Source organism: Canis lupus, unplaced genomic scaffold (assembly GCF_011100685.1).
Source record: "Canis lupus familiaris isolate Mischka breed German Shepherd unplaced genomic scaffold, alternate assembly UU_Cfam_GSD_1.0 chrUn_S1661H1855, whole genome shotgun sequence".
Classification (NCBI taxonomy): domain Eukaryota; kingdom Metazoa; phylum Chordata; class Mammalia; order Carnivora; family Canidae; genus Canis; species Canis lupus.
This window is the reverse complement of record NW_023330507.1, coordinates 108-67,574: the sequence shown is the minus strand read 5'-3', so window position 1 is coordinate 67,574 and position 67,467 is coordinate 108. Positions and strand designations below refer to the sequence as shown.

Sequence of the window (67,467 nt, the reverse complement as noted above, 5' to 3'; positions counted from 1 at the left end):
CTCCACTGACTGGCCCACCCCGAGGGTCGCCTCCCCCGACTGGCCCCACCCCCGGGTCGCCCCCCCGTCGGCCCCACCCCCCGGTACCCTCCCCCGACGGGCCCGACCCCCTTACCCTCCCCCGATGGCCCCACCCCCTGGTCCCCTCCCCCCGACGGGCCCCACCCCCCGGAGCCCCTCCCCCGACGGCCCCACCCCCCGGGTCGCCTCCCCCCACCGCCCCACCCCCCGGTACCCTCCCCCGACGGGCCCCAAACCCACGGGTGGACTCCCACGACGGGGCCCCAAACGCCCGTGTCGCCTCCCACGACCGGACCCCACCCCCCGTGTCGCCTCCCCGACGGGCCCCACCTCCCAGTTCTGGCTCCCATACCCCTACGGGCCCCACCCCTGTGCCCTCCCCCTGATGGGCCCCAGCTGCCGGGCGCCCTCCTCCGATGGGCAGGTCCTAACCTAGTCACGTGCCCCCACATGACTCAGGGTCACTCCCAGAGACCTTAGGACCCCCCCCCCCCCCCCCCCCCCCCCGCTGGAGGTCAGTGATTCCCGACCAGCACCCTTGCCCCTGAGGCTCTGCTTGTGGGGGCTCAGCCGTCCCAATGTGCACCTCGGGGTCCGCTGATCGTGTGCAGGCACTGGAGTGGCAGGAGGTTCCCGGGGCGCACTGCTGATCCTATGCAAGTGAGGCCTGCGCTGTCCACGCTGCACTCACCTCCATCCCTTGGGTGTGCGCATGCTGGCAGAACAGGAAATAGCTGGGTGCACGGCGCCCCGCCGGTTGCCCATGGTGCTCCCGAGGGTGACGGGACAGAAGGGGAATCATCGGGGGCCTCAGGGAGCCCGGGGCAGGTGCAGCACCAGAAGCGGGCTGCGTGGGCTCAGCTCTGCAGGTGGAGGGGAGGGGGCGTCCCCTGGAGGGCCCGGCAGTGGGGAGAGGCAGTGCTGTGGGTCTGCAGGGAGGCAGGTGCAGGTGGGGAGGCGGCGGAGAGCTGCGCGCAGGTGGCTGGTGCTGCTGCCGGCTGCTGACCCTCCCGGGAGCCCTGCACCCTGCACCCTGCACACACGCACCCCGGGAGGTGCTCTCGGCCCCCGCGGAGCTGCCCACACGTGCACTGTCTCCTCGTCGTAGGTTCCAGTCCCTGCAGGAAACGATGCTCTTCTGGACCTTGCTCCTCGCCGTCGGGTTGCCCTTGGTCAGCAATCAAAACGAATCCGTGTCCGCTTGTGAGTGTCAGAGCCTCTTGCGGGGTTGGAGGCGACAAGAATTTAGTGTCCTCCAGAGTCAGGGAAAGGATTCGAGAGGACCTTGTCACCTTAGCCAGCAGGGAGGTCCTTCGTCATGCCCTCGGTGGCACGGGGTGGACTGAGTGCCCCTGAGCTCCAGAGGGTCAGGGGGGCGATTCTAGCCAGAGCCGGCGGAGGTGGCTGAGTCCAGGCACATGGGGGGCTGGGGGCACACGGCCTCTTGTGACTGTCAGGCCTCCTGGGACAGACGAAGCCTGTGTGCAGAGCACAGGGTTGCGTGTCCCGGCCTCTGGGGACAGGAACACCGCCTGGCCCCTGCTGGAAGCTAATCCCTGCCAGAGCAGACGTCCTCTCAGGCAGGGGGTAGGGGTCCGGGGTACGGGGGTCCGGGGCCCGGGGTTGGGGTCGGGGGAAGTTGTACGTGGAGCCTGAGCCTGATGCTGCTGAGTCTCTTCCAGGGACCTATAGTTTGAAATGCCACGATTGCTGGGATATCAACAATTTCAACTGTCCTCAAATTAGGACGTGTCCCTATCACATCCGGCGCTGTTTGACCATCTCTATCCGTAAGTACTGCTTTCTCACGTCTTCTGATTTTGTCAGTTTGAGCCCCGGGGACCAATCGGTTCTGTCTCTGCACCGGGCCTAGAGGCCTAGTGTGTGGCCCTGCTCAGGGCGTGTCCCCAGGCCCTGTGCCCCCCAGCGTCCCTCCACATCATCCCCTGCCCTTTGTGTCCCGAGCCTCCTGCAGAACAGTCCTCTTGCTGCTCCCTCAGGGTTGTGCCAACTGCCGTACCTCACGGGCATCTGCCCACTGGGGACTCAGGTAGGAGATCGAATCCGGCCTCTGTCCCTGCACCGGGCACCTGTCCTGTGCGGGTCTCGGCCTGTGAATGGGTGGTGACGTGGCCGGAACGGCCCCATGGTTCTTAACGGGATTGCAGGGCGCCCTCAGCGGGGGCCATCGGGAAACCTCGGAACGCTAGGGCCCGGCGCTTACAAGTCCTAGAGCTGGCAGGGCGGCCTGGAGGCGCACGTCCAAGTCCTGGGGAGCAGAGGAACCGCACGGGCTTGGGGTTCTGCTTTTCTTGGGGTCGAGGCGGGGGACCTAGGGATTCTCGGGCACATCATTCACCGGCGCAGCTAAACCAGAAGGAGAGGAGTTGAGAACGCGGGAGAGGAAAACCAGGAGACCCGAGTGATCACCTCCGGACCCAACCAAGATCTCGAAAGCAGAGGAGCCTCGGGTGGCGTGGGTGTGTGGGTGCTGGCTCTTCACCTGGTCAGCGCCTGGGGGTTGGTTTACTCCGGGTAAAAGTAAACTGGCTTTGCAGCAGGGGGCTTGGCACCCACGGCTTGTCAGGCCCTTGCATCACAGAAGGAGAAGGACCACCACCAGGGCCGCGCTACGGCGGCCTGTCTGGGAGACCCGGGGAGTCGTGCGTGGCCGAGGTGGGATGACTGCTCCCGGGGGCTGGGGACTCTCTTTCCCCGCACCTCACCCTCTATGGCTCTGGGGTATGCTTGGCCCAGAGAGAGCTCGCCTGAGGCCGGCAGGGCTCAGGGAAGAGAGGCCGATGCTCTGGGAGCTCGTTGTGGTCTCACGCAGTGGTGGACGCCAGGGGACTCCAGCCTTCCTCGCTTCGTCCTGCTCCGTATCCAGCCCACCATCCCCGTTGCTGGGCCTCTAGACCAGGAGCGGTTCCTAAGAGCGCGGTAGTTGCTTGGCTGCTGGCCTGCATAGGCGACAGGTGTGTGGACGAGCACTTCAGAGAGTCTCCAGAGGAGTTCCTCTGGGTGGGCCGGAACGGGAGGGCAGAGAAGCGTGGCGTCCGTATTTTCCTGCCCCGTGGGCTCTTTCCCTCGCCCCCCAGCCTGAGCTTCGGGTAGACCTGGTTCCGGACTGGCCTTCTGATCACCAGCCTGCCGTTGAGACTCGTCCGTCTCTCAGCTCCTCCCGCACTCATGGAAGCTAAAACACCTGCGTTTAATAACTCATCCCCGAGGGCTTCGGGGGCTCGCTCGTCCTACGTGACCCTGGTGGACGCCAACGCAGAGAATTTACGAGAGCCTTCAGAGGGCTGCAACGCTCGGATATTTTCTCCTTCATGTGACTTTCTGACTTCGGGGTTGTGCAAGTAAACCAAAGACCTCTACAGAACACTTCCGAACCTCAGACACTGAGATGGCCCCACACTCAGACTCATCGGTGTATCCGTGGCTGGAATGACCAGTCTACAGAACCCAACCGAGAGACCCCAGAACGAGTTCCACACAGATTTACCCACATGATATCGCGCAACGACGCAGACACGGATGCTGGGGAAATAGAGCCTTTCAGCTCGATCTGGCAAAAGTGAACCTTGCCCTAAATCTCAAATCATACAACAAATACCTCAAAGGGCTGCATGAGCTAAATGTAAAATGCAGATATCTAAAACCACAAGAAAAAGACAGCGCATAGGAGAGAACCTTTGGCCTCTCCGGCTACTCAAAGCGTGGGTAACCTTGATGCAAAGGATGACCTACAAACAGGGACCTGGGGACGTGAGATGTCACCAACTGTAGATACTTCTGTGTGGAAGGAGGTCCTGTTCAGAGGAGGGAAAGGCAAAGCTACGGACCGGGAGGGAAAGTATGCAAACGACGTACCTGACGAAACACAGGTCTTGGGTGTATACAGAAGTCTCACAACTCAACAGCAGAAATGCAGACAGCCTCCCGAGAGCAAGGGCAAAGAGATGAAGAGACGTTTCACCGACGTGGGTTCGCGCGTCGCAGATGAACCCACGAGCAGGGTTTCAACATCTTTGGCCGGTAGGGAGATGACCATTGAAAACCACAATTCGAGGTTGGGCATCAGAGTGGCCAAAGTGAAAAATAGTGACCACAGCAAATGCTGGCCAGGGTGGTAAAGAAACGTGGTTTTCATACATTGCCAGTGGCAGTGAAAAATGGGGCAGCCAAGGTGGGGAGCGCAGTCTTGTTTCTTAAAAACTAAATCTGCAGCTCCCATACATTCTCCCAGGTTGCACTTCTGAGTATTTTCCCCGGAGTAATTAAATAAAACAACACATGGTTTCTCGCAACTGCTTTATCGGTAACATGTCACCCCTGGAAACATCCTGGCTGCTCTTCAGTGCCTAAAGGGTAAAGAAACCATGGTACATCCACCCCGAGGGTGTTCCTCGGCAGTAAAAAGCGGGTATCGATCCATCAACCTGAATGCGTGTCTGGAGGATGACACTGAAGGAGAAGCAGCCACCTACAGAGGTGACAATCCATGTTCCCTGTTAGAGACCATTCTAGAAATGACCAACTGAGACCAGCGTCTTGTGCACGTGGGTAGGGGAGTCCCTGGCGGGGCATCTTGCTGGGAAAGACGTCAGTGCGTTCATATGAGGGACGAGTGTGGTGATAAAACGGTCTTTTTTCTTTACTATTTTGGAAGCCAGTGTCCTGCTTGGGATACTGCACTGTGGTCTTGCAAGATGTTACCATGGAAGTGACTGAGTAAAGCTACACGGGATCTTTAGGTATTTCCTGCAAGTGCTAGGAATCTACATTATCAAAAGTATAATGTTGAATGGAAAAGCAATTTAGAATCTAACCTGTTATTATTTATGTTAATAATAAAATAGATACAATTAAAAACCCAAGAGTTTCAGAATCAGCAAAAGATATTCTGCTTCATACAGATGTGCTTTTAGAAAAATATTTTATTTTTTCATGACAGAGAGAGAGAGGAGGAGACACAGGCAGAGGGAAAAAGCAGGCTCCATGCAGGGAGCCCGACGTGGGACTCGGATCCCGGGTCTCCAGGATCACGCCCTGGGCTGAAGGCAGCGCCAAACCGCTGAGCCACCCGGGCTGCCCCTAGAGATGTACTTTAAAATGAGAATGTAAAAAAGTTTGCAAAACATATATAAACACAGTGTACAACTTAAATATTGGCAGGGGAAAGCTCTTAAGCCCACACAGAAGCAAGGCGAACATTAATACGAGAGCGTTACAGGTGTGATGGGCAACACTGCACAGAGAGGAAGGGGTAAGAAAACCTGGATAAAACCTCTGTGTAGATGCACACGTGCCCCGTAACAGGATGAAGTAACAGAAAATCCTCCATAGGATTTGGGAACTGTAAGTAGATCTGTAAGTAGATCCACAGTCACAGTGTGATTGTCCTTAACACATCTCTCGCCATAGAGTCTAGGTGCTGCAGCAAAGTGACAAAGCTTGCTACAGCTCTACACCCGAGCTGGACGAAGTCTCTGTAAAGGATCAGAGAGCAAACGTGTCAGCTTGGAAAGCCACCTGGTCTTCGTTGCAAGTACCCAGCACTGCCTCTGAGGCCATGGAAGCAGCCAGAGAGGACGAGTAAACATACCCATGGTTCCTTTGTTCCAACAAATCTTTACTGATAGATACAGCTGGTGGACTGGGTTGTCCTGCGGGCTCTTGTTTGTGAACTCTGCTACAGAAGATATGCATAAAGCCGTTCACAAACGAGGAATGGGGGCCCCCTGGGTGGCTCAGCAGTTTGGCGTGTGCCAGGATCGAGTCCCACGTCAGGCTCTCTGCATGGAGCCTCCTTCTCCCTCTGCCTGTCTCTCTCTCTCTCTCTCTCTCTCTCTCTCTCTCTGTGCCTCTCATGAATAACTAAATAAAATCTTAAAAAAAAAAAAAAAAAAAAAGGGATTCCCTGGGTGGCGCAGCGGTTTAGCGCCTGCCTTTGGCCCAGGGCGCGATCCTGGAGACCCGGGATCGAATCCCACGTCGGGCTCCCGGCGCATGGAGCCTGCTTCTCCCTCTGCCTGTGTCTCTGCCTCTCTTTCTCTCTCTCTCGCTTTGTAGATCTCCACGTAAAACTCAAAAGAACAAGGGGCTACTAGGTACCTACTTGCGCAAAGAATACGAACAGTGATTTGAAGGGGCACGTGGACCCCAGTGTTTAGAGCAGCAGTGTCCACAAGACCCGAACTATGGAAAGAGCCCAGATGGATGGATAAAGAGGATGTGGTCGCTATACAGAGTGGAGTGTTACTCAGCCATCAGAAAGAACGAACTCTTGCCATTGGCCAGGGCGCGGATGCAACTAGAGGGTATCATGCTGAGCGAAATAAGTCCGAGAAAGACAAATGCCATAGGATCTCCTTCATTTGTGGAATTTAAGAAACAAAACACATGAACATAGGGAAAGGGAAGGAAGAACACAATAAGATGAAAACAAAACCATAAGGGACTTTGAATGAAGGAAACAGACCGAGGGTTCTTGCAGGGGAGGAGGGTGGAGACGTGTGCTTACTGGGTCATGGACATTGAGGAGCACGCTTGCTGTAATGAGCACCGGTTGTCACATGCATCTGACGAATCATTGCATTCTATCTCTGAAACCAATCACACGGTATATGTTACCTAAATTGAATTTAAACACCTTTTAAAGATGATAGTTGAGACCACTTTCTAAGGGATCCCTGGGTGGCTCAACGGTTTCACGCCTGCCATCGTCCAGGGCAAGATCCTGGAGACGCGGGATCGAGTCCCACGTCGGGCTCCCCGCATGGAGTCTGCTTCTCCCTCTGCCTGGGTCTCTGCCTCTCGCTCTCTCTGTGTGTGTCTCATGAGTAAATAAAATCTTTTAAAAATAATAATACAATAAATATGTAAATAACAGAAGAGACGGGTTTTTTTTATTCTTTACAAAGGGAAAGGTAGAATATCTTTGTATCCGTGGGTAATGACAAATTTAAGAAAACTGAACAATTTAGTGGCCGTCACATGTGGGAAGACTTGTAAATGGGATTCCTTAGAAATTCACAACCTCTGCCCCGAGACGATACTGATACGACTGTGAAACTGGAAACGGCAGGTGAAGACCAACCACTTCCCACACTGTGTGCCAAGGGGCTTGTGTTCACTTTATAGAGTGAACTTCATCCTACAAATCAGTAACTGAACTAGCAGATCATTGGGTGGAAATCTGAGCAAAACACTTGAAGGCTGTTTACCAGAAAACGATATCCCAGTGGCTAATAAATATTTGGAAAGATGCCCAACATCGTTGTATCGGTGGAAATGCAACACGAAACCACGACGCAGTAACACCAAAAGGCACCACTGAACATTCACAGGTGACCACTCATGTGGTGGCAAAGGTTTTGAAGTGCACACACTCCTTTGGAGGATAAACAGGTACTAGTGGCCTGGAAAATTCTTCAGCAACATCTGTGAAAGCCAAACATCTGCATCGTAGGATGCCGCGTTACCACCTAGAACCGACGCACTCTCACCTCAAGAGGACAGACTCTTCCCCGCAGTGCTCTCCGGGGGTAGACAACCGCCAGAAAGAGCCCTGATGTCCATCAAGCGTCAAGTGTGGACTATTCGTCAGTAGGCAAGTATACGACTATGAGAGCGAAGCACGCACGACAGTGGGCCACAGCAGGGGGCGATCTCCCAAGCACAGAGTAGAGACAAGAAGCCAGACGCCAAAGCAGACATGCAGGATTTCATATTCACCAAGTTCCAAAGCAGGTAAAACTAACACGGAGGCTTACAAACCCGGACACCACTTCTCTTTGGCCTTGGCTCCTTATGGTGCCTGATGGAGGGACAGAGGCAAGAAACGAGGGTTTTCATCCAGTTCTGTTTCTGGAACTCGATGCTGGTTATACGGTCACGGGCACTTCATGAAAATGCATCCAGCAGTCGCCCTGTGATCACGCGCTCTTCTGTAGAGCGTTGGCCTCTCTAAAGCCTTTGCGTGGCACGTAAAGCAAAGCAAGTGCCTGGAGCCACATGTTGGTTCCTCCTCTTTAACCCCAGAGCCGTGAACGGATACGTCAACTGTGGCAAGTTCCAGGGAGAAAGAATCGAGTCAACACTGGGGTCACCGGGGGAGCAGGACTCGTGAATGAGGGCGGAGGAATTTCAACTCCAGGCCTCTCAAAGAGGCCTCACGTGGATCCTCACTCAGGTGGCCTTCGTTGGCCGGGGCTGTTGGGTGTGCCCACCAGTGAAGGCGGTCACAGTGGCTGTGCGATCCTGCTTGCGACAGGGCGTCCCGCCTGCGCTGGGGAGCAGGATGGCATTAAGGGTGCATCCACACGTATATTGTGCCAGGAGCCGGGAACACCTGGCTGAGGGGCCCAGGCAGGAGCTCGTCCTCGAGGGGCCGCTGCACATGCAGAAATTCAGGTGAGGGCCACACTTAACGGGGCCACTCCACTTCAGGGACTGCGTGATCCCGTGGGTCATAAGCAATTCTATTTCTAGAGCCCTGGAATTCTTAGGCCAGATAACGAATGGGGAATTCCTGTGTACAGCATGCGCCAAGGTGCCGTCACACTACGTAGGCAGCGCCGGGGCCAGCGATGAGGTGGCGGTGTAGACAGAAAAACACCTCCAGGAGAAGTTGTTCACGGACGAACTCGGGTGTTACCAGCGAGGAGTCCCAGGCAACGTAGAAGCGTTTGCAGACGTAGACGGTGGGCAGGGAGGTGGTACTGGGTGGAGGGTGCTTGAATGTTTGCAAGCAGAAACCCTGAAATCAGTGGTTTTCATCTCTACTTTTGTAGGTTTGAATGTTCGGGAACTCTTCGTTTACAAGAACTGTACATACAACTGCACGTTTGTATACCGATCTGAAGAACCTCCTGAAGCCATTAGAATTATGAAAACTAATAGTTTCTATTTTGTTCGTTGTTGTAATGCTATGACTTGCAATGAGGGGGGACCTACCAATTTGGAGAGGGATATCATCCCGGATTACCCAATTGAGGAAGAGTTAGAAGGAGCCGTGCGCTTGGGGGAGTCCACATTTTTCCTGAGCGTTGCTTCCATCCTCGTCAGCAACACACTGACATGAGAGGCCCTCTTGGGGGGGGGGGGGTCTGGTCTCTCCCCCATTCCTCAGAGCAAGTTCACTCCTCTTCCTCCCTGTGAGCCAGGGACACTGACCCACCGGGCTCCCCGTTGGTGGCTAACCCCTTTCCAGCTTATTTCAAGAAAAGAATAAAGAACATTATTGTTGGGTGTTGGGTACCGCTCACTGGGAGATTGGGAGATTTCTTGGCGGTTTTAGTATTTGAACAGTTCCTCTATAGACATCGTCTCACAAGTAGACCAAAGCATCCTGTCACTGTAGCAGACAGACATGCAGTCTCCTAATGAACAGCGCGAGAGTGACAGGACAGTGTGCGTGTCAGCTGAAAGAGCAGTCCCAGCTGCGCTCAGGCCCCCGGCACCTGGGCCACCCGGACTCCACGCTTCCCGGCTCAGGTCGGGACGATGGACGCAGGAGAGTGAATTGGCAATAAAGTGGCACCTGGACCAGCAGCGCCTGACGTTAGGGACTGCCCAGTGCCTTTGCGTGGGTCAGCCGGACAAGTCCCGTATGAATCGGAATCCTCCCTCAAAGTGGCAACTTCTTCACACCCGTGTGAGAAGGACTCCCCGATGCTGACCTCTGAGGAGGGTAAGGAGCTCAGGGCCGCTGCCGAGCACCTTGACGTGACGGAGACTTCTGGGCTGCTGTCACTAAAGAGATGTGAAGGGAACAAAACGTTCTCCTTCTTTTGCCCTCATCTCTCCTCCATTTTTATACCTGATTCTCACTTACAGAGAATTGACATAACCTAAGATTGAGCATTTGAAAGGCTGAAATTCAGTGTTGGCGAGTATATTCACAATGCTGTGCAGTCATCCCCACCATCGAATTCCAGGATATTTTGCAGCCCAAAGGGTACGCTACACGAGTAAAGAGCCACTGTGGGACCTCTCGTACTAGTAGGCGGGCAAATATTTCTGCAAGAAAGTGAAAAAACATCGACACACAGAGCGTGACGACACAATGCAGGCGGGAGGCTGTGGCACATGCCGTGTGCCCGGTGCTCCCCCAGGGCACCAGGATGGCGTGTGACACGGATCCTTCACCCCCCAGCCCCGCCTCCAGCCCGGGTATTCAGGTTCTGGCCATGTCATGAGTCCGATGAGTCTGTTTCAGTCCTTCCCCTCCTAGAAAGTACAAATCAGCACAAACATGTAGAAGAGAATTGCCTGGCGTGGCTGGCACAAAGGGCAGGACATCTTCAACCTGGAAAACGGGTAGAATGACGGGCAAGGGCGCAGCGGGCACAGCAGCCCCTAGGGGTCGGGAGGGTGGGTCCCCATATCTGGGGGAGAGGACGCGAGGTGTAGGACCCGAGGGAACGGGGAGTTTGGGAGGCCATGGCCGAGGTGAAGGTGGAGCAACATGTCCTGTGCAGCAGGAGCTGGAGAAGCCGAGGAAGCCGAGCCCGGCGAGGCCGGGCCTGAGGAGGACGCCGCTCCCACCCGACGCCGGGACAGACGCCCTAGGTCAGCTGCGGATTCCTGTCCCGGGCGTCTTCGGGGGACCCCCAGGCCGGGCAGTGAACACCGCACACGGCCCTGGGCGTGGAGGGGGACCATGCGCGGGTAAGCGGAAGAAGCCACAGAAGGGTAGGACCCTCGTAGGACGGTCCTACTTGGTGTCCGTCCCCGGAACGGCAGGAACGCTGGAACCAGGCGGGGCTCGGGGCCAAGACCCCCTTTAATGGCAGGGCGATTCCACGCTGCGCAGGTCTCCCTCACCCCAAGGTCCTTCGGTGGGGGTGGGGGTCGGGGAGGGCTCGGGAGGCGGGGCGGGCCCACCCGATCGGGCGGCTCCTCTGCCCTGGACGGGCCGCGAGGCCGGGCCGAGCTCAGTGCTCCCTGCCAGGGCCGCTGGAAGAGGGGCAGAGCCGTGTACCCCGCTGCACAGAGCGACACACGCACACTTCCTGCGGGGGAGCGGCCATCCCAGGCCTGCCGGCCACCGCGCGCCACCACGGAGCAGGGCCTCCGATAAAGCAGTGACTGTCGGGCGGCGTGAGAAGCCATCCCCGTCCAGCCAGTGCCCACGCAGCCCGTGCCACCTTGCCGGGTCCTCCCCGGGGCCCGTGAGCTGGGTGTCCTCGTGCGGTGAGGGGGATGAAGGGCCGGGCGCCAGTGGGGTCGGGGAGCCCCGCTCGTCTCCGTGGCTCCCTGTCCCCCACGCCCGGGGGAAGGCCACGCCGCGTGCAGCAGTTCTCCTCCAGGGCGACGGCGTGCCGAGGGCGCCAGGTCTCTTCCTCCTCCGGGGCCTCCGCGCGGGGACAGATGCCGCCGAGGGGCCCCTGGGCACGGGCAGGGCTGGCGCAGCCTGGGGGCGCCCCTCCTCCCACTGCCCGGCTGGGTACCGAGTGCCGGCTCTCCCGGGGCCGGAGACGCCGAGCGGAGCGGCCCCCGCCCGGCCTTGCCTCGGCCCCTTCCAGCCGGGGGTGTCCGCTGTGCCAGGCCGCCTGGGACAGGCTGCTCGCTGCTGCCAGCTAGGAGACCCCAGCCGGCTCTCCGCCGTTCAAAGCCCCTTCCTGCCACGGGGTCAGGCCCGAGGGGCCGCTGTGACAGGGCGGGCGGCCACGGCACACAGAGGCCCTCTCTCAAGGGAGCGTGAGGCCGTGCCTGGCTGAGAGCGCCCCAAGCCTGCTTCTAGAGGTTTCTCCGAGGTCACCCCGCGGCCAGCCAGAGACTTCACCATCCTCCCTGCTTGGCGAGTCGTCTCCACGGCCCATCGTCCCCGTGAGCGCCTGGGTCGCTGTTGTTCTAGTCAACGCGAACCTGACCCGCTCGTGCAGGCCCTCGGCGGGGGCTTCCACCATGAACCCAGAGCCCCGCAGGGCCAGGAGGAGCCCAAGTGGACTGAGCACAACGGGCGGGGGCGGGGGTGGGCGTGGGGCTGGGGTGGGGCGACTACCGGCCACGCCTGCAGATCTATGCTGGGCGAGAGCACTGCAGGCACAGAGTATGGCCCTTGAGATGGCACCGAGCACGACGGGGATCCGAGGTTGGCAGCTCCTCAGGGGGCAGAAGACAACAGGGGCTAACAGATTGGACAGCGAGGCGAGGCGGGGGGTGGGGGTGTGCGCATCCGAAGCCCCAGGGGCTAGTGTCGGGCTGAGGGCTCTCCCCTCGCTGCAGCCTCTCCATGCCCTCGGGCAGCATCACGTGCACCATGTGTGTCCCTCCCACGTCATACCTGAGGAACAGAGACCTCAGAGCCCTGCTGGGGGGCCGGGGCCTCCCTGGGGCTCCCCGTGCAGAGCCACTGGCCTGGCTCCCGTTGGCCTCTCCGTCCTCCTGGGCCGTGGACGGGGCTCGAGCTCGGGCTCCTACGCCGTCTAACCGGGGAAGCCTCTCCCTCTCGGCCGTCCGCCCTCGGCCGTCTGCCCTCTGCCTCTCGGGTCACCGTCCGGGGAGCCCTGCAGCCTCACAAGAGCCCCGGCGGGTGTCCGGGGTCAAGGGCACGGAGCAGCCACTGCTCAGCCCCCAGGCGGCCGCTGGGGACGCGCAGCGCCCTGCACCCGCAGGGACTCGGAGCCGGGAGGGACAGCCGGGCAGGGTGCTCCCAGCGAGGCGGGCAGGAAGGCTTTACCTGAAAATGGGCCCCAGCTCCTGGAAGGTGCGGTGCATCTCCAGGTGGAGGCTCTCAGAGCCCTGCTGCCTCCAGATCTGCAGCACCCGCATCCACTTGTTGCCGGGACAGCGGGGCACGGCTTCGAAGGGCAGCACCGCCCTGGGGGCCGGAGCGGCTCGGGTGCCCAGTGTGGGTGCCCTGCTCAAGGCCAGCCAGGGCCCGGCCCGCCACCCTCGCGCCTGTGCCCTGAAGGCCATTCCGATGCTCCCTCCGTCCCCTGTCAGCACAGTCCTTTTATCTCGCCCTGAGGCCTGGAGCGACGACTCGATCGCGTCATGGGAGAAGCTGTCCCTGGACGAGGCCAGGAAACCCGGCTCAGGGGTCAGGGCCGGCGGAGGAGGAGGAGGAGGAGGAGGAGGAGGAGGAGGAGGCCGAAAGAGATGGATGGGCGCCTCACTCCCACTTGCGCAAGGCCTGCTGGTGGCCGGGCGTTGAGAGCAGGTGCGGGGTGTGGCCCGGGGGCCCAGGTGGCTTGGCCAGGGTAGGGCCCTCGCCCCCTCCCGGGTGGGGGAAGGAGCAAGATGGATGGGTCCTTATCTTTTCAAGAGATGACAGGGGCCTGGGCTACTTTCCTCTCCCTCTACGAGGACCAGGGCAGGAAGGAGCGGAGCGCGTCATCCCATCGACCCACAGGCCTTCTTGGACTGCTCTCCCCCTGGCCTCAGGCTGGGTGCAGGAGACCCCGACACTAACCTTAAGCTGGCTCGTCCCACCAATGAGCGCTTTTGGTCCTGGGGCCGGAGCCGGGGCATGGGGGCTGGAGGGGGGGGCAACGGGGGAAATCCAGAGAGCCAACTGAGGGTGGCACTGATGGGGCCAAGGCCCTATATGCCTGTCTGGCCTGCAGGCTCAGTTCAGGAGTAGCCAGTGGCCAGGACACGAGGGTCACTGATAGGATGCCCGGCAAGCCCCTCCTCGGCAGGGAAGCGGGGGGGGGCACAGCTGGCATGGCCCACGCGTGGCCCGCGGGCCTGGGCCTGTGCTCAGTGCCTACGCCCTCCTCTCTCATCTGCACGCGTGCTCTCGGGGCTGCAGGCTGTGAGCTCAGGCCAGGCGGGAAAGGATGGATTCTATGATGGGGTGTGTGCTCGGGCTCCCGACCCTTGGAGGGTGGATCCACAGTTCGGGGTGCCAGGGCATCTTCCTGACACCTGGCGGCATTCCCACAAGGTGGCTATCGCTGTCACGGTTCCCATTTTCAGAGAGGGGACAGAGGCCCGGCCACTGCCACTTCCCACAGGCCCCGGTTCCTCGCAACCCCCCGACCCCCGCGTCAGATGCCACTCCTCCCCTGCCCTGGCTCCTCTGTGCTCCCCTGCTGTGCCTGCAGCCCCGACCCTCATTTGGGGAGCGGACGATGGGGGCAGCCGCTCCAGCTCAGACTGGAGGCAGGTTGGAGGGCGCGTGAGGGTTTTAGCAGGGACGGTGGGATCTGAGTCTGTTTTCCATTGGCCTCAAGGCAGCGGCTCCCTGCTCCTGACCCTCCCTGAGGGAGTCCCCGGGTGGGGCGGGCGAGGAGTCAGAAGTGCCAAGGCCCCCGGCAGCAAGCCGAGGCGTGCTGTGCCTCACCCCGGAGGGTGCACGGGCATGTGTCCTCGGGCGACAGAGGCAGGCGGGAGCCACACCGGCCCGGGCCCAGGCCATGCGGGACACTCCCGCTGCCCCCGGGCCCAGGCCATGCGGGACACTCCCGCTGCCCGACCTGCCCTGTGACCCCCTGCAGCTGAGGGTGGGGGCGCACGCCCACCTCCTGACCTGGGGCGTCCCCTGGAGGCCGACAGGCCACCTGCAGCGGGCCTGGACCCCGCCACCCCCGCCCCCCGCCCCCCGCCCCCCGCAGGGCTGAAGGCGACCCCCCCCCCCCAGGTGATGGGTTGGGCTCCAGGAGGGCCCTTGCCTTCGGCCACGCGGCTGGACTCCCAGCAGTGGTGGGTGGGTGTCCAGGTTGCACAGTGATGAGGCCGGGCTGCGATCGCAGGGCCAGGTGGCCAGACAGCACTGACGGGGACCCAGCGCACGACACACTCCGCAGGATCTGTGTGTGCTTCGCACTTCCTCCGTGGGATCGGCTCCTACCCCGGGACCCCGGGTCTCCGTCATCTCATCATCTCGTTCCCCTTCGGCTCCGTGTTCTCCACATTCAAAAACGCAAAGCTCACCCCTTCAAACTTGGGTGTGGGTAAGGCTGGCGCCAGCATTCTCACAGGTTGCACGTGTGTGCGTGTGTCTGCCTCTTCCTACGTGTGCCCGGCGGACACCCAGCTCGCTCAGCAGTTCCAGACGGGATGGCATGAGGCAGTGGGGGGGCCGTTGTGGCATCTTCCCCATCTGATGGCCGTCCCGGTCTGACCCGGGCTCTGAGGGGATCCGAGGCTCTCCCGGCTAGGCCTCTCCCGGGCCACGCGCCAGCAGCGCTCTGCCTGTCACCAGGTGTGTCTCTATTCCCGGGGCCGTGGGAGAGACCCTGAGGGCGTGGGGGCTCGCGGTGCGTTCCTCTGCCCCCTCGGCCACTCGGGGCCCCGTCCCTCTAGGCAGCTTGCGCAGCACGTGGCAGGGGGGCCCTGTTGGCTCTCTGTCCAGGGCCCATCCCCCGGCCGCCTGAATACCCCGGTATTGGGGGTGCAGCGGTTTCCTCTTGGTCACAGCTGCCTGCGCTGCCCCAGGAGCAGTGGCCCTGGGGGAGGGGACCCACCAGCCCAGGGGCCCCCACAGAGTGCACTTGCCCGTGGTGACACTAGGCTCTGGGCTGCTGGCCTCTGCACGCCGTTCCCGTGAACAGGAAAAAACACTTTCCTCCTCCTCCCCGGAAAGTCACAGTGGTCTGGGACTTTCTGTCACATAAAGCAAAGCTCTTGGTGGGCAACGCAGTGGCCCCGCCAGCAAAGCCCCCTCGGACTGGTCCACGGTGGGGGGGCCATCGCTGCTCCTGCAGCAAGTACCCGGGGGACCGCTGACCCGACCCGACCCTCCGGGCGCTGCCTGCCGCTGTCGCCAGGGCGGGGCTCTCTCCAGGAGCAGCACTGCGGGCCCTGAGCGCTTCCCCTGCCTTGGACCTGCTCCCCTCTCCCGCCCGGCCATGAACGTCATGTCTCCATCGCCCCCTTGGAACCCACGGCCATCCGCTCTAGCCCTGGCAACCTGAGCATCAGCTCACAGGCAGGTACGACACGGCCACCACCGACAGCGCTGCCCTCCGGGGACCTCCGAAGGCCCCGCAAAAGGCGCGTCTGCGTCTGCGCCACGACGCCCACCCTGCTCCCACTTCACCAGCTCTGCTGCGAGGACTCGGCGCACGGACAGAGGACGACAAGCCGAGGGCACCCTCCTCGGACCCTGGCTCCGATCCTCCGAGCACTACCCCACCACCTCCTCCCGTCCACGGTGACTCTTCTGCAGTCTCTAGCGCACTGGGGGCCACATGTTCCCTGAGGCCTCCGAGCTCCTTATCCTGCAGCCGCTGACGCCTCCCACCAAGTCATGGACGGTGCTCCTCACGGTGTCCCCAAACAGCGCCAGCTCCACACAGAAGGACTCTCCCTACACCTGCTTCGGGACTCCGTGTGAGGTTCCACCACGCACACCCGTCCTTTCTTGGGAGATGCCGCGCTGCCGGGGGCCCTGCAGACTCTCCTATGGGTGACCTGTGGCCCCTCTTGCTCTTTGGGCAGAAGTGCCCTCATTTGCCTGCCCTGACACGAGGGGCCCCCCAAGGTGAGTGGTATGACCTGTGCTGCCCTCTGCCTGGCGGGCAGAAGTCGGACGAATGATCGGGGGCGACCCTGTGAGCCCACACACGGGTACCGCTTGCCAGATCAGGTCCAGGTCCATTGTATGGAATTCCCTATGTTCCGTCTCCTGGAGTCCGGGTGGGGGAGCTGAGTGCGAGCAGCCGAGGGGGTGCCGCCCCCATCAAAGGAAGGCTGTCCCCGGGATGATGGCCCCACCCCACGCCGGGGACTCCTTCCCTCCTGGGGCTCTCACGCTCACATCATCCTGTCTTCCTGGCCCTGGGCCCTCCCAAGGAAGCCCAGAAGCATGCGACCACTACTCTTCACAGGGGACACTCGGGCTCCCCTCCTCCAGCACTGACGCCCTCAAAGGCCAAGACGAGGAAAGAGGGTCAGAAATCAAGAGTGACAAGGCTGGTGTTCCAAGAGACACACTCGTCAGCGGGATCACTGTCAGAGGGTTTGGACTCACCCCAAGGCAGGCTGTGGGCTCTGACCAACTGGGTGTGGGCCCCGCCCCCCCGTCCTAAGGCCCCTCAGAGGCAGACGGTGAGTCAGTGGGCGGAAAACAAGTTTAATGCCACAGGTTCCAAGCATGAGCAGCGAGTCCACGTCATCTGTGCCACCTGCAGAAGGTGGGCCCGAGCCATGCTCTGTGGGTCACGGCAACCTGAGGCCCGCTAGCCCCGGGGACAGCATGAGGAGGGGCACCAGCCAGGCACTGCTGCTCCTCACGTCGCTCGCTCTCCCGGATTGTTCAAACTCTAGATCAGAGATCTCTGGTACCTCTTGATTACACAATGACCCTCCGCAGCACTTTGCATACAGAAAAGGCATAGGCTGTAGGAGAACAAAGGACTTGACTATCCGACCGATGTGTACAGGCATGGGACAATACTTCGAGCACTGCTTTGAAACATAGAAGAAACGTGGATATACTCCTAGAAGCAAATAAGAAAGAGAGAAATGAATGCCGTGAATCGAAAGCAGGTCCCCCAGAGCACCTCCTGCCTGTACCCACCCAGCCCTGACCCACTCGGGGTGCCCCCGCTCAGAGGCTCCTGCTTAAAGAGGCCCCTCCATCCAGGGGGGAGTCTGGAGCCACCGCCCAGGCGGATCGGCTCAGGCCTCTGTGATCAGAGTGCTTCCGGGGGGCGGGGGAGGCTTGGCTGCAGAGTGGCCTCGAGAGGTGCCCCCACCCCCGGCCTGTCCACGCCCACCGGGAGCCTGGGCCTGGGCTCTCCTTTTGGGACCTTACCGGCTCCTGGGCCTCAGCTTCTCACTACCAGGTGCACGGGCCTCTGAAACCCCGGGTGCACGTGCGAGCTCGGACTCTTGCCCGTCCTCGCCACTGCCCGGGGCTCAGCGCTGGCCTCTGGACGAGCCGCCACCCAGGGCCCGGGAGCCAGCGCTGTCGCCGTGCACCTGCACGGGCAGCAGGGTCGGCACTGTCCGCGGGGCCCTCTTCTGGCTTCACCTCATCGGCAGTTCCTCGTGCTCATCGCGTCCCCCCAGGAGCCTGTGAGGTCTGCGCGGGGCATGTGCGCGGGCCCTCCCGAAGCGGCTGCCAGACTGCCTCTGATCTGGGGAGCCCTGACCTGGCCACGCCCTGGGGTGCCGGCCTCCAGACTCCTCTTTGGGGGGAAGGGCTTCGTGTGGCCAGAGGCTCTTGGGGGATTCACACGCGACTGAGTGATGGTCTCCACACATCTTCCAGCACACGCATTCCTTCCAGAACATACGGCGGCCCACGGCCCTACTCGGTGGCTCTCACGTAAAAGCTACTCTCCGAGGGACAGGGGACATCGTTAACACATCGTTCATTCAAAAATGAGTACAGGTCAGGCCGCCTGGCGGCTCAGACTGTTGAGCGTCTGACTCTGTTTCGACTCAGCTCCTGATCTCGGCGTCGAGAGGTCGGGCCCCGTGTTGGGCTCCAGGCTCAGCAGAGTCCGCTTGGGACTCTCTCTCCCTGCGCCCCTGCCCAGGTGCATGCACCACCTGAGCTTCCTCTCCCTCTCCTTCTCCCTCTCCCTCTCTCGGGTACTTAAGTAAATGCTTAGCAAAATAAAATGGACACAAATACACCTCTGCTGCTTTCTTCCTACACCCACTATTTCCTCTTGTCCCACTCCTGGGGGTCGACCCCGGGGTGGCACTGGTCCTCCGCAAACTGGTCTCCTCGGCCACCTGCTTCCTTCCAGTCCTGGTCGCAGGATCTTGCTCTCCAATTTTATTTAAACATCACTACTTTGTTGTATATTTTTTCTTGTACTTTGATTTGCCAACATATAGCATAACACCCAGTGCTCATCCTGTAGTGCCCCCCTCAGTGCCCGTCACCCCACCCCCCTCCCACTACCCCTCATTCGTTTCCCACAGTTAGGAGTCTCTCATGTTGTGTCACCCTAATATTTCCCACTCATTTTCTCTCCTTTCCCCTTTAATCCCTTTCACAATTTCTTAGTTTTCCCAAATGAGACCATATAATGTTTGTCCTTCTCCGACTGACTTACTTCACTCAGCACGTGGAAGCACATGGTGGGTATTTGTCATTGCTACTGGCTGAGGAACGTTCCACCGTATACACGGACCACAGCTTCTTCATCCTCATCTGCGATGGACACCGAGGCTCCTCCCACAGTGTGGCTTCTGTGGACATTGCTGCTGTGAACATCGGGGTGCAGGTGTCCCGGCCTTTCCCTGCATCCGTATCTTTGGGGTAAATCCCCAGCAGTGCAATGGCTGGGTCGTAGGGCAGGTCTATTTTTAACTCTTTGAGGAACCTCCACACAGTTTTCCAGAGTGGCTGCCCCAGTTCACATTCCCACCAACAGTGCAGGAGGGCTCCCCTTGCTCCACATCCTCGCCAACGTTTGTTGTTTCCTGTCTTGCTAATTTTCCCCATTCTCACTGGGGTGAGGTGGGATCTCCTTGTGGTTTTGATGTGTGTTTCCCTGATGGCCAGTGATGCGGAGCGTTTTCTCATGTGTTTGGTGGCCGAGTCTATGCCTTCTTTGGTGAAATTTCTGTTCATGTGTTTTGCCCATTTCATGATTGGTTGCTTGCTTCTTTGCTGTTGAGTTTAATAAGTTCTTTATAGATCTTGGACACTAGCCCTTGATCTGATACGTCATTTGCAAATAGCTTCTCCCATCCTGTAGGTTGTCTTGTAGTTTTGTTGACCGTTTCCTTGGCTGTGCAGAAGCTTTATTACCTGATTGAGTCCCAACAGTTCATTTTTGCTTTTGTTACCCTTGCCTTCATAGAAAGGTCACTTTGAGATTAGTTATTCCTTGAGGAGTAAAACATGACAGACCCTGATTCCATTTGCTAACCTGCCTGTGAACCCCAAAATGAACAGAGATACTCACTCACGGCAACGGAAGCACAGAACTGTACACCCTGGGCACATTGTGTTGGATTCCGGCAGGCGAATGTATTCTCTTTCTCACAAACGTGACACCTCAGCAGGCCTGAAAGGAGGGATAAACACAAAGCGGAATGTTCCAGTCTCCAATCCTACGAGGTGAACGCCCACCATCCCCTCCTTCCTCCACGTGACCACAACCAGTGGGTCCTGAGTCCTCGGTCTTCTCTCCTGGGGGGTCCCTCCGCCTCCCCCAGGCTGACCCTCACCCGGACACCAGGCACGGCCTACCACACACACACATATGGCACTGCACCCGCACAGCCTCACCGCAGCCTGCGCACGCACGCCTTCCCGCACAAGCATGCTCCCCACACTCACAGGCCTGGCGTCTCACGCTCCATGGCTCAGGAGACTGGCCGGCTGCTCTCGCGGGCCCTCCCCACTGGCCTCCCGGCCCAGCTAACCGCCTCCAGCACCCGCTGCACCCTCCTCGACCCCCGGGGCCTGCACCCTGGCCCCCATGCCGTTGCCCACTGTTGGGTCACTATGAGGACAGTTACCCACTCCCAGGAGAGAGCCGGTCAACCTCTCACGGCGGTGCCAGTCCTCCGAGACAACGCTGGAGGATCCCAGAAGGACCAGGTGGGCTTAGCTCCCCCGATGGCTCCCAGGAAGACAGTGAGAGGGGACACCGCGGGGACCACGGGGTGCTGTGGGGGACACCGGGATTCTGGCCATGACTACGCCTGCCCCCCCTTGGCGGGGGGCCCAACACTAAGAGGCTGCCCCATCAGGTGTCCCTATCTGTGGGCCACTCTCCTGACGCTGTCCTGCTCCCAGCTGCCTGTGCTCTTCCCATCCAGAACCAGCTGGGGCTGTGGGGGCGACTGGCCGGGTGGCCACTCTGTGTCCCAGACTCATCATGGCCTGCCTCCTCACAGCAGGAGGCCGAGGGACCCAGCCTTACCCTGTGTTCCTGACACGGTGACATTGGTCTCCACCCTCGGCAGGTCCACGAGCAGGAGCAAAGCAAGGAGGATCATCATTTCCCGCGGTGCCTGGGCCTGGACGCAAGGAGCGGGCATACGTGGTCAGCTCTGGGGTCCCAGGGTTACTACGCTTGGCTGCCTCTGTGTCCACCCCAGGGCCACGGGTGGCCGGGTGGTCTTCCTGGGACGGCGGGCACCTCCTGGCGCATCCCCTGGGCTGGCAAGCTGGTATATGCCCGACCGTCCATGCCAACCAGATCCCGGATCCGGCCCCAACCCGACCACTCCCAGCCCTGCCCCCTGACACCACCCCCGCCCCCAGCACAGCAGCCACCCAGGCCCGGCCCCACGTGCCCAACCGCGGCACCAGAAAGTGAAGCCACTGACTTTCCTCAAAGGATGGGTCCTTTGTTTTCGACTCCCTCAGGGACACTCTCCACGTTGGGGTTCTCACCCTACTGATCCTAATACAAGCAGTGGCTGGGTATGTGAGTGACGCGCTGCCCCTGCTCTTTTATTTTATTTTTTTAAGATTTTATTTATCTATTCGTGAGAGACACAGAGAAGCAGAAACACAGGCAGGGGGAGAAGCAGGTCCTGCAGGGAGCCCGACGCGGGCCTCGATCCCCAGACCTGGGATCACGACCTGAGCCTAAGGCAGGATGTCCAACCGAAGAGCCACCCAGGCGTCCCTGTCCCTGTTCTTTTGAACGTTTCTTTTGATAGCTCAATTCTGTACTTTTGGTGCGGTTTTACCTTCACACGTAGATCTTTTGAAGCAACTTTCCTTCTCCCTGTTGCCCGACTGACTCTACTCCCCGTTTGTCACTTCCCCATGGAGCCGTGTCCTTCCTGGTCACCCGATGAATCATGGCCGTTTGCAGGCAGTGAGCCTGTCCCCCTCTCCTGTCTCCGGGTCCCTTCCTTACTTCCATGATCTCTCTCCCCACCGCCCCCCAGGAGGCGGCAGCCGGAAGCATGGAGCCCTACCCATTGGGAGCTGGGCACCATCGTTCCCAGAAGAAAACACTGGCCGAACCGAAAACCAACCACAGCTTAGGCCCCTCGGAGAACTGGGGTCACAGAACTGACAGCGCCCAATCCCGTGAGCGAGGTGCAGCCCGCGACGAGCCCCGAAAGCCCCTTACCTGCAGCAGAAGCTGCCGGAGCCTGAGGCCGGGAGCAGCGCTCACATGCAATTGTGCCCAAGTGCTGGAGGCGGGCTGTGAACAGCAGTGCCCGGGAGTCCCCCGCGCCCAAGAGCCCACGACCAGCCTCGGGCACTTGGCCACCAAGCCCTTTCTTCTTCTTTTGAAAGGACAGCAGCTGCGAGTGCCACAGAGCACACCCTCCGTCCTGGGAGCGAGGCCCCGGACGCACAAACTGGCTCGCTCGGGGACGTGACACCTAAAGGCACTAGAGCTACAGCTGACATCCCACAGAGTCCCGGTCCCAGGGCCCTGCACGCGAAGCCTCACGCTCAGGGCCCGTCTCCCCCACGGCCTATTAACGCCCACCGCGGGCCCACTGTCAGCCGGAAGACCAGGCGAGCCCGGAGCCAAGGAAACAGCTTCCAGAGGCCAAGGCAGCGGGAGGACAAGACCTCTACAACAGAGACGTCCCCGTCACGGGACAAGCGACGGGAAGGGACCAGGATCGGGACCCGCAGAGCGCCAAAGAAAAGAAAGCAGACGATGCGTGAGAACCCGTGTACCGTGGGTGTGCAGACGGAAGGTCTGCGAGTCACAGCGAGGTCTGGAGCCCACAACCACCGTGGCGGACACGAGCAACGCTGCCCACGGCGCCTCAGTGGACTCACAGCCACGGGGACCCGGGGAGCCTGAAGCCACGTCACAGCCATCTCCCCAGAGCGACCCCAAGACGGAAATTGAGAACACAGATCACCCCACGCGTGCGGGCCCGTGCTCCTGAGCAACACAGGGCCGTTGCAAGGCCCGGGGAGGAGCAGAGAAGGGCCCAGAAGAACCCCCTGTAGTCCTAGCGGCACGTCAACCGCCAAGGGCTTTCCAGCGCTCCTCCTGAGCGACACGACCCTGACGACGGTGGAAGCCGAGCCACCACGCCGGGTGCCGCGGCCGAAACCGAAACCGAGAGGCCCGCACACGCGCCGGCACCCAGCCCGGCACGTGCACACGGCAGCGAGTCGAGGTGCAAACGTGAAGGAACGCGGCGCCCAGACCCAGGCAGAGGACGGCGAGGACCCGGGAAGGGGAGCCGCGCTGCCCCTCGCGTCAGGCAGCCCGCAAGCCCCGGCGCGGTGACCCGCGGCGAGGCTCGTAGCCAAGGCGTGCGCCCCTGGAACCTGCACCTGCAGGAACGGACCCTCCACGCGCCGCACGACGGGGTCTGGGCAGCGCCGCCCGGGCGGGACGGCGGCCCCGCGGTCGTGCGTGTCCCCAGCCCGGGCGGGACGGCGGCCCCGCCTTCCTAGCAGAGCCCGGCGGAGGCGGCGCAGGGGCGGCCCCCGGGAGCGGGCGCACAGCACGGCCCGGAGCGCGAGCGCCACGGCCCAGAGCACGACACGCGGAAGCAGGCCAGGGCCGGGGCGGGTGCACGCCGCCGCGGAGCCCCGCCCACGCCAGAACCTTCTGGAACCCGCGGCCGCGCCGCCCGCACCGCACCTGCTGTCAGGGACGTCGCGCTGCCAGCCCCGGGGGCTCAGCCCAGAACCTCCGGGAACCTTCTGGAACGGAAACCTGCCGGGGGCGGGGGCGGGGGCGGGGGGCGGGGCGTCCTGCCCGCGGACCCTTCTAGAAGGCCTCGGCCCAGGGCGCGTGCGCAGCGGCGCAGGGCCTGGCGGGACTCGAGCGGCCGGAGACCCCGAGGGACGCGCCGCCGGGGAGCGCAGTGTGGGCCTGAGCGTCGTCGCGCTCGCGGGTGGCGGCCGAGCCTCCGAAGGTTCTGGAAGGTCGCCTTGGGGCCGCGTGTGCGCGGGAGGAGCAGGGGCTGCGGGGGCGGGGGGACGGCGGGACGGTCTTGAGGGTCCACGGAGCGCGCCAACCTACCGGCGCCCTCCCCCGACGGCCCACCCCCGGGTCCCCTCCCCACCCCCCGGTCCCCTCCCCCGACGGCCCCACCCCCGGGTCCCCCCCCCACTCCCCCCCTCCGACGCCCACTCCCTCCCCAGCCCTACGTCCCCCCCCCCGGGTCCCCTCCCCACCCCCCCCCCTCCCCTCCCCCGACGGCCCCACCCCCGGGTCCCCTCCCCCCGACGAGGCCCCACCCCCCGGAGCCCTCCACCGAAGGCCCACCCCCGGGGCCCCTCCCCGGGTCCCCCCCTCCCCCCCCGCCTCCCCCCACGGTCCCCTCTCCGACGGACCCACACCCATGTTCCACTCCCCCGACGGCCCCACACCTCGGGTCCCCTCCCCCGACGGGGCCCCACCCCCCGGATCCACTCCCTCCGACGGTTCGCCCCCCGGGTTACCCTTCCCCGACGGCCCCCACCCCCGTGTCGCCTCCCCCGAGGGTCCCCACCCTCCGGTTACCCTTTCCCCCGGACGGGACCCACCCCCCTGAGCCCCTCCTCCCTCGACGGACCAACCCCCCTGTGAAGCCCCCTCCCCCGACGGCCCCCCCCCCGGGGTCCCCTCACATTACGGCCTCACCCCCCCGGGTCTCCTCCCCTGACGGGCCCCACCCCCCGGGTCCCCTTACCCCGACGCGGACCCACCACCCCGGGTCCCCTACCCGCTGGACCGCCACACCCCGGGTCCCCTCCCCTGACGGACCCCACCCCCCGGGACCACTCCTCGACGGGCCCCACCCCCCGGGTCGCCTCCCCAGACGGGCCCCAACCCCCGGGTCTCCTTCCCCGACGGCCCCACCCCAGGGTACCCTGCCCCGACGGCCCCAACCCACGGGTCCCCACCCACGGGTCCCCTACCCTGACGGGACCCACCCCCCGGATCCATTCCTCCGACGGGCCCCACCCCCCCCGGGTCCCTACCCCGACGGGCCCCACCCCCCCCGGGTCACTTCCCGCGACGGGCCCCACACCCCGGGTCCCCTCCCCGGACGGCCCCATCCCCAGGGTCGCCTCCCCCCAGCGGGCCCCACCTCCCAGTTCTGGCTTCCATACCCCGACGGGCCCCACCCCCCTGTGCCCTCCCCTGATGGGCCCCAGCTGCCGGGCGACCTCCCCCGACGGACGGTCCTAATCTAGTCACGTGCCCCCACATGACTCAGGGTCACCCCACAGCTTATGCCCCCCGCCCCGCTGTAGGTCAGTGATTCCCGACCAGCACCCTTGCCCCTGAGGCTCTGCTGTGGGGGCTCAGCCGTCCCCAATGTGCACCTCGGGGTCCGCTGATCGTGTGCAGGCACTGGAGTGGCAGGAGGTTCCCGGGGCGCACTGCTGATCCTATGCAAGTGAGGCCTGCGCTGTCCACGCTGCACTCACCTCCCGTCCCTTGGGTGTGCGCATGCTGGCAGAACAGGAAATAGCTGGGTGCACGGCGCCCCGCCGGTGCCCATGGTGCTCCCGAGGGTGACGGGACAGAAGGGGAATCATCGGGGGCCTCAGGGAGCCCGGGGCAGGGGCAGCACCAGAAGCGGGCTGCGTGGGCTCAGCTCTGCGGGTGGAGGGGAGGGGGCGTCCCCTGGAGGGCCCGGCAGTGGGGAGAGGCAGTGCTGTGGGTCTGCAGGGAGGCAGGTGCAGGTGGGGAGGCGGCGGAGAGCTGCGCGCAGGTGGCTGGTGCTGCTGCCGGCTGCTGACCCTCCCGGGAGCCCTGCACCCTGCACACACGCACCCCGGGAGGTGCTCTCGGTCCCCGCGGAGCTGCCCACACGTGCACTGTCTCCTCGTCGTAGGTTCCAGTTCCTGCAGGAAACGATGCTCTTCTGGGCCTTGCTTCTCGCTGTCGGGTGGCCCGAGGTCACCCATGGAATTGAACATTGTGAGTATCAGAGCCTCTGCCGGTGTTGGAGGCGACAAGAATTTAGTGTCCTCCAGAGTCAGGGAAAGGATTCGAGAGGACCTTGTCACCTTAGCCAGCAGGGAGGTCCTTCGTCATGCCCTCGGTGGCACGGGGTGGACTGAGTGCCCCTGAGCTCCAGAGGGTCAGGGGGGCGATTCTAGCCAGAGCCGGCGGAGGTGGCTGAGTCCAGGCACATGGGGGGCTGGGGGCACACGGCCTCTTGTGACTGTCAGGCCTCTGGGACAGACGAAGCCTGTGTGCAGAGCACAGGGTTGCGTGTCCCGGCCTCTGGGGACAGGAACACCGCCTGGCCCCTGCTGAAAGCTAATCCCTGCCAGAGCAGACGTCCTCTCAGGCAGGGGGTAGGGGTCCGGGGTCCGGGGTCCGGGGTTGGGGTCGGGGGAAGTTGCACGTGGAGCCTGAGCCTGATGCTGCTGAGTCTCTTCCAGGGCCCTATAATATGAGATGTTATGATTGTGCAGTTGTCAACAATTTCTATTGTGCCACAACTAGGGCGTGTGAGGAGGATCGGAGGCGCTGCCTGACAATCTCTGTTCGTAAGTGTCACTTTGTCTTTCCTGCACCTTGTGGTTTAGCCACTGCTGCCTGAGCAGTTTCAGGGAGAGGATCCAATTGGTTCTTTCTCTGCCTCGGGTCCCGTAGCTAGGCCTGCCCTGTCCCTGTCATGGGAGCACATCCCAGGAACTAGGCTGAGCCCCAGGAAAAGGCAGTGTGTACCGTCTCCAACAGCCACATGACCCACGATGTTGGGCTGCAGTCCCCTCCCCCGACGGCCCTGAGACATCCTGAGATGTCTCCAGGGGTCTGCGGGCTTGTTGCATCTCAGGGGTCCACCCCACGACAGCCCTCGGTCATGTGTGTTGGCACCTGGGTGTAACCTGGGGGATTACTTGTTTCCCATTTGATTGTGGCCGACTTGGCAAAGGCTTCCAGCTACGCAGACCCTAGAAGCAGACGCACTCTCAGGACGCCCCTCTCGTAGAAGTCACGGACAGTTGTAGGCACAGGCTCAGAGGACACTGAGAGTGTGGCCTTACAGGGCACCCTCCTCTAACTGAGAGGCTCCCGTGCCCTGAGGAGGGGTCCCACATCCAGGGCTCTAACCTGAAGAACATGAACAGCCAGAAGTCAGTGACCACTCGACCCGGAGGGCTGAGCCTGAGAAGGAGGTGGAGGCCAGGTGTGTGGCCCTGCTCAGGGCGTGTCCCCAGGCCCTGTGCCCCCCAGCGTCCCTCCACATCATCCCCTGCCCTTTGTGTCCCGAGCCTCCTGCAGAACAGTCCTCTTGCTGCTCCTTCAGGGTTGTGCCAACTGCCGTACCTCGCGGGCATCTGCCCACTGGGGACTCAGGTAGGAGATCGAATCCGGCCTCTGTCCCTGCACCGGGCACCTGTCCTGTGTGGGCCTCGGCCTGTGAATGGGTGGTGACGTGGCCGGAACGGCCCCATGGTTCTTAACGGGATTGCAGGGCGCCCTCAGCGGGGGCCATCGGGAAACCTCGGAACGCTAGGGCCCGGCGCTTACAAATCCTAGAGCTGGCAGGGCGGCCTGGAGGCGCACGTCCAAGTCCTGGGGAGCAGAGGGACCGCACGGGCTTGGGGTTCTGCTTTTCTTGGGGTCGAGGCGGGGGACCTAGGGATTCTCGGGCACATCATTCACCGGCGCAGCTAAACCAGAAGGAGAGGAGTTGAGAACGCGGGAGAGGAAAACCAGGAGACCCGAGTGATCACCTCCGGACCCAACCAAGATCTCGAAAGCAGAGGAGCCTCGGGTGGCGTGGGTGTGTGGGTGCTGGCTCTTCACCTGGTCAGCGCCTGGGGGTTGGTTTACTCCGGGTAAAAGTAAACTGGCTTTGCAGCAGGGGGCTTGGCACCCCCGGCTTGTCAGGGCCCTTGCATCACAGAAGGAGAAGGACCACCACCAGGGCCGCGCTACGGCGGCCTGTCTGGGAGACCCGGGGAGTCGTGCGTGGCCGAGGTGGGATGACTGCTCCCGGGGGCTGGGGACTCTCTTTCCCCGCACCTCACCCTCTATGGCTCTGGGGTATGCTTGGCCCAGAGAGAGCTTCGCCTGAGGCCGGCAGGGCTCAGGGAAGAGAGGCCGATGCTCTGGGAGCTCGTTGTGGTCTCACGCAGTGGTGGACGCCAGGGGACTCCAGCCTTCCTCGCTTCGTGCCTGCTCCGTATCCAGCCCACCATCCCCGTTGCTGGGCCTCTAGACCAGGAGCGGTTCCTAAGAGCGCGGTAGTTGCTTGGCTGCTGGCCTGCATAGGCGACAGGTGTGTGGACGAGCACTTCAGAGAGTCTCCAGAGGAGTTCCTCTGGGTGGGCCGGAACGGGAGGGCAGAGAAGCGTGGCGTCCGTATTTTCCTGCCCCGTGGGCTCTTTCCCCTCGCCCCCCAGCCTGAGCTTCGGGTAGACCTGGTTCCGGACTGGCCTTCTGATCACCAGCCTGCCGTTGAGACTCGTCCGTCTCTCAGCTCCTCCCGCACTCATGGAAGCTAAAACACCTGCGTTTAATAACTCATCCCCGAGGGCTTCAAGACGCGTGCTTGCTGGGTGATGGGCAATGAGGAGCACGCTTGCTGTAATGAGCACCGGTTGTCACATGCATCAGAAAGTCATTGCATTCTATTTCTGAAACTACATACGGTATATGTTACCTAAGTTGAACTTAAAGTAAACACTTCTTAAAGAAGATAGTTGGAAACACTTTGCAAAATAAAAATATAACAAAATAGGGAGTGTTTTTTCTCTTTTCGAAGGGAATGTAGGAGAATATCTTTGTATCCGTGGGTAATGACAAATTTAAGAAAACTGAACAATTCAGTGGTCGTCATATGTGGGAAGACTTGTAAATGGGATTCCTTAGAAATTCACAACCTTTGCCCCTGAGACGATACTGATAACGACTGTGAAATAGAGTGAACTTCGTCCTACAAATCAGTAACTGAACTAGCAGATCATTGGGTGGAAATGTGAGCAAAACACTTGAAGGCTGTTTACCAGAAAACGATATCCCAGTGGCTAATAAATATTTGGAAAGATGCCCAACATCGTTGTATCGGTGGAAATGCAACACGAAACCACGACGCAGTAACACCAAAAGGCACCACTGAACATTCACAGGTGACCACTCATGTGGTGGCAAAGGTTTTGAAGTGCACACACTCCTTTGGAGGATAAACAGGTACTAGTGGCCTGGAAAATTCTTCAGCAACATCTGTGAAAGCCAAACATCTGCATCGTAGGATGCCGCGTTACCACCTAGAACCGACGCACTCTCACCTCAAGAGGACAGACTCTTCCCCGCAGTGCTCTCCGGGGGTAGACAACCGCCAGAAAGAGCCCTGATGTCCATCAAGCGTCAAGTGTGGACTATTCGTCAGTAGGCAAGTATACGACTATGAGAGCGAAGCACGCACGACAGTGGGCCACAGCAGGGGGGGATCTCCCAAGCACAGAGTAGAGACAAGAAGCCAGACGCCAAAGCAGACATGCAGGATTTCATATTCACCAAGTTCCAAAGCAGGTAAAACTAACACGGAGGCTTACAAACCCGGACACCACTTCTCTTTGGCCTTGGCTCCTTATGGTGCCTGATGGAGGGACAGAGGCAAGAAACGAGGGTTTTCATCCAGTTCTGTTTCTGGAACTCGATGCTGGTTATACGGTCACGGGCACTTCATGAAAATGCATCCAGCAGTCGCCCTGTGATCATGCGCTCTTCTGTAGAGCGTTGGCCTCTCTAAAGCCTTTGCGTGGCGCAGTAAAGCAAAGCAAGTGCCTGGAGCCACATGTTGGTTCCTCCTCTTTAACCCCAGAGCCGTGAACGGATACGTCAACTGTGGCAAGTTCCAGGGAGAAAGAATCGAGTCAACACTGGGGTCACCGGGGGAGCAGGACTCGTGAATGAGGGCGGAGGAATTTCAACTCCAGGCCTCTCAAAGAGGCCTCACGTGGATCCTCACTCAGGTGGCCTTCGTTGGCCGGGGCTGTTGGGTGTGCCCACCAGTGAAAGCGGTCACAGTGGCTGTGCGATCCTGCTTGCGACAGGGCGTCCCGCCTGCGCTGGGGAGCAGGATGGCATTAAGGGTGCATCCACACGTATATTGTGCCAGGAGCCGGGAACACCTGGCTGAGGGGCCCAGGCAGGAGCTCGTCCTCGAGGGGCCACTGCACATGCAGAAAATCAGGTGAGGGCCACACTTACGGGGCCACTCCACTTCAGGGACTGCGTGATCCCGTGGGTCATAAGCAATTCTATTTCTAGAGCCTTGGAATTCTTAGGCCAGATAACGAATGGGGAATTCCTGTGTACAGCATGCACCAAGGTGCCGTCACACTACGTAGGCAGCGCCGGGGCCAGCGATGAGGTGGCGGTGTAGACAGAAAAACACCTCCAGGAGAAGTTGTTCACGGACGAACTCGGGTGTTACCAGCAAGGGGTCCCAGGCAACGTAGATGCGTTTGCTGATGTAGACGGTGGGCAGGGAGGTGGTACTGGGTGGAGGGTGCTTGAATGTTTGCAAGCAGAAACCCTGAAATCAATGGTTTTCATCTCTATTTTTCTAGGTTTGAATGAACGTGAAATAATTGTTTACAAGAACTGTACATACAACTGCACGTTTGTATACCCATCTGAAGTACCTCCTGAAGCCCCAAGAGCAAAGTATTTCAAAACTAATAGTTACTATTTTGTTCGTTGTTGTAATACTATTAATTGCAATGAAGGTGGACCTTTAAGTCTGGATAATGATATAGTCCTTCAGAAGCCAATTGAAGAGCCTTTATCGGGAATTGTGCACTGGGGGGAGTACAGGTTTTATCTGACTGTTGCTTCCATCCTAGTCAGCAACACACTGACATGAGAGGCCCTCTTGGGGGGGGGGGGTCTGGTCTCTCCCCCATTCCTCAGAGCAAGTTCACTCCTCTTCCTCCCTGTGAGCCAGGGACACTGACCCACCGGGCTCCCCGTTGGTGGCTAACCCCTTTCCAGCTTATTTCAAGAAAAGAATAAAGAACATTGTTGTTGGGTGTTGGGTACCGCTCACTGGGAGATTGGGAGATTTCTTGGCGGTTTAGTATTTGAACAGTTCCTCTATAGACATCGTCTCACAAGTAGACCAAAGCATCCTGTCACTGTAGCAGACAGACACGCAGTCTCCTAATGAACAGCGCGAGAGTGACAGGACAGTGTGCGTGTCAGCTGAAAGAGCAGTCCCAGCTGCGCTCAGGCCCCCGGCACCTGGGCCACCTGGACTCCATGCTTCCAGGCTCACACAGGGATGATATGTGCAGGAGGGTCCTTGGCTGAGGGAGGGGCACCTGCTGAATTAGGGGGCGCCTGGCTGAAGTGGCCTGCCTGGACTGAGTGGGAGAACACATAGCTGAGAGAGGGGCCCAGTCAAGAGCCTGTCCTAGAGGGGCTACTCCACCTGGAGAAAATCAGGTGAGGGCCATACTTCTGGGTCCACTCCACTTTGGGACTATGTGATCCTGTGGGTTGTAAGCAATTCTATTTCAGGCTACCTGTCTGGGGTGGACCACCTGGTTGACGTGGGTGGAAGCCTGAGGGGGGAACACCTGCCTGAGGGAGTCCATCTGTCTGGGTAAAATCAGTTGTTTTATTGGGGTGACCACCTGTCTGTGGGAACAACTGAGGAGGTGGCAACCCTGCTTGGCGGGGAACCAGGTTGAGGTGGGGGAAGGCACCTGGGGCACTTGTTTGGATTGTGAGTCCAGCTTTCTGGGGGAATCAGAATTGAGGTGGGGCACCCCAGTGAGGAACTATCTTGCAAAGATTGGTCCCCATTTCTAGGAGGCACCACTTGGCCGGGGCGGGGGGGGTAAGCTGCCTATGGGTAGAGATGCCAAGCTGAGGTAGTGGGCCCCTGCACCCTGCCATTGCACCTGGCTGAGGAGGGGTCCGTCCCCACGAAGGAAACACAAGTCACAGGGGTAGGAGACAGTCCCGGGGAGGAAGCGGGAAACACAAAGGTACAGAGGCTGGAAATGCCCCAGTGCTGTAACCCTGTGGGTCGATGGGATGACGCGCTCCGCTCCTTCCTGCCCTGGTCCTCGTAGAGGGAGAGGAAAGTAGCCCAGGCCCCTGTCATCTCTTGAAAAGATAAGGACCCATCAATCTTGTTCCTTCCCACACCCGGGAGGGGGCAAGGGCCTTACTCCGGCCAAGCCACCTGGGCCCCCGGGCCACATGCTGCACCTGCTCTCAATGCCGTGCCGCCAAAAGGCCTTGGGCAAGTGGGAGTGAAGCACCCATCCATCTCTTTCCGCCTGCCCCCCCTCCTTGCCCTCCTCGTCCCCCTCACCCACCCCGTCCCCCTCCCCCCTCCCCCCGCTCCTCCCCCGCTCCTCCCCCTCCTCCCCCTCCTCCCCCTCCTCCCCCTCCACTCCGCCTCCTCCCTTTCCCTTCTCCCTCCTCCCCCTCCTCCCCCTCCACTCCGCCTCCTCCCTTTCCCTGCCCCCTCCTCCCCCTCCTCCCCCTCCACTCCGCCTCCTTCCCCCTGCCACTCCGCCTCCTCCCTTCCCTTCCCCCTCCTACCCCTCCCTCCCCCCTCCTACCCTCACCTCCCGTCCCCCTCCTACCCATCCCCTCCCTCTCCTCCCCCCTCCCCCCCTCCCCCCTCTTCCCCCTCCCCCCTTTCCCTCCTCCACATCCCCTCACCAGTCTCCTGCCCCCTCCTCTCCCCTGCTCCTCCCGCTCTCTCGCCCCTCCCCCTCTCCTGCCCTCACCCTCTCCTCTCCTCCCCCCCCTCTCCTCCCCCTCCCCTCCTCCCCCTCCCCCTCCTCCCCCCTCCTGCCCCCTCTCCCCCCACACACCTCGCCCTCCCCCCTTCCCCTGCTGGCAAGCAGCCCACAGCCTAGTGTCAAAACGGGGAAGTGCGCTCTGTGGGGGCCCCTGTGCCGGCGGGTCCCCTCGCCCAGGGCCACTGCTCCTGGGGCAGCGCAGGCAGCTGTGACCAAGAGGAAACTGCTGCGCCCCCAATACCAGGGTATTCGGGTGGCCGGGGGATGGGCCCTACCCTGGCCAAGCCACCTGGGCCCCCGGGCCACAACCCACACCTGCTCTCGACGCCCGGCCACCAGCAGGCCTTGTGCAAGTGGGAGTGAGGTGCCCATCCATCTCTTTCGGCCTCCTCCTCCTCCTCCTCCTCCTCCTCCTCCTCCTCCTCCTCCTCCGCCGGCCCTGACCCCTGAGCCGGGTTTCCTGGCCTCGTCCAGGGACAGCTTCTCCCATGACGCGATCGAGTCGCCGCTCCAGGCCTCCGGGCGAGATAAAAGGACTGTGCTGACCGGGGACGGAGGGAGCATCGGAATGGCCTTCAGGACACAGGCGCGAGGGTGGCGGGCCGGGCCCTGGCTGGCCCTGAGCAGGGCACGCGCACTGGGCACCCGAGCCGCTCGAAACCAGGGCGGTGCTGCCCTTCGAAGCCGTGCCCCGCTGTCCTGGCAACAAGTGGATGCGAGTGCTGCAGATCTGGAGGCAGCAGGGCTCTGAGAGCCTCCACCTGGAGATGCACCGCACCTTCCAGGAGCTGGGGCCTATTTTCAGGTAAAGCCTTCCTGCCCGCCTCGCTGGGAGCACCCTGCCCGGCTGTCCCTCCCGGCTCCGAGTCCCTGCGGGTGCAGGGCGCTGCGCGTCCCCAGCGGCCGCCTGGGGGCTGAGCAGTGGCTGCTCCGTGCCCTTGACCCCGGACACCCGCCGGGGCTCTTGTGAGGCTGCAGGGCTCCCCGGACGGTGACCCGAGAGGCAGAGGGCAGACGGCCGAGGGCGGACGGCCGAGAGGGAGAGGCTTCCCCGGTTAGACGGCGTAGGAGCCCGAGCTCGAGCCCCGTCCACGGCCCAGGAGGACGGAGAGGCCAACGGGAGCCAGGCCGGTGGCTCTGCACGGGGAGCCCCAGGGAGGCCCCGGCCCCAAGCAGGGCTCTGAGGTCTCTGTTCCTCAGGTATGATGTGGGAGGGACACACATGGTGCACGTGATGCTGCCCGAGGGCATGGAGAGGCTGCAGCGAGGGGAGAGCCCTCAGCCCGACACTAGCCCCTGGGGCTTCGGATGCGCACACCCCCACCCCCCGCCTCGCCTCGCTGTCCAATCTGTTAGCCCCTGTTGTCTTCTGCCCTCTGAGGAGCTGCCAACCTCGGATCCCTGTCGTGCTCGGTGCCATCTCAAGGGCCATACTCTGTGCCTGCAGTGCTCTCGCCCAGCCGAGAGCTACAAGCGAGGCAGGGAGTCGCCCCACCCCAGCCCCAGCCCCACCCCCACCCGTTGTGCTCAGTCCACTTGGGCTCCTCCTGGCCCTGCGGGGCTCTGGGTTCATGGTGGAAGCCCCCGCCGAGGGCCTGCACGAGCGGGTCAGGTTCGCGTTGACTAGAACAACAGCGACCCAGGCGCTCACGGGGACGATGGGCCGTGGAGATGACTCGCCAAGCAGGGAGGATGGTGAAGTCTCTGGCTGGCCGCGGGATGACCTCAGAGAAACCTCTAGAAGCAGGCTTGGGGCGCTCTCAGCCAGGCACGGCCACACGCTCCCTTGAGAGAGGGCCTCTGTGTGCCGTGGCCGCCCGCCCTGTCACAGCGGCCCCTCGGGCCTGACCCGGTGGCAGGAAGAGGCTTTGAACGGCGGAGAGCCGGCTGGGGTCTCCTAGCTGGCAGCAGCGAGCAGCCTGTCCCAGGCGGCCTGGCACAGCGGACACCCCCGGCTGGAAGGGGCCGAGGCAAGGCCGGGCGGGGGCCGCTCCGCTCGGCGTCTCCGGCCCCGGGAGAGCCGGCACTCGGTACCCAGCCGGGCAGCATCTGTCCCCGCGCGGAGGCCCCGGAGGAGGAAGAGACCTGGCGCCCTCGGCACGCCGTCGCCCTGGAGGAGAACTGCTGCCCGCGGCGTGGCCTTCCCCGGGCGAGGGGGACGGGGAGCCACGGAGACGAGCGGGGCTCCCCGACCCCACTGGCGCCCGGCCCTTCATCCCCCTCACCGCATGAGGACACCCAGCTCACGGGCCCCGGGGAGGACCCGGCAAGGTGGCACGGGCTGCGTGGGCACTGGCTGGACGGGGATGGCTTCTCCCGCCGCCCGACAGTCGCTGCTTTATCGGAGGCCCTGCTCCGTGGTGGCACACGGTGGCCGGCAGGCCTGGGATGGCCGCTCCCCCGCAGGGAGTGTGCGTGTGTCGCTCTGTGCAGCGGGGTGCACGGCTCTGCCCCTCTTCCAGCGGCCCTGGCAGGGAGCACTGAGCTCGGCCCGGCCTCGCAGCCCGTCCAGGGCAGAGGAGCCGCCCGATCGGGTGGGCCCGCCCCGCCTCCCGTGCCCTCCCCAACCCCCACCCCCACCGAAGGACCTTGGGGTGAGGGAGACCTGCGCAGCGTGGAATCGCCCTGCCATTAAAGGGGGTCTTGGCCCCGAGCCGCGCCTATTTCCAGCATTCCTGCCATTCCGGGGACGGACACCAAGTAGGACCGTCCTACGAGGGTCCTACCCTTCTGTGGCTTCTTCCGCTTACCCGCGCACGGTCCCCCTCCACGCCCAGGGCCGTGTCCGGTGTTCACTGCCCGGCCTGGGGTCCCCCGAAGACGCCCGGGACGGGAATCCGCAGCTGACCTAGGGCGTCTGTCCCGGCGTCGGGTGGGAGCGGCGTCCTCCTCAGGCCCGGCCTCGCCGGGCTCGGCTTCCTCGGCTTCTCCCGCTCCTGCTGCACAGGACACGTTGCTCCACCTTCACCTCGGCCATGGCCTCCCAAAGTCCCCGTTCCGTCGGGTCCTACACCTCGCGTCCTCTCCCCCAGATACGGGGACCCACCCTCCCGACCCCTAGGGGCTGCTGTGCCCGCTGCGCCCTTGCCCATCATTCTACCCGTTTTCCAGGTTGAAGATGTCCTGCCCTTTGTGCCAGCCACGCCAGGCAATTCTTTTCTACATGTTTGTGCTGATTTGTACTTTCTAGGAGGGGAAGGACTGAAACAGACTCATCGGCCTCATGACATGGCCAGAACCTGAATACCCGGGCTGGAGGCGCGGCTGGGGGGTGAAGGATCCGTGTCACACGCCATCCTGGTGCCCTGGGGGAGCACCGGGCACACGGCATGTGCCACAGCCTCCCGCCTGCATTGTGTCGTCACGCTCTGTGTGTCGATGTTTTTTCACTTTCTTGCAGAAATATTTGCCCGCCTACTAGTACGAGAGGTCCCACAGTGGCTCTTTACTCGTGTAGCGTACCCTTTGGGCTGCAAAATATCCTGGAATTCGATGGTGGGGATGACTGCACAGCATTGTGAATATACTCGCCAACACTGAATTTCAGCCTTTCAAATGCTCAATCTTAGGTTATGTCAATTCTCTGTAAGTGAGAATCAGGTATAAAAATGGAGGAGAGGGATCCCTGGGTGGCGCAGCGGTTTGGCGCCTGCCTTTGGCCCAGGGCGCGATCCTGGAGACCCGGGATCGAATCCCACATCAGGCTCCCGGTGCATGGAGCCTGCTTCTCCCTCTGCCTATGTCTCTGCCTCTCTCTCTTTCTCTCTCTGTGACTATCATAAATAAATAAAAATTAAAAAAAAAATGGAGGAGAGATGAGGGCAAAAGGAGGAGAACGTTTTGTTCCCTTCACATCTCTTTAGTGACAGCAGCCCAGAAGTCTCCGTCACGTCAAGGTGCTCGGCAGTGGCCCTGAGCTCCTTACCCTCCTCAGAGGTCAGCATCGGGGAGTCCTTCTCACACGGGTGTGAAGAAGTTGCCACTTTGAGGGAGGATTCCGATTCATACGGGACTTGTCCGGCTGACCCACGCAAAGGCACTGGGCACAGTCCTTAACGTCAGGTGCTGCTGGTCCAGGTGCCACTTTATTGCCAATTCACTCTCCTGCGTCCATCGTCCCGACCTGAGCCGGGAAGCGTGGAGTCCGGGTGGCCCAGGTGCCGGGGGCCTGAGCGCAGCTGGGACTGCTCTTTCAGCTGACACGCACACTGTCCTGTCACTCTCGCGCTGTTCATTAGGAGACTGCATGTCTGTCTGCTACAGTGACAGGATGCTTTGGTCTACTTGTGAGACGATGTCTATAGAGGAACTGTTCAAATACTAAAACCGCCAAGAAATCTCCCAATCTCCCAGTGAGCGGTACCCAACACCCAACAACAATGTTCTTTATTCTTTTCTTGAAATAAGCTGGAAAGGGGTTAGCCACCAACGGGGAGCCCGGTGGGTCAGTGTCCCTGGCTCACAGGGAGGAAGAGGAGTGAACTTGCTCTGAGGAATGGGGGAGAGACCAGACCCCCCCCCCCCCAAGAGGGCCTCTCATGTCAGTGTGTTGCTGACGAGGATGGAAGCAACGCTCAGGAAAAATGTGGACTCCCCCAAGCGCACGGCTCCTTCTAACTCTTCCTCAATTGGGTAATCCGGGATGATATCCCTCTCCAAATTGGTAGGTCCCCCCTCATTGCAAGTCATAGCATTACAACAACGAACAAAATAGAAACTATTAGTTTTCATAATTCTAATGGCTTCAGGAGGTTCTTCAGATCGGTATACAAACGTGCAGTTGTATGTACAGTTCTTGTAAACGAAGAGTTCCCGAACATTCAAACCTACAAAAGTAGAGATGAAAACCACTGATTTCAGGGTTTCTGCTTGCAAACATTCAAGCACCCTCCACCCAGTACCACCTCCCTGCCCACCGTCTACGTCTGCAAACGCTTCTACGTTGCCTGGGACTCCTCGCTGGTAACACCCGAGTTCGTCCGTGAACAACTTCTCCTGGAGGTGTTTTTCTGTCTACATCGCCACCTCATCGCTGGCCCCGGCGCTGCCTACGTAGTGTGACGGCACCTTGGCGCATGCTGTACACAGGAATTCCCCATTCGTTATCTGGCCTAAGAATTCCAGGGCTCTAGAAATAGAATTGCTTATGACCCACGGGATCACGCAGTCCCTGAAGTGGAGTGGCCCCGTTAAGTGTGGCCCTCACCTGAATTTCTGCATGTGCAGCGGCCCCTCGAGGACGAGCTCCTGCCTGGGCCCCTCAGCCAGGTGTTCCCGGCTCCTGGCACAATATACGTGTGGATGCACCCTTAATGCCATCCTGCTCCCCAGCGCAGGCGGGACGCCCTGTCGCAAGCAGGATCGCACAGCCACTGTGACCGCCTTCACTGGTGGGCACACCCAACAGCCCCGGCCAACGAAGGCCACCTGAGTGAGGATCCACGTGAGGCCTCTTTGAGAGGCCTGGAGTTGAAATTCCTCCGCCCTCATTCACGAGTCCTGCTCCCCCGGTGACCCCAGTGTTGACTCGATTCTTTCTCCCTGGAACTTGCCACAGTTGACGTATCCGTTCACGGCTCTGGGGTTAAAGAGGAGGAACCAACATGTGGCTCCAGGCACTTGCTTTGCTTTACGCGCCACGCAAAGGCTTTAGAGAGGCCAACGCTCTACAGAAGAGCGCATGATCACAGGGCGACTGCTGGATGCATTTTCATGAAGTGCCCGTGACCGTATAACCAGCATCGAGTTCCAGAAACAGAACTGGATGAAAACCCTCGTTTCCTGCCTCTGTCCCTCCATCAGGCACCATAAGGAGCCAAGGCCAAAGAGAAGTGGTGTCCGGGTTTGTAAGCCTCCGTGTTAGTTTTACCTGCTTTGGAACTTGGTGAATATGAAATCCTGCATGTCTGCTTTGGCGTCTGGCTTCTTGTCTCTACTCTGTGCTTGGGAGATCGCCCCCTGCTGTGGCCCACTGTCGTGCGTGCTTCGCTCTCATAGTCGTATACTTGCCTACTGACGAATAGTCCACACTTGACGCTTGATGGACATCAGGGCTCTTTCTGGCGGTTGTCTACCCCCGGAGAGCACTGCGGGGAAGAGTCTGTCCTCTTGAGGTGAGAGTGCGTCAGTTCTAGGTGGTAACGCGGCGTCCTACGATGCAGATGTTTGGCTTTCACAGATGTTGCTGAAGAATTTTCCAGGCCACTAGTACCTGTTTATCCTCCAAAGGAGTGTGTGCACTTCAAAACCTTTGCCACCACATGAGTGGTCACCTGTGAATGTTCAGTGGTGCCTTTTGGTGTTACTGCGTCGTGGTTTCGTGTTGCATTTCCACCGATACAACGATGTTGGGCATCTTTCCAAATATTTATTAGCCACTGGGATATCGTTTTCTGGTAAACAGCCTTCAAGTGTTTTGCTCACATTTCCACCCAATGATCTGCTAGTTCAGTTACTGATTTGTAGGATGAAGTTCACTCTATAAAGTGAACACAAGCCCCTCGGCACACAGTGTGGGAAGTGGTTGGTCTTCACCTGCCGTTTCCAGTTTCACAGTCGTATCGGTATCGTCTCGGGGCAGAGGTTGTGAATTTCTAAGGAATCCCATTTACAAGTCTTCCCACATGTGACGGCCACTAAATTGTTCAGTTTTCTTAAATTTGTCATTACCCACGGATACAAAGATATTCTACCTTTCCCTTTGAAAAGAATAAAAAAAACCCGTCTCTTCTGTTATCTACATATTTATTGTATTATTATTTTTAAAAGATTTTATTTACTCATGAGACACACACAGAGAGAGCGAGAGGCAGAGACCCAGGCAGAGGGAGAAGCAGACTCCATGCGGGGAGCCCGACGTGGGACTCGATCCCGCGTCTCCAGGATCTTGCCCTGGACGATGGCAGGCGTGAAACCGTTGAGCCACCCAGGGATCCCTTAGAAAGTGGTCTCAACTATCATCTTTAAAAGGTGTTTAAATTCAATTTAGGTAACATATACCGTGTGATTGGTTTCAGAGATAGAATGCAATGATTCGTCAGATGCATGTGACAACCGGTGCTCATTACAGCAAGCGTGCTCCTCAATGTCCATGACCCAGTAAGCACACGTCTCCACCCTCCTCCCCTGCAAGAACCCTCGGTCTGTTTCCTTCATTCAAAGTCCCTTATGGTTTTGTTTTCATCTTATTGTGTTCTTCCTTCCCTTTCCCTATGTTCATGTGTTTTGTTTCTTAAATTCCACAAATGAAGGAGATCCTATGGCATTTGTCTTTCTCGGACTTATTTCGCTCAGCATGATACCCTCTAGTTGCATCCGCGCCCTGGCCAATGGCAAGAGTTCGTTCTTTCTGATGGCTGAGTAACACTCCACTCTGTATAGCGACCACATCCTCTTTATCCATCCCATCTGGGCTCTTTCCATAGTTCGGGTCTTGTGGACACTGCTGCTCTAAACACTGGGGTCCACGTGCCCCTTCAAATCACTGTTCGTATTCTTTGCGCAAGTAGGTACCTAGTAGCCCCTTGTTCTTTTGAGTTTTACGTGGAGATCTACAAAGCGAGAGAGAGAGAAAGAGAGGCAGAGACACAGGCAGAGGGAGAAGCAGGCTCCATGCGCCGGGAGCCCGACGTGGGATTCGATCCCGGGTCTCCAGGATCGCGCCCTGGGCCAAAGGCAGGCGCTAAACCGCTGCGCCACCCAGGGAATCCCTTTTTTTTTTTTTTTTTTTTTAAGATTTTATTTAGTTATTCATGAGAGGCACAGAGAGAGAGAGAGAGAGAGAGAGAGAGAGAGAGACAGGCAGAGGGAGAAGGAGGCTCCATGCAGAGAGCCTGACGTGGGACTCGATCCTGGCACACGCCAAACTGCTGAGCCACCCAGGGGGCCCCCATTCCTCGTTTGTGAACGGCTTTATGCATATCTTCTGTAGCAGAGTTCACAAACAAGAGCCCGCAGGACAACCCAGTCCACCAGCTGTATCTATCAGTAAAGATTTGTTGGAACAAAGGAACCATGGGTATGTTTACTCGTCCTCTCTGGCTGCTTCCATGGCCTCAGAGGCAGTGCTGGGTACTTGCAACGAAGACCAGGTGGCTTTCCAAGCTGACACGTTTGCTCTCTGATCCTTTACAGAGACTTCGTCCAGCTCGGGTGTAGAGCTGTAGCAAGCTTTGTCACTTTGCTGCAGCACCTAGACTCTATGGCGAGAGATGTGTTAAGGACAATCACACTGTGACTGTGGATCTACTTACAGATCTACTTACAGTTCCCAAATCCTATGGAGGATTTTCTGTTACTTCATCCTGTTACGGGGCACGTGTGCATCTACACAGAGGTTTTATCCAGGTTTTCTTACCCCTTCCTCTCTGTGCAGTGTTGCCCATCACACCTGTAACGCTCTCGTATTAATGTTCGCCTTGCTTCTGTGTGGGCTTAAGAGCTTTCCCCTGCCAATATTTAAGTTGTACACTGTGTTTATATATGTTTTGCAAACTTTTTTACATTCTCATTTTAAAGTACATCTCTAGGGGCAGCCCGGGTGGCTCAGCGGTTTGGCGCTGCCTTCAGCCCAGGGCGTGATCCTGGAGACCCGGGATCGAGTCCCACGTCGGGCTCCCTGCATGGAGCCTGCTTTTTCCCTCTGCCTGTGTCTCCTCCTCTCTCTCTCTGTCATGAAAAAATAAAATATTTTTCTAAAAGCACATCTGTATGAAGCAGAATATCTTTTGCTGATTCTGAAACTCTTGGGTTTTTAATTGTATCTATTTTATTATTAACATAAATAATAACAGGTTAGATTCTAAATTGCTTTTCCATTCAACATTATACTTTTGATAATGTAGATTCCTAGCACTTGCAGGAAATACCTAAAGATCCCGTGTAGCTTTACTCAGTCACTTCCATGGTAACATCTTGCAAGACCACAGTGCAGTATCCCAAGCAGGACACTGGCTTCCAAAATAGTAAAGAAAAAAGACCGTTTTATCACCACACTCGTCCCTCATATGAACGCACTGACGTCTTTCCCAGCAAGATGCCCCGCCAGGGACTCCCCTACCCACGTGCACAAGACGCTGGTCTCAGTTGGTCATTTCTAGAATGGTCTCTAACAGGGAACATGGATTGTCACCTCTGTAGGTGGCTGCTTCTCCTTCAGTGTCATCCTCCAGACACGCATTCAGGTTGATGGATCGATACCCGCTTTTTACTGCCGAGGAACACCCTCGGGGTGGATGTACCATGGTTTCTTTACCCTTTAGGCACTGAAGAGCAGCCAGGATGTTTCCAGGGGTGACATGTTACCGATAAAGCAGTTGCGAGAAACCATGTGTTGTTTTATTTAATTACTCCGGGGAAAATACTCAGAAGTGCAACCTGGGAGAATGTATGGAGCTGCAGATTTAGTTTTTAAGAAACAAGACTGCGCTCCCCACCTTGGCTGCCCCATTTTTCACTGCCACTGGCAATGTATGAAAACCACGTTTCTTTACCACCCTGGCCAGCATTTGCTGTGGTCACTATTTTTCACTTTGGCCACTCTGATGCCCAACCTCGAATTGTGGTTTTCAATGGTCATCTCCCTACCGGCCAAAGATGTTGAAACCCTGCTCGTGGGTTCATCTGCGACGCGCGAACCCACGTCGGTGAAACGTCTCTTCATCTCTTTGCCCTTGCTCTCGGGAGGCTGTCTGCATTTCTGCTGTTGAGTTGTGAGACTTCTGTATACACCCAAGACCTGTGTTTCGTCAGGTACGTCGTTTGCATACTTTCCCTCCCGGTCCGTAGCTTTGCCTTTCCCTCCTCTGAACAGGACCTCCTTCCACACAGAAGTATCTACAGTTGGTGACATCTCACGTCCCCAGGTCCCTGTTTGTAGGTCATCCTTTGCATCAAGGTTACCCACGCTTTGAGTAGCCGGAGAGGCCAAAGGTTCTCTCCTATGCGCTGTCTTTTCTTGTGGTTTTAGATATCTGCATTTTACATTTAGCTCATGCAGCCCTTTGAGGTATTTGTTGTATGATTTGAGATTTAGGGCAAGGTTCACTTTTGCCAGATCGAGCTGAAAGGCTCTATTTCCCCAGCATCCGTGTCTGCGTCGTTGCGCGATATCATGTGGGTAAATCTGTGTGGAACTCGTTCTGGGGTCTCTCGGTTGGGTTCTGTAGACTGGTCATTCCAGCCACGGATACACCGATGAGTCTGAGTGTGGGGCCATCTCAGTGTCTGAGGTTCGGAAGTGTTCTGTAGAGGTCTTTGGTTTACTTGCACAACCCCGAAGTCAGAAAGTCACATGAAGGAGAAAATATCCGAGCGTTGCAGCCCTCTGAAGGCTCTCGTAAATTCTCTGCGTTGGCGTCCACCAGGGTCACGTAGGACGAGCGAGCCCCCGAAGCCCTCGGGGATGAGTTATTAAACGCAGGTGTTTTAGCTTCCATGAGTGCGGGAGGAGCTGAGAGACGGACGAGTCTCAACGGCAGGCTGGTGATCAGAAGGCCAGTCCGGAACCAGGTCTACCCAAAGCTCAGGCTGGGGGGCGAGGGAAAGAGCCCACGGGGCAGGAAAATACGGACGCCACGCTTCTCTGCCCTCCCGTTCCGGCCCACCCAGAGGAACTCCTCTGGAGACTCTCTGAAGTGCTCGTCCACACACCTGTCGCCTATGCAGGCCAGCAGCCAAGCAACTACCGCGCTCTTAGGAACCGCTCCTGGTCTAGAGGCCCAGCAACGGGGATGGTGGGCTGGATACGGAGCAGGACGAAGCGAGGAAGGCTGGAGTCCCCTGGCGTCCACCACTGCGTGAGACCACAACGAGCTCCCAGAGCATCGGCCTCTCTTCCCTGAGCCCTGCCGGCCTCAGGCGAGCTCTCTCTGGGCCAAGCATACCCCAGAGCCATAGAGGGTGAGGTGCGGGGAAAGAGAGTCCCCAGCCCCCGGGAGCAGTCATCCCACCTCGGCCACGCACGACTCCCCGGGTCTCCCAGACAGGCCGCCGTAGCGCGGCCCTGGTGGTGGTCCTTCTCCTTCTGTGATGCAAGGGCCTGACAAGCCGTGGGTGCCAAGCCCCCTGCTGCAAAGCCAGTTTACTTTTACCCGGAGTAAACCAACCCCCAGGCGCTGACCAGGTGAAGAGCCAGCACCCACACACCCACGCCACCCGAGGCTCCTCTGCTTTCGAGATCTTGGTTGGGTCCGGAGGTGATCACTCGGGTCTCCTGGTTTTCCTCTCCCGCGTTCTCAACTCCTCTCCTTCTGGTTTAGCTGCGCCGGTGAATGATGTGCCCGAGAATCCCTAGGTCCCCCGCCTCGACCCCAAGAAAAGCAGAACCCCAAGCCCGTGCGGTTCCTCTGCTCCCCAGGACTTGGACGTGCGCCTCCAGGCCGCCCTGCCAGCTCTAGGACTTGTAAGCGCCGGGCCCTAGCGTTCCGAGGTTTCCCGATGGCCCCCGCTGAGGGCGCCCTGCAATCCCGTTAAGAACCATGGGGCCGTTCCGGCCACGTCACCACCCATTCACAGGCCGAGACCCGCACAGGACAGGTGCCCGGTGCAGGGACAGAGGCCGGATTCGAGCTCCTACCTGAGTCCCCAGTGGGCAGATGCCCGCGAGGTACGGCAGTTGGCACAACCCTGAGGGAGCAGCAAGAGGACTGTTCTGCAGGAGGCTCGGGACACAGAAGGGCAGGGGATGATGTGGAGGGACGCTGGGGGGCACAGGGCCTGGGGACACGCCCTGAGCAGGGCCACACACTAGGCCTCTAGGCCCGGTGCAGAGACAGAACCGATTGGTTCCCGGGGCTCAAACTGACAAAATCAGAAGGCGTGAGAAAGCAGAGTACTTACGGATAGAGATGGTCAAACAGCGCCGGATGTGATAGGGACACGTCCTAATTTGAGGACAGTTGAAATTGTTGATATCCCAGCAATCGTGGCATTTCAAACTATAGGTCCCTGGAAGAGACTCAGCAGCATCAGGCTCAGGCTCCACGTACAACTTCCCCCGACCCCAACCCCGGGCCCCGGACCCCGTACCCCGGACCCCTACCCCCTGCCTGAGAGGACGTCTGCTCTGGCAGGGATTAGCTTCCAGCAGGGGCCAGGCGGTGTTCCTGTCCCCAGAGGCCGGGACACGCAACCCTGTGCTCTGCACACAGGCTTCGTCTGTCCCAGGAGGCCTGACAGTCACAAGAGGCCGTGTGCCCCCAGCCCCCCATGTGCCTGGACTCAGCCACCTCTGCCGGCTCTGGCTAGAATCGCCCCCCTGACCCTCTGGAGCTCAGGGGCACTCAGTCCACCCCGTGCCACCGAGGGCATGACGAAGGACCTCCCTGCTGGCTAAGGTGACAAGGTCCTCTCGAATCCTTTCCCTGACTCTGGAGGACACTAAATTCTTGTCGCCTCCAACCCCGCAAGAGGCTCTGACACTCACAAGCGGACACGGATTCGTTTTGATTGCTGACCAAGGGCAACCCGACGGCGAGGAGCAAGGTCCAGAAGAGCATCGTTTCCTGCAGGGACTGGAACCTACGACGAGGAGACAGTGCACGTGTGGGCAGCTCCGCGGGGGCCGAGAGCACCTCCCGGGGTGCGTGTGTGCAGGGTGCAGGGTGCAGGGCTCCCGGGAGGGTCAGCAGCCGGCAGCAGCACCAGCCACCTGCGCGCAGTTCTCCGCCGCCTCCCCACCTGCACCTGCCTCCCTGCAGACCCACAGCACTGCCTCTCCCCACTGCCGGGCCCTCCAGGGGACGCCCCCTCCCCTCCACCCGCAGAGCTGAGCCCACGCAGCCCGCTTCTGGTGCTGCCCCTGCCCCGGGCTCCCTGAGGCCCCCGATGATTCCCCTTCTGTCCCGTCACCCTCGGGAGCACCATGGGCACCGGCGGGGCGCCGTGCACCCAGCTATTTCCTGTTCTGCCAGCATGCGCACACCCAAGGGACGGGAGGTGAGTGCAGCGTGGACAGCGCAGGCCTCACTTGCATAGGATCAGCAGTGCGCCCCGGGAACCTCCTGCCACTCCAGTGCCTGCACACGATCAGCGGACCCCGAGGTGCACATTGGGGACGGCTGAGCCCCCACAGCAGAGCCTCAGGGGCAAGGGTGCTGGTCGGGAATCACTGACCTCCAGCGGGGGGGGGGGGGGGGGGGGGGCCTAAGTCTCTGGGAGTGACCCTGAGTCATGTGGGGGCACGTGACTAGGTTAGGACCTGCCCATCGGAGGAGGGCGCCCGGCAGCTGGGGCCCATCAGGGGAGGGCACAGGGGGGTGGGGCCCGTCGGGGTATGGGAGCCAGAACTGGGGGGTGGGGCCCGGCGGGGGAGGCGACACGGGGGGCGGGGTCCGGTCGTGGGAGGCGACCCGGGCGTTGGGGCCCGTCGTGGGAGTCCACCCGTGGGTTGGGGCCCGTCGGGGGAGGGTACCGGGGGGTGGGGCGGTGGGGGGAGGCGACCCGGGGGTGGGGCCGTCGGGGGAGGGGCTTCCGGGGGTGGGGCCCGTCGGGGGGAGGGGACCAGGGGGTGGGGCCATCGGGGGAGGGTACGGGGGTCGGGCCCGTCGGGGGAGGGTACCGGGGGGTGGGGCCGACGGGGGAGGCGACCCGGGGGGTGGGGCCAGTCGGGGGGAGGCGACCCTCGGGGTGGGGCCAGTCAGTGGAGGGGACCCGGGGGTGGGCCCGTCGGGCCCGGGGACCGGGAGTGGGGGCCGTCGGAGGAGGGGACCGGGGAGTGGGGAGGGGACCCGGGGGTGGGGCCGTCGGGGGAGGGGACCCGGGGGGTGGGGCCGTCGGGGGGAGGGGACCCGGGGGTGGGGGCCGTCGGGGGAGGGGACCGGGGGGTGGGGAGGGGACCCGGGGGTGGGGGCCGTCGGGCTCGGGGACCGGGAGTGGGGCCGTCGGAGGAGGGGACCGGGAGTGGGGAGGGGACCCGGGGGTGGGGCCGTCGGGGAGGCGACCCGAGGGGTGGGGCCGTCGGGGAGGGGACCGGGGGTGGGGAGGGGACCGGGAAGTGGGGAGGGGACCCGGGGGTGGGGCCGTCGGGCTCGGGGACCGGGAGTGGGGCCCTCGGAGGGGACCGGGGGGTGGGGAGGGGACCCGGGGGTGGGGCCGTCGGGGGAGGGCGCCCGGTAGGTTGGCGCGCTCCGTGGACCCTCAAGACCGTCCCGCCGTCCCCCCCCGCCCCCCGCAGCCCCTGCTCCTCCCGCGCACACGCGGCCCCAAGGCGACCTTCCAGAACCTTCGGAGGCTCGGCCGCCACCCGCGAGCGCGACGACGCTCAGGCCCACACTGCGCTCCCCCGGCGGCGCGTCCCCTCGGGGTCTCCGGCCGCTCGAGTCCCGCCAGGCCCTGCGCCGCTGCGCACGCGCCCTGGGCCGAGGCCTTCTAGAAGGGTCCGCGGGCAGGACGCCCCGCCCCCGCCCCCGCCCCCGCCCCCGGCAGGTTCCGTTCCAGAAGGTTCCCGGAGGTCCTGGGCTGAGCCCCCGGGGCTGGCAGCGCGACGTCCCTGACAGCAGGTGCGGTGCGGGCGGCGCGGCCGCGGGTTCCAGAAGGTTCTGGCGTGGGCGGGGCTCCGCGGCGGCGTGCACCCGCCCCCGGCCCTGGCCTGCTTCCGCGTGTCGTGCTCTGGGCCGTGGCGCTCGCGCTCCGGGCCGTGCTGTGCGCCCGCTCCCGGGGCCGCCCCTGCGCCGCCTCCGCCGGGCTCTGCTAGGAAGGCGGGGCCGCCGTCCCGCCCGGGCTGGGGACACGCACGACCGCGGGGCCGCCGTCCCGCCCGGGCTGGGGACACGCACGACCGCGGGGCCGCCGTCCCGCCCGGGCGGCGCTGCCCAGACCCGTCGTGCGGCGCGTGGAGGGTCCGTTCCTGCAGGTGCAGGTTCCAGGGGCGCACGCCTTGGCTACGAGCCTCGCCGCGGGTCACCGCGCCGGGGCTTGCGGGCTGCCTGACGCGAGGGGCAGCGCGGCTCCCCTTCCCGGGTCCTCGCCGTCCTCTGCCTGGGTCTGGGCGCCGCGTTCCTTCACGTTTGCACCTCGACTCGCTGCCGTGTGCACGTGCCGGGCTGGGTGCCGGCGCGTGTGCGGGCCTCTCGGTGTCGGTTTCGGCCGCGGCACCCGGCGTGGTGGCTCGGCTTCCACCGTCGTCAGGGTCGTGTCGCTCAGGAGGAGCGCTGGAAAGCCCTTGGCGGTTGACGTGCCGCTAGGACTACAGGGGGTTCTTCTGGGCCCTTCTCTGCTCCTCCCCGGGCCTTGCAACGGCCCTGTGTTGCTCAGGAGCACGGGCCCGCACGCGTGGGGTGATCTGTGTTCTCAATTTCCGTCTTGGGGTCGCTCTGGGGAGATGGCTGTGACGTGGCTTCAGGCTCCCCGGGTCCCCGTGGCTGTGAGTCCACTGAGGCGCCGTGGGCAGCGTTGCTCGTGTCCGCCACGGTGGTTGTGGGCTCCAGACCTCGCTGTGACTCGCAGACCTTCCGTCTGCACACCCACGGTACACGGGTTCTCACGCATCATCTGCTTTCTTTTCTTTGGCGCTCTGCGGGTCCCGATCCTGGTCCCTTCCCGTCGCTTGTCCCGTGACGGGGACGTCTCTGTTGTAGAGGTCTTGTCCTCCCGCTGCCTTGGCCTCTGGAAGCTGTTTCCTTGGCTCCGGGCTCGCCTGGTCTTCCGGCTGACAGTGGGCCCGCGGTGGGCGTTAATAGGCCGTGGGGGAGACGGGCCCTGAGCGTGAGGCTTCGCGTGCCGGGCCCTGGGACCGGGACTCTGTGGGATGTCAGCTGTAGCTCTAGTGCCCTTAGGTGTCACGTCCCTGAGCGAGCCGGTTTGTGCGTCCGGTTTCGGCTCACATCTTCCCCAGGCCTCGCTCCCAGGACGGAGGGTGTGTTCTGTGGCACTCGCAGCTGCTGTCCTTTCAAAAGAAGAAGAAAGGGCTTGGTGGCCAAGTGCCCGAGGCTGGTCGTGGGCTCTTGGGCGCGGGGGACTCCCGGGCACTGCTGTTCACAGGCCCGCCTCCAGCACTTGGGCACAATTGCATGTGAGCGCTGCTCCCGGCCTCAGGCTCCGGCAGCTTCTGCTGCAGGTAAGGGGCTTTTCGGGGCTCGTCGCGGGCTGCACCTCGCTCACGGGATTGGGCGCTGTCAGTTCTGTGACCCCAGTTCTCCGAGGGGCCTAGAGCTGTGTTTGGTTTTCGGTTCGGCCAGTGTTTTTCTTCTGGGAACGATGGTGCCCAGCTCCCAACGGGTAGGGCTCCATGCTTCCGGCTGCCGCCTCCTGGGGGCGGGGGGGGGAGGAGATCATGGAAGTAAGGAAGGGACCCGGAGACAGGAGAGGGGGGACAGGCTCACTGCCTGCAAACGGCCATGATTCATCGGGTGACCAGGAAGGATACGGCTCCATGGGGAAGTGACAAACGGGGAGTAGAGTCAGTCGGGCAACAGGGAGAAGGAAAGTTGCTTCAAAAGATCTACGTGTGAAGGTAAAACCGCACCAAAAGTACAGAATTGAGCTATCAAAAGAAACGTTCAAAAGAACAGGGACAGGGACGCCTGGGTGGCTCTTCGGTTGGACATCCTGCCTTAGGCTCAGGTCGTGATCCCAGGTCTGGGGATCGAGGCCCGCGTCGGGCTCCCTGCAGGACCCTGCTTCTCCCCCTGCCTGTGTTTCTGCTTCTCTGTGTCTCTCACGAATAGATAAATAAAATCTTAAAAAAAATAAAATAAAAGAGCAGGGGCAGCGCGTCACTCACATACCCAGCCACTGCTTGTATTAGGATCAGTAGGGTGAGAACCCCAACGTGGAGAGTGTCCCTGAGGGAGTCGAAAACAAAGGACCCATCCTTTGAGGAAAGTCAGTGGCTTCACTTTCTGGTGCCGCGGTTGGGCACGTGGGGCCGGGCCTGGGTGGCTGCTGTGCTGGGGGCGGGGGTGGTGTCAGGGGGCAGGGCTGGGAGTGGTCGGGTTGGGGCCGGATCCGGGATCTGGTTGGCATGGACGGTCGGGCATATACCAGCTTGCCAGCCCAGGGGATGCGCCAGGAGGTGCCCGCCGTCCCAGGAAGACCACCCGGCCACCCGTGGCCCTGGGGTGGACACAGAGGCAGCCAAGCGTAGTAACCCTGGGACCCCAGAGCTGACCACGTGTGCCCGCTCCTTGCGTCCAGGCCCAGGCACCGCGGGAAATGATGATCCTCCTTGCTTTGCTCCTGCTCGTGGACCTGCCGAGGGTGGAGACAAATGTCACCGTGTCAGGAACACAGGGTAAGGCTGGGTCCCTCGGCCTCCTGCTGTGAGGAGGCAGGCCATGATGAGTCTGGGACACAGGGTGGCCACCCGGCCAGTCGCCCCCACAGCCCCAGCTGGTTCTGGACGGGAAGAGCACAGGCAGCTGGGAGCAGGACAGCGTCAGGAGAGTGGCCCACAGATAGGGACGCCTGATGGGGCAGCCTCTTAGTGTTGGGCCCCCCGCCAAGGGGGGGGCAGGCGTAGTCATGGCCGGATCCCGGTGTCCTCCCCAGCACCACCGTGGTCCCGCGGTGTCCCCTCACACTGTCTTCCTGGGAGCCATCGGGGGAGCCAAGCCCACCTGGTCCTTCTGGGACCCTCCAGCGTTGTCTCGGAGGAATTGGCACCGCCGCGAGAGGTTTGACCGGCTCTCTCCTGGGAGTGGGTTAACTGTCCTCATAGTGAACCCAACAGTAGGCAACGGCATGGGGGCCAGGGTGCAGGCCCCGGGGGTCGAGGAGGGTGCAGCGGGTGCTGGAGGCGGTTAGCTGGGCCGGGAGGCCAGTGGGGAGGGCCCGCGAGAAGCAGCCGGCCAGTCTCCTGAGCCCCCGAGCTTGAGACGCCAGGCCTGTGAGTGTGGGGAGCATGCTTGTGCGGGAAGGCGTGCGTGCGCAGGCTGCGGTGAGGCTGTGCGGGTGCAGTGCTGTGTGTGTGTGCGTGTGTGTGTGGCCGTGCATGGTGTCTGGGTGTTGGGTCAGCCTGGGGGAGGCGGAGTAAACCCCAGGAGAGAAGACCGAGGACTCGGACCCACTGGTTGTGGTCACGTGGAGGAGGGAGGGGATGGTGGGCGTTCACCTCATAGGATTGGAGACTGGAACGTTCCACTTCGTGTTCATTTCCCCTTTCAGGCCTGCTGAGGTGTCATGTTTGTGAGAAGGAGCATAGTTTCAAATGCCAGAATCCAACAGAATGTCCGGAGGGAATACACTTGTGCTGCCTCTATTGCCCTGAGTGAGTATCTCAGTTCATTTTGGGGTTTGCTGGCAGATCAGTAATAACCTGCAGGAACTAGGGTATGTCATGTTTTTCTTCTCAAGGAATAACTAATCAAAAGTCACGTTTAAAAAAAATTGGATTAAAAAAAAAAACAATTGGAGAACAAGATCCTGTGACCAGGACTGGAAGGAAGCAGGTGGCCGAGGAGACAGCTTGCGAGGACCAGTGGCCACCCCGGGGTCGACCCCCAAGAGTGGGAAAGAGGAAATAGTGGGTGTAGGAAGAAAGCAGCAGAGGTGTATTTGTGTCCATTTTTATTTGCTAAGCATTTACTTAAGTACCCGAGAGAGGGAGAGGGAGAGGGAGAAGGAGAGGGAGAGGAAGCTCAGGTGGTGCATGCACCCTGGGCAGGGGCGCAGGGAGAGAGCAAGCAAGACTCTGCTGAGCCTGGAGCCCAACACGGGCCCGACCTCTCGACGCCGAGATCAGGAGCTGAGTCGAAACAGAGTCAGACGCTCAACAGTCTGAGCCGCCAGGCGGCCTGACCTGTACTCATTTTTGAATGAACGATGTGTTAACGATGTCCCCTGTCCCTCGGAGAGTAGCTTTTACGTGAGAGCCACCGAGTAGGGCCGCGGGCTGCCGTATGTTCTGGAAGGAATGCGTGTGCTGGAAGATGTGTGGAGACCATCACTCAGTCGCGTGTGAATCCCCCAAGAGCCTCTGGCCACACGAAGCCCTTCCCCCCAAAGAGGAGTCTGGAGGCCGGCACCCCAGGGCGTGGCCAGGTCAGGGCTCCCCAGATCAGAGGCAGTCTGGCAGCCGCTTCGGGAGGGCCCGCGCACATGCCCCGCGCAGACCTCACAGGCTCCTGGGGGGACGCGATGAGCACGAGGAACTGCCGATGAGGTGAAGCCAGAAGAGGGCCCCGCGGACAGTGCCGACCCTGCTGCCCGTGCAGGTGCACGGCGACAGCGCTGGCTCCCGGGCCCTGGGTGGCGGCTCGTCCAGAGGCCAGCGCTGAGCCCCGGGCAGTGGCGAGGACGGGCAAGAGTCCGAGCTCGCACGTGCGCCCGGGTTTCAGAGGCCCGTGCACCTGGTAGTGAGAAGCTGAGGCCCAGGAGCCGGTAAGGTCCCAAAGGGAGAGCCCAGGCCCAGGCTCCCGGTGGGCGTGGACAGGCCGGGGTGGGGGCACCTCTCGAGGCCACTCTGCAGCCAAGCCTCCCGGAAGCACTCTGATCACAGAGGCCTGAGCCGATCCGCCTGGGCGGTGGCTCCAGACTCCCCCCTGGATGGAGGGGCCTCTTTAACCAGGAGCATCTGAGCGGGGGCACCCCGAGTGGGTCAGGGCTGGGTGGGTACAGGCAGGAGGTGCTCTGGGGGGACCTGCTTTCGATTCACGCATTCATTTCTCTCTTTCTTATTTGCTTCTAGGAGTATATCCACGTTTCTTCTATGTTTCAAAGCAGTGCTCGAGAAGAAATGTCCAACAGTTGAACAGCTCGGTCGTATAGTCAAGTCCTTTGTCCTCATAAAGCCTATGCCTTTTCTGTATACGAGATGCTGCTCAGGACATGTTATGTAATACAGAAGCACGGAGATCCGGGATCCAGATTTTTAGACAATCTGGGAGAGCGAGCGACGTGAGGAGCAGCAGTGCCTGGCTGGTGCCCCTCCTCATGCTGTCCCCGGGGCTCGCGGGCCTCAGGTTGCCGTTGACCCACAGAGCATGGCTCGGGCCCACCTTCTGCAGGTGGCACAGATGACGTGGACCTGCTGCTCATGCTTGGAACCTGTGGCATTAAACTTGTTTTCCACCCACTGACTCACCGTCTGCCTCTGAGGGGCCTTAGGACCGGGGGCGGGGCCCACAGCCTGCCTTGGGGTGAGTCCAAAGCCTCTGACATGATCCCACTGTGAGTGTGTCTTTTTTTTTAATTTTATTTATTTTTAAAAAAGATTTTATTTATTCATGAGCGACAGAGAGAGAGAGAGAGAGAGAGGCAGAGACACAGGCAGAGGGGGATGCAGGCTCCATGCAGTGAGCCGGACGTGGGACTCGATCCCGGGTCTCCAGGATCATTGCCCTGGGCCGAAGGCAGACTCCCAGTGGCTGAGCCACCCAGGTGTCCTTGTGTGGAGCCTTCAACCACGGGAGTGAAAGAGAAGTGGCGGGTCCCCTTGGAGTGTAGGAAGCCATCTTTTAGGTGGAACTAGTTTCTTGAGGCACCATGAGCTGGTTGCCAGGCCCTCTCCTCTGATGTTTGAACTGGATGGGTCACCCACAGTCCCACGGGAGGTGCTAGGGAGGAGAGAGGCTGCAGACCTTGCCTGTGGTGAGCTGCCCGGCACTCCCCAGTCCTGACTGACGCACAGGGAGCTGCTGTCACGTTCCTGAACACACAGGTTAGCAGCAGCCTCTGCAGATTGGAACAAGCAATTCTGCTGTCTGAAACGTCATCCTGTCCCCAGTACTCAGCAGCCCCTACTAACTCCTCCTGTTACAGTTTGGATACAGCCACAAGACATAATGGCCCACGATGCTGGGATGAGCATAATTGCGAACAAAAGATAAATATTAGCTAATTGAGCCCAGGGCAAATCAAGTTTGGATAGGTTGTGACTGAGCGCAGCTTACTTCGGAAAGGTGAGAATGCTTCAATCTTACACTAAAGACGTCGCTCACTCTCATCAGAGGATTCAGGGTAGGGATGTATATCTTCAACATTCATCTAATGTGCTTTTGTAAAAATTGTGGGAAGGGAAGGAAATACCAATAATTTATTAGAAGTTACCTACCTGAAACCTAAAACAAACATTCTTATTGGTGACCACATTGAATGTCCATTTAAACTGGAAAACGGGGATCCCTGGGTGGCTCAGCGGTTTAGCCCTCTGCCTCGGTGCCGGGGCATGATCTTGGAGTGCTGGGGCGAGTCCCACATCGGGTTTCCTGCATGGAGCCTGTTCTCCATCTGCCTGTGTCTCTGCCTCGCTCTGTCTCGTCAGGCTGGATGAATAAATCTTAAAAAAAAAAAAAAAACTGGAAAACTTGGTTAGTATATAGTCTACACTATTTTGAGTACAATCAGACATTATTAGCATGGAGGGCTAAGCCATATAATAAAACACGAAAAATAAGCAGTATCGAAAGGTTTTACCTGGCCATATGCCTCAGTAGATAGCCTAAATTCCTGCTATTATAATACACTTTAAAATGTTGAATAAAATATATTTTAAGTACGTTTCAACTCTATGTGATGTCAATTTGAACATATCAGAGACAAAATTAAAAAAAAGGAAGAGAAAAAAGAAACTGGATCATGACAATACATAATTAGCAAGTCCTGGAGCTGGCATCTGCCCGCAGGATACTTGCTTTTCTCTGGTCACCTAGAGTCAGTTGTGAGGGAGTGACTAATGTACTGGGTCAGCATTAGATAGGACATGAAAGTGAGAACCACAAGTGAGGAGCTTCAGAGGAGAGAGAGAGACCTCAAATTCAACTAGAATTAGAAACTAGAAAAACCTAGCTGCACACGGAAACATGTCAGTACTAAGTCTGCATTGAGAGAAACATATACAGAGACTTTCCTCTGAAAATCGAAAGCCCTCATGTAACTTTGGGGTTTGTGTTTCCAGTTCTGGTTTATTCCGTGAAGTCCAATACAAGAAATAAGTATGAAGTGGTAAGCCACCGTTGTTCTAGGTCTCTACTGTGTAAAAACAAAGGAAAATCCTCTCTGAGGGAGTATACTCGGTGAAAGTAAATGAAGGACACCTCACTAAAATCGTGTCAGGGAGGCCAGCAGGAGGCACTCTCACACCTGACTAGTCCAGAGGAATTAAAATTATTACAGATTCGAGAGGCATCCTCAGGCGGAGATAGTCCTGAGTTGCAGCCCCGGAGGGAATGATGGGGCTCCCCAAGAGATCAACCGCACCCCTGCAGCTCTGCGCCAGATCCCAGCGTCAGCCCAAAGCCCGGCTTTTCTCCAGTGGACTGTCCTTCAAAACCACCCTCCCAGCTTCTTCCTCCTTCACCCGGACAGAAAGTTCCTCCTCTGAGGTTGGGGGACCAGCCTGAGGTACATGCTTGTCGTGGCTGCAGTTCTCCGAATACACCCATTTTGCCAGCAACATCACTTTTATTTTGAAGGTCAACAGCCCTCACCTCAGAAGTCATAGAATCTCTCCGGTATCACATCATTAATACCTGCTAAAATAACAAAATTTACAAAAGAAATGTGTACATAATGTGAAAACTAGAAACAATATAAGTAGGGCACCCAACATTGGAAATAATACAGAATATAAAACAGATTTCCTTAAAGATATTTAAGAGCATTTTAAAAAGATCTAGGGATCCCTGGGTGGCGCAGCGGTTTGGCGCCTGCCTTTGGCCCAGGGCGCGATCCTGGACACCCGGGATCGAATCCCACGTCAGGCTCCCGGTGCATGGAGCCTGCTTCTCCCTCTGCCTGTGTCTCTGCTTCTCTCTCTCTCTCTGTGACTATCATAAATAAAAAATAAAAAAAAAATAAAAAGATCTAAAAGAGCCTTCAATGAAAAAATATTAGGTGGGCCTCACACACACAAGAAAGAAATAAGGAAGGAAGGATGGAAGGGAAGGAGGGAGAGGGGGAGGAAACCTAAAGAGAAATTTCTAGAAATGAGAACTATAACCAGAGAATATAAAAACACGAGGGATAACAACAGGTTACACATCCATGGAGAGTAAAACAGTGGAATTTGACATTAACAGATTATTACAATGCAGCCTAGAAATAAAAAAGAGATCAAAGATACGCAGAACAGCCTAGAAGAGCCGGAAGAGGAGATAGTCTGAGGCAGGAGGCGGGACCCCAGAAAGGATCGGAGAGAATGGAACCCAGGCCATATTAAAAGAGCAATGGGTGAGTTTTCCAAATTGATGTAAGACAGAAATGCTCAGAACGAGCAATCACAACTGATCTGCGCTGAGACACATTTAGGGTAGAGCTTCAGGATTTCAAAGCCCAGGGGAAGTAGTAGAGGCTGCCTGGGAGAAAAGATCTAGGACAGATGAGCAGTTACACTTTGCGTAGCTCCCAGCTTCAGTATGGAAGTCGGAATATGAGGCATTCTTCCCTCCAAAGTGCTGAGGGAAAATAACCAAAAATTAGCCTGGAATTGAATACTTAAAAAGTATTTTCTGATTAAAAAATAAATAAACCAACAAACCTCAAATGGTTCACCATTGATCCTTACTAAAGAAACACCAAATAGGGATCCCTGGGTGGCACAGCGGTTTAGCGCCTGCCTTTGGCCCAGGGCGCGATCCTGGAGACCCGGGATCGAATCCCACATCAGGCTCCTGGTGCATGGAGCCTGCTTCTCCCTCTGCCTGTGTCTCTGCCTCTCTCTCTCTTCTCTGTGACTATCAAAAAAAAAAAAAAAAAGAAACACCAAATAAACATTCTTTAAGGGGAGTGACAATAATCCCAGAGGGACAGAATCACGAAGAGTGATGTTAATATGTGGTGTGTATGGGCTGAGCTATGGTGCCTGGAAATTCCTTCGTTGACATCCTAATGTCAAGTGTGACTGGATTAAGGAATTAAGGTTGCCCGAGGCCCTAAGGTGATGCCCTGAGCCAAAGGAATCCGTATCCTTGAAGGGGAGACACCAGAGAGTGGTGTCCCCGCCCCAGGGAGAAGGGGGCACAGGCCAGGAAGCAGGTCCTCGCCAGGACCCGAAGCAGCTGGCATCTAGACTCGACCCGCCGGCCTCCAGGCCTGGGGGGAAGCTGTCGTTCAGCCCACTTGGGCCTCATTTTGTGGCAGGAACAAGAGGGGCCCAACGTGCAGAGAAATCAAGGCAAACCTCAGGGGCAGCGGCACAACCGTCGTTCCTTACCGGGAAGTCAAAGACGGCACCCCAGGGGGAGGGGGTTGAGGAAGACCAAAGGCGTCCTGGTTTTCCCATGGCTTACAAAGTGGTTCGAGATCTGGATAGGATACAAGAGAATTTCACACAACTTCCACGAAAGACTCTTCCTCTCTCCCAACAGTGAATATGTAAAAAACGATTTTTGGCTCTCAGGTCCTATAAAAACAAGTTGCTAGACTGGCCTTCAGGCTGCCAGCCCTGCAGGAAGGGAACACGATTAGCCCATTAGCCCAGTGGCTTCACTCCTGGTGCTGACTTAGAGTGAGCAAGTCCGGATTCATAAAAATTAAAGCCCCACGGAACGTGCAATCCTGCGGAGGGGTGAGGCCGAGGCCGGGGGAGGGCTGGGGGGACCCTGACCCCCGGAGGGGTGAGGCCGGGGCCTGGGTCTCGGGGGTGCTACTGTACTAGCTGCGACGACGGAGAAGCCGCAACCGGGTCTGCAGGTGCGCAGGGCAGCGCCCCCCTCCCCCGCCCCCCGCCCCCCCCCCCCCCCCCGCCACCTACTCCGTCTGGTGCCCCCAGCAGCCTGCAGGCAGTCCCTGCCACAGAGAGGGCTGCAGGGGGTGTGGGGGGGGGGGCTCGCCGAGCTCTGCTTGGGGCCTGGCACAGGACACAAAAGTACCCAGAGGAAGTCGGCTAGCCCTTCTAGTGTGAGGGTGAGGCAGCACCTGGGCGTTGCTATAATGCACAGCTTTTCATAAGAGCAAAAGGGCACACGCAACAGGCCGACCATATAATTCTACATTTGTATGCAGCTATTCAGAGCCTCAAAACCTATCAAGCAAACATCAACAGAAATAAAAGATGAAATGGTAGATTTCAGTATATTTCTCTGTGATGAAACAAGCCAGCAAATTAATAAAGAGGTAGAATATTTGAACATCAGGATTAACAACCTTGGCCCAATGACATATAGAGAGCGCTGCATTCAACAGCTGAAAACTCCGGTTTTTCAAGCAGATATGGAGTATTTACCAAAAATTTCCCTATATGCTGGATATAAAGCAATTCTCGACAATTTCAATGGATTGAAATAATCTCGAGTGTGTTCTGACCATCGTGATATTAAGTAGAAAACCAGTAACAAAAATTTAAATATTCCCAATGTTTGGTAATGAACATTTCTAACTATCCTAAAACTCAAAACAATGACAATGGAAGTTTGAACATATTTATATTAAATGTGTACATAATGTGAAATGAAAAAAAGGAAATTTTGTTTAGATGCAGAGGGGAGGCCAGCAGGGGAGCTCTCGCTTCCCGCCTGCCCTGGTCAACTGCAGGTGCTTCCGCAGGCCCTGCGCCTTGCACCCCGAGACTCTCCAGCGGAGGAGGGAGGAAAGTCGCCAAGCAACAGCCCAGCCAATGAGAAATCGCTTTACTTCCAGCTCCCAGTTTCGTTCGATGGGCTTTCAGTTTACAACAGCTCCTCCTTTCCCGGCTAAAAGAAGCTGCTGGTCCTGCCTTGCAATATTTTCCTGTCCTCCAATAACCGCATTTTTTGCTGGTAAAGTAACCGGTACATTTATTTTTAAAATGAACAGTAATACATTATTATGTGGTTTACTGCTAATGACTGCTCATAAGGAGAAATTTATTATCTAAAATCATGTATTGGGATGCCCCAGGGGCTCAGTGGTTGAGCGCCTGCCTCCAGCCCAGGGCGTGACCCCGGGGTCCTGGGATGGAGTCCTGCGTCGGGCTTCTTGCAGGGAGCCTGCTTCTCCCTCTGCCTGTGTCTCTGCCTCTCTCTCTCTCTAGGTCTATCGTAAATCAATCAATCAATCAATCAATCTTTAAAAAAAAAAAAAAAAGAAAGAAAGAAAATGGAGCAGAGGAGCAGAGGCCTGCCTGGAGGGCTCAGCGGTTGATCGTCTGCCTTCAGCCCAGGTCATGAACCCCAGGTCCCGGAATCAAGTCCTGCATCAGGCTCCCCGCAGGGAGCCTGCTTCTCCCTCTGCCTGTGTCTCTGTGCCTCTCTCTGGGTTTCTCATGAATAAATAAAATCTTAAAAAAAAAACAAAAACGGGAAACAAGTTAAATACCGTCCAGTGGGCAAGTGGTCAGACCAGCTGGGGTCCATCCACGCTGCGGAACACTTCTCAGCAATGAAAGGGATGAGCCAGTGATACAGGCAACAACCTGAATGGAACTCAAAGGAGCGATGCTAGTGCAAAAGTCGAGCCCCGTGCGTGCTGCAAGGTTCCATTTGAATAAGAGTCTCCCCGATGACACAGACTTTGTTAAACCACCCAGAACCCAGCGCTTGTTACGGGGAACCCCCTGAGACGGGAGGCAGCCACTTCTTCGGGGCCAATGATGAATAGATGAGTGCTGTGGGGTGAGCTCTCATTCCTCACTCAGCCCTGCATCTCACGGGTGAGGAGAGGAAGGCCGCACGGTTGCACGCGTGTTTCAAACTTGCCATGAGGGTAAAAGCCCAGCTGGAGACCTCCTTTCCCTTTGGGACACTTTAATAGAAAAAAGAAATGGTTCGATCAGCCCATTTGACAGGCTCTGGTGCCTCCCTGCTGGGCAGCTCCTTATCTCATTAGATATATTGGAAACTGGTCCAGGGCTCCAGAAGGAGCGGAGATAGGCGGAAAGTTCTGTGGTGGGTCTGCTCACTCACGGTCAAAGCCTCCACCTGCTCTTGGTCGTCGTTGTCGTATTCTTATTCTTATTCTTATTCTAAAGATTTTTATTTATTTATTCAGGAGAAACACAGAGAGAGGCAGAGACACAAGCAGAGGGAGAAGCAGGCTCCAAACAGGGAGCCCCATAGACTCGATCCCAGGACCCCGGGATCACACCCTAAGCCGAAGGCAGCTGCTCAACTACTGAGCCCCCCAGGCGTCCCTGCTCTTGGTCTTCTTTATGACAGAGGACGATGGGGTTCTGGTCACCCCACGGGGCCACTTAGATGAGGGGAACTTAAGAGGCATGTTTGGTTTTCAAGTAAAGGAATCGTTGTCCCTGCCACATCAGACACCCTAAGCATTAGTGTTGGTTTGTGTGGAGTTGGGGAGACAGGAAGCCAAGGGAAGCTTTTGTGATCTGAAGCCACACCCCCGAGACTTGGCCGCACCCCACATCACCTGGGGTTGCCTGGGGCGCTGAGAGCCCCCAAAACTGGCTATCTGGTGCTCAGTGCTCGAAAGGTTGCTAGTGTGGCGGATGCACTGAATTTTAAGTGTGACGTAATTTGAGTGAGCGGGACTTTGAGTACTCACACTCACTTTAGGTGATGTCAGGGCACAGCTCTCAGACCTTTTTGGCCACATCTTGCGATTTCTTATATATCTCTCTCCCTCTGCCCCTTCCCACTGCTCCCTCCCTCCCTCTCTCTCTCTCTCTCAAATAAATTATCTATCTATAGAGATATAAAATATTTTTAAAAAAGGAAAAAGAAAAAGAAAATACGTTCAAGTCCAGAGTCCGGCAGCTGAATTCATCGTACAGCTTGTGGTCTTTTGTGCCTGTGCTGTCTCAGCAGCCTCCGTGTGGTTGGGGGACCCCGGCCACAGTCCCCACGGTGCCAACGGCCCCAGGTGCCGCCGGCCTGCCCTCTCCATAGACCACACCGTGGACCTCGCCTCTAGGCCACCCCGGCCCCTGGCGCCCCCCTGCCCTTGTGCCTCCCCTTCCACATTACTTTCCTGCTTGGTGTTCTCTCCGCCTGCTTTCTTCCCTTACCCCATCCTCCGCCACCGGCTGCCTCCCCTCCTTCCCCCCACCACTGCAGGGACACGCAGCGACAGCAATGCTGTGCTCCGGAGCCAGCTGTTCAATTTTCTTTTTTTTTTTTTTAAATTTTTTTTAAAATTTATTTTGTATGATAGGCACAGAGAGAGAGAGAGGCAGAGACACAGGCAGAGGGAGAAGCAGGCTCCATGCACCGGGAGCTTTGGGATGCCTGGGTGGCTCAGCGGTTGAGTGTCTGCCTTCAGCCCAGGGCGTGATCCAGGGGTCCCGGGATGGAGTCCCGCGTGGGGTCCCCTCAGGAAGCCTGCTCCTCCCTCTGCCTGGGTCTCTGCCTCTCTCTGTGTCTCTCCTGTATTTAACATAAAAATCTTAAATAAAAAAAGAATTTGGGGAGCTTTCGTGAAGGATGGTCATATGTCAAATTGACCTAGATCACCTTAAAATTTAATAAATTATGTCACAACAGAGGTGATACTCAGAACTTGCTACCTCTGATTCTTTTGCCACCCGTGACCATCACCTGCCCTCCTGAGGTGGCTCTGCCTGCTGTGCTTGGCAGCGGGCATGGGGGGCTGGTGACGCCCCTTCCCGGCTCAGCGCCCGGGTGTGCGCACCGGCAGCAGGGGGAACCTGGGGGGACGGTGGGCACCACGCAAGTCTGCAGGCCATCAGAGGAAGCCACGTCTCCACGGATCGTCTTCTCAATTATTTCCGCTGAAGAAAGTGGTAGAGAAACGCTGATCGTGCAGACCTGGTGCTCTGCGGCTGTTAGCACTGCGAGTGGCACAAAAGTGGTGGGAAATCTTCCCGGATTTGAAAACCATCACAGAGACCTTGGGGCAGCGTTGAGAGGTGAGCCCCCCCCCCACCCCCATGTGACGTGTCTGTGGCTCCGCTGGCCTCGCACCTTTCCATATGGACAGAAACACCAGTTCAGCCTTCGAGTCAGGATGGGTGCTCCTGTCGTGTGGCAAGAAGACCCAGCAAGGCCCCCTGGCACCTCTGTGGGTGTGGAACGTACCCCGAGGACTATTGTGTATTATTCTCTGTGACTGGTGTGCTGCGCATCTTCTATAGGCATATAATTTGTAGTGAACTCAATCACACATCGGCTGCCCTTTTGTGGGTGAGCTGCTCCTTAACCCTGCACCAGTGTCCCTGAGGAGCTCCCCTCTGCCCACTGTGATTCTTGTTTTGTCGATGCCTCTCCCTTCTTCCCCCCTTTCTCTCTCATATCCCCCCCCATACGATTCCTTTTTGCTTCAAGTGGCGTAGGCCCTCCGAAGTCCTGGATCAATCCTTCTAGTTAGTGGCACTGAAGGTCATGGTCTTCATGACCTTTCCTTGCTTTCCCAGAGGTCATGATGCCTGTGTAGACACACCTTTCCTGGAGGATCCTGGGCTCCCAGAGCTCTAGGATGATGGCCAGACTTTAAGGCAATGGAGCATTTTGCACCCAAACACTATTGATCCTCGGGGCCAGCCTGGAGGACACCCCCCAAACCCAGCTCCGGAGACCGAGGCTCTAAGCCTGTGTGCCACGCTCGGGCCTCCAGCTACAAAACTGCCCAGCCAGGCCTTGGACCAGACCCTAGGTTCCCAACCCAGGTCTGCCTACCTGCGGCTGCTTCCTGAGACAGGGCTCCCTTGCTGGGGAGGGGGTATCTGGCTCGGCTGCTGCTTGGTGACGTGTTCCTGGACTCAGCGGCCCAGGGTAGATCAAGCTACAGTTTCCTGGATTGTAGGCCACATGCAGACAGGTGTCTGGTCTACTGTGTGGACGCCTGCGGCCTCCCCAAGGGTGCCCGGTACTACTGGGGTGCTCATCGTTATTGCCGTAGCTGCTGGCGGACCAACCGTGCGCCGGCCACTGAAGGCACCAAGTTTGAGCTCCCCTTGACGCAGACCCTGAGGTGAGGGTCGGAGAGCCAGTGATTCATTCAGGACAGAAAGGGACGTCTCTAGGGGAGACAAGAAAAGGCATCGCTCAGCCAGTTACCGCTGCAGGCTCCTCGCAGGAGAACCCCGTGGTGATTGTGTGGCGCCCTGACCTCTGACTGTCCAGTTGGGTGAGGGAGGGGAGGGCGCTCAGGGGCTGAGGGCCCATCCATTTCTTCAGCATTGCTGGCCCACCTCGCTGAGATCCCAGGATCAAGTTCAGGAGCAGGCCCCAGGCCAAGAAGTGTGGTGCCAGCCCTGGGAGCCAGGCATGGGCGCAGGGTGGCAAGGCGGAGGTGCAGGCGGGCACTCCCGCTGTCTGCTGGCATCGTCTCCTTGGGTCTGCACCAGTGCCCTCCCAGTGCGGCCACCCCGGGGGCCCTGTGGTAAAGACGAGGCAAGCCAGGAGGAAGCTTGCCCGAGGACTCGTGGCAGGGAGGACACAGCCAGGTGGGGGGCCCAGTGCCCCTGAAGCCTGAGCCCAGGGGTGTCTTGAATAGGTCTTCTCTACTGCCTGGGGCTGTGGGAAGCACACACAGAAGCCATTCCCTCGGGGCGCCTGGGTGGCTCCGTCGGTAAAGCGTCTGCCTTTAGCTCGGGTCGTGATCTCGGGGTCCTGGGGCCGAGCCCCACGTCGGGCTCCCTGCTCCGTGGAGAGTCTACTTCTCCCTCTCCCGCTTCCCCTCTCCCTGCTTGAGCTCACTCTCAAATAAATAAATAAATAATCTTAAAAACCAACCAACCAACCAACCAAAAGGAGCCGTTCCCTGCTGGCAGCCAGCACTCAGCACCCCCAGGGCGCTCCTTCCCGGGAGCACCTTGCCTGTGTCCTGTTTGCACACTGGTATCTGCCAGGGTCCAGGTGCCGAGGTGCCAAGCCACCCCGCTTCTGTAGCACGACCAATGAGGCGCGCCCCCCGCGGGGCGTTGCCGCCTCCAGGCAGCCAGCCGGCTTCCCCAGGGCCCAGCGGCCGTCCTGCGGGAGGCACCACAGTGACACAGGGCCCGCGGCTGGGGGACTCCAAGCTGCCCCGCAGGCACTGGAAGGTGTGCCCTTTGTGTGCAGCGGGCCCCGTGCAGGTGTGAACGGGGCACGTGGGGCGGAAGCTAAGGAACAGGGGGGGTTCCCGAGGCCGGGGTGCATGGCCGGAGACCAGCCCCTGGCTTCCCCCTGGTCAGCTGACTGGGCACCTGAGCGCACCTGTGCAGGGCTTTGGGAAGCCTCTGCAGAGCCACCTTTGCTGCCATCCTCCAGCCGGGCGGAGATGGCCGTGTCAGTCCCTCCCCGACCCTGCCCCTACCTGGCGAAAGGGCGTGAGCTCCAGGGCTGGGCCCAGCAGGGAACGGCTGATCCCCCGCTGTCTTCCCATGAGGACTGTGGCCCCGAAGCCGCCCTGCTGGACGCCCTCGGCGCCCTTGCCCTCTGGAGCCCTAGGAGCTTTCTGGGCCCCCTCTCCTGTTGCATGGGCCCTCCCAGGCCCCTCTGCAACGTGTCCCTCTCCCTCTGCCTTCCCGACGACTTGAAGAGAACCCCACGCCTTGGAGCCCCAAAGTCACCGCCCTTCTCTTCACCATCGCACAGCCTCCTGCCTCCCGGCTGGGCCAGGCATAGTGCACCCCCGTTAGCCCCTTCTCTCCATCCCACTGACAGAATTTAAAGCTGCAGGAGGAGCGGCCGCACAGTCAAGGCGGGATCAAACAGTCTGGGGCCACCAAAGCTTGGCTGCCCTGACACAGTGCTGCCATGTGGGCAAGGTCTCCAGGGTGTCCTCCTAGGACACGGAGGCTGCCTCCCCCTGCCCTCCCGTGCTGCTCTCAGCCGGCCCTGGGACGCACCAGGCACCGGGTCCCCCAGAGGAGAGCCTGCCACCCGCTCGCCTGGCCTCCCCAGGCCTCAGAGGCCACATTTCCGCTTTGCCAGCAGGAGGCGCTGAAGGGAACCTGATGCCGGCGGCAGGAACCACACCTGTGCGGGGCCAGCTGTAGGGAGCAAGGTGGAGTCACTCTGTCCAGCAGTGGCTTGTGTCAAGTGATGATGCAGTTAAGGACATTGCAGCTAAGACCGGACGTTGCTGAGACCAGAACTGCCGACGATGCCCCAGAACTGACAACCAGCAGAAGCGGAGGGGGCTTGCAGGGGGTCGAGGCCAATTAAACCTTTTTAAAAAGGGAAGATTAGGGAAGGAGTTAAAAATGACTGAGGAGTAGGGGACCCTAATTTCGTGAATTCAGTTAAAGAGCCGTCAAATCATCCTGAGCACCTGCGAAATCAACCGGAGATCTGAGAAAAGAATTGCTGCAATTCTACAAATAGAAAAGAGACCACTTTTTGCAAGGTAGGGGGTGTGGAGACGTGAATCCGGGGTGATATATTGGAAGATAAACCCCGGGAGCAGGGAGCCTCCGTTAGCTGGCTACCGGAAAGTGACAGAGCAGCAGAGCACAAAATCCGAACTTTTTGAGGTCGGCCTGGAAGGCGCTCAGGAGGTGAAGCGGGGGCAGGCTGCTGGGTGCGACGGCGCCATCCTGGATCCCTGGGGTCACAGGGAGACGGGGGTGCCTGAGTGCGCATGGTTCCCAGTCAGCGAGGCCAGGCTGGGCTCAGCTCGGGGTTGCCATAAACCTCTGGCTGGGCCCAGTAGGGCCACCCACACCCCCAGCAGGGCCCTGCCAGAGGCAGAACCACTGGGAGCCCCCCTCCCCTCCCCCAGGAGTTGGGGTACCAGGTCCCGATGCAGGAATCCGTAGGCTTCGGAGACTGGAAGCGAGGCCCGGTGCCTGAGATAGAAAGGCTCGGTCCCAGGCTGGGCGGGCACGGAGTGTGGACGGGCACCAGGGACGCAGGAGGGATGGACCGCTTTTCCCTGAGGGTGCATGAGGAGTAGGGGCCGTGAGCTTTCAGCTCTGGGGCTGGAGATGGGGGTGCCACCATTCTCATCCCTCCATCGACTCCGGAGCTGCTTCCACTGAGCCGGGCCCCCTGCAAGAGGTGTGCAGCTCCTTGGGGACAAAGACACAATCAGCACAACGGGCTCCTCCCCCAGATGCCGAGCAGCAGCTTCTGGCAAAAGCCAAGTTTACCAATCATGCAGAACTGCAGAACTCCAGCTCTGGGGGAAAGGAGTATATAGAATTTGTATTTTTCTTATGATTACTTAGAGTTTCAGTTTTTTTTTCCCTTTTCAGCTATTTCCTTATTTTATCAATTTTTTAAGTCTTTTCAGTTTTGCATTTGTTTTATATATATATTTCATTTTTGGTTTCCTTTCAATTTTATTTTTGTATATATATGTTTTTCTTTCTTTCCTACTTTGGTAGGTTTCTTTCCTACTTTCTTTCCTACTTTCCTCTAAAAAGCAGACCAAAATACACTCAGGATCTAGTTTATTGTTCTGTTCTGTTCTGTTCTACTTGTTGATTTAATTCTCTCTCTTTTTTCTTTGGTTTCTGTTCTCTTCTGATTTGTTTAGGGTATATCTTTCTGGTGTTGTGGTTGCTATTTTTGTATTTTTCTCTCCCCTTCATCTATTCTTTTCTGGACATAATGGCAAGATGGAAAAAATCACCCCAAAAGAGAGAACAGGAGGCAGTACTCACTGCCAAGGATTTAATCAATATGGATATAAGTAAGATGTCTGAACTAGAAATCAGAACAACAATTATAAAGGTAATAGCTAGGCTTGAAAAAAGCATAGAAGACACTAGAGAATCCCTTACTGGAGAAATAAAAGAACTAAAATTTAATCAGATTGAAACCTAAAGGCTATTAATGGGGCACCTGGGGGGCTCAGTGGTTGAACATCTGCCTTTGGCTCAGGCCATGATCCTGGGGTCCCAGGGTGGAGTCCCTACATGGAGCCTGCTTCTCTCTCTGCCTGTGTCTCTGCCTCTCTCTCTATGTGTCTCATTAATAAATAAATAAAATCTTAAAAATAAAATAAAAAAAAAGGATTACTCACCACAAACCAAGTAGGATTTATTCCTGGACTGTATGGGGGGTTCAACATCCACAAATCAATCAGTGTGATACATCACATTAATAAAGGAAAGGACAGGGCAGCCCCGGTGGCACAACAGTTTAGGGCCGCCTGCAGTCCAAGGCGTGATCCTGGAGACCCCGGATCGAGTCCCATGTCAGGCTCCTGCATGGCACCTGCTTCTCCCTCTGCCTGTGTCTCTGCCTCTCACTCACTCTCTCTCTGTGTCTCTCATGAATAAATGAATACATAAATCTTTAAAAAATAAAGGAAAGGACAAGAGACATATGACCCCCTCAATAGATGCACAAAAAATATTTGACAAAGTATACAACATCCTTTCTTGATTAAAACTCTCCAAAGTGTAGGGACGGAGGGAACATACCTCAGTATCATGAAGGCAATCTGTGAAAAGCCCACAGCAAATATTCTCGATGGGGAAAACCTGAGAACTCCCCTAAGGTCAGGAACATGACAGGGGTGTTCACTCTCACCACTATTGTTCAACATAGTCCTAGAAGTCCTAGCCTCAGCAATCAGACAACAAAAAGAAATAAAAGGCATCCAAACTGGCAAAGAAGAAGTCAAACTTTCACTCTTTGTAGATAATGATATTCTATGTTGAAAACCCAAAAGACTCTACTCAAAAATTGCTAGAACTCATACAGGAATTCAGCAAAGCGGCAGGATATAAAATCTATGCACAGAGATCAGCTGCATTTCTATACTCTAACAGTAAGATAGAAGAGGGATGCTCGGGTGGCTCAGTGGTTGAGCATCTGCCTTCGGCCCAAGGCTTGATCCTGGAGTCCCGGGATCAAGTCCCGCATCAGGATCCCTGCATGGAGCCTGCTTCTCCCTCTCCCTGTGTCTCTTCCCTGTGTGTCTCATGAATAAATAAATACAATCTTAAAAAAAATAAGACAGAAGAAAGAGAAATGAAAGAATTGATCTCATTTACAATTGCACCAAAAACTATAAGATACCTAGGAATAAACCTAACCAAGGAGGTAAAGGATCTGTACTCTGAAAACTGTAGAACATTCTTGAAAGAAATTGAGGAAGACACAAAGAAATGGAAAAACATTCCATGTTCATGGATTGGAAGAACAAATATTGTTAAAATGTCTATGCTACCCAGGGCA

General features: G+C 58.8%; 4 protein-coding genes and 1 long non-coding RNA gene across 5 annotated transcripts; 2 read left to right on the top strand and 3 right to left on the bottom strand.

The window, feature by feature from the left end:
* Nucleotides 1–639: 639 nt before the first annotated feature.
* On the top strand, nucleotides 640–9,279 carry LOC119878484 (glycosyl-phosphatidylinositol-anchored molecule-like protein). The gene is made up of 4 exons (XM_038589116.1): nucleotides 640–681; nucleotides 1,130–1,224; nucleotides 1,704–1,811; nucleotides 8,823–9,279. Exons 2-4 carry the CDS (start codon nucleotides 1,152–1,154, stop codon nucleotides 9,110–9,112), a joined length of 471 nt encoding a protein of 156 aa, XP_038445044.1. The 5' UTR covers nucleotides 640–681; nucleotides 1,130–1,151; the 3' UTR covers nucleotides 9,113–9,279.
* A 2,753-nt stretch (nucleotides 9,280–12,032) lies between these two features.
* On the bottom strand, nucleotides 12,033–13,670 carry LOC119878483 (cytochrome P450 11B1, mitochondrial-like). Its single transcript, XM_038589115.1, has 2 exons — nucleotides 12,716–13,670; nucleotides 12,033–12,319 (listed from the first exon to the last, which is right to left on the bottom strand). The coding sequence occupies exons 1-2, from the start codon at nucleotides 12,952–12,954 to the stop codon at nucleotides 12,055–12,057; spliced, it is 504 nt and encodes a 167-aa protein (XP_038445043.1). The 5' UTR covers nucleotides 12,955–13,670; the 3' UTR covers nucleotides 12,033–12,054.
* A 3,369-nt stretch (nucleotides 13,671–17,039) lies between these two features.
* LOC119878485 (lymphocyte antigen 6K-like) lies at nucleotides 17,040–23,280 on the bottom strand. The gene is made up of 4 exons (XM_038589117.1): nucleotides 23,177–23,280; nucleotides 20,826–20,922; nucleotides 19,860–19,961; nucleotides 17,040–17,426 (listed from the first exon to the last, which is right to left on the bottom strand). The coding sequence occupies exons 2-4, from the start codon at nucleotides 20,902–20,904 to the stop codon at nucleotides 17,146–17,148; spliced, it is 462 nt and encodes a 153-aa protein (XP_038445045.1). The 5' UTR covers nucleotides 20,905–20,922; nucleotides 23,177–23,280; the 3' UTR covers nucleotides 17,040–17,145.
* Nucleotides 23,281–42,564: 19,284 nt separating this feature from the next.
* On the bottom strand, nucleotides 42,565–46,924 carry LOC119878481 (glycosyl-phosphatidylinositol-anchored molecule-like protein). Its single transcript, XM_038589114.1, has 5 exons — nucleotides 46,790–46,924; nucleotides 45,003–45,097; nucleotides 44,417–44,524; nucleotides 44,154–44,203; nucleotides 42,565–43,370 (listed from the first exon to the last, which is right to left on the bottom strand). Exons 2-5 carry the CDS (start codon nucleotides 45,073–45,075, stop codon nucleotides 43,260–43,262), a joined length of 342 nt encoding a protein of 113 aa, XP_038445042.1. The 5' UTR covers nucleotides 45,076–45,097; nucleotides 46,790–46,924; the 3' UTR covers nucleotides 42,565–43,259.
* Nucleotides 46,925–46,958: 34 nt separating this feature from the next.
* LOC119878482 lies at nucleotides 46,959–50,766 on the top strand. The gene is made up of 3 exons (XR_005386946.1): nucleotides 46,959–47,076; nucleotides 49,712–49,808; nucleotides 50,681–50,766. It is a non-coding gene; the product is annotated as an uncharacterized LOC119878482 (long non-coding RNA).
* The last annotated feature ends 16,701 nt before the right edge of the window (nucleotides 50,767–67,467 follow it).

Excerpts from the sequence above, each read along its gene's own strand:
- LOC119878484 (XM_038589116.1), top strand. The coding sequence starts at position 1,152 with ATGCTCTTCTGGACCTTGCTCCTCGCCGTCGGGTTGCCCTTGGTCAGC. Across the intron at positions 1,225-1,703 it reads AAACGAATCCGTGTCCGCTT|GGACCTATAGTTTGAAATGC; the intron begins GTGAGTGTCAGA and ends AGTCTCTTCCAG. Across the intron at positions 1,812-8,822 it reads CTGTTTGACCATCTCTATCC|GTTTGAATGTTCGGGAACTC; the intron begins GTAAGTACTGCT and ends CTACTTTTGTAG.
- LOC119878483 (XM_038589115.1), bottom strand. The coding sequence starts at position 12,954 with ATGGCCTTCAGGGCACAGGCGCGAGGGTGGCGGGCCGGGCCCTGGCTG. Across the intron at positions 12,320-12,715 it reads GAGCTGGGGCCCATTTTCAG|GTATGACGTGGGAGGGACAC; the intron begins GTAAAGCCTTCC and ends TCTGTTCCTCAG.
- LOC119878485 (XM_038589117.1), bottom strand. The coding sequence starts at position 20,904 with ATGATGATCCTCCTTGCTTTGCTCCTGCTCGTGGACCTGCCGAGGGTG. Across the intron at positions 19,962-20,825 it reads CACCGTGTCAGGAACACAGG|GCCTGCTGAGGTGTCACGTT; the intron begins GTAAGGCTGGGT and ends CCCTCCTTTCAG. Across the intron at positions 17,427-19,859 it reads CTGTGCTTCCGTTGCCGTGA|GAGTATATCCACGTTTCTTC; the intron begins GTGAGTATCTCT and ends ATTTGCTTCTAG.
- LOC119878481 (XM_038589114.1), bottom strand. The coding sequence starts at position 45,075 with ATGCTCTTCTGGACCTTGCTCCTCGCCGTCGGGTTGCCCTTGGTCAGC. Across the intron at positions 44,525-45,002 it reads AAACGAATCCGTGTCCGCTT|GGACCTATAGTTTGAAATGC; the intron begins GTGAGTGTCAGA and ends AGTCTCTTCCAG. Across the intron at positions 43,371-44,153 it reads TCTGCCCACTGGGGACTCAG|TGGTGGACGCCAGGGGACTC; the intron begins GTAGGAGCTCGA and ends GGTCTCACGCAG.